We start from the raw sequence: 72,089 nt of genomic DNA, 5'->3' as shown, positions 1-72,089 counted from the left end.
TTCATTTCTTGTTTTGTTAGCTTTCATCTTTATTTCGTTCACTTTTGGTTTTCTTTTCTTCTTTTTTTAACGAGCTTTAACCAATCGTTGAAGCCGTTATCTCGCCTAATAAATGATAAAATGAATTTCAACCGATCATTTGCGTTGTAATCTCGTTTAATCATTGCTAAAACAAAATTTAACCGATCGTTCACGTTGTAAGCTCGGTTAAACCAAAAAAAGGCAAAATAATAATAAAATAATGAAAATATCTTGAAATAATAATAATAAAATAATCAAAATATCTCTGAATAAAATAATCAAAAAAATCAATCGGACGTTTTTCTTTGGAAGTTTCCTTGGATCAATTGACTAATAACCAAAGTGAAACTAAGGCTAAAATTAACTCACAAATCAAGCTTTGTCCGCAAAAATCACTAAAAACCGTTTTAAGGTCCAGTGCCTTAAACGGTCCTCTTTGCTTTTTGATCGAGGCCGTACCCGAATCAAATAAACATGAAAATGCAGTAACTAGGAAGTGATCCTAGGTCGTTTCCCAACGAGCAGTGACAAACCAAATGTTCATAATATACTTGCAGTAATAGTAACGATTGGGGGGGGTTGTTTTTTTTGTGATTAAATAGCAGAACAAGAAAACTGGAATACGAAATTACTAATATTAAAAACGGGTTGTTTCCTTTGATTCAGAAGCCATTCTCTTATCCTGGGTTATGGAGAATTCGTCCGTAACAGTCAACCACTTAATCCAACCCTATTTCAATTTACTAAGCGAAAATCAACTTAGGGTTGTCAATACGTGATTAGGCACCACATACACCAGTTAGCCCTTCGTCCATTAAGCATGAGCGCAAGTTAGGCTCAGAGGCAATTAATCGAACACGAAGCGTGCACTGATTAATATTCACGAATTTGGGATAACTGGTGAAGGGAAAACTGCCAGGGAACCACATTTCAAGCGAAACCTCAAAGAGAGTTGGGCTTCGTCCTCAAAAGGAAACAACACCAGAAAATCTAGCCTTCCATGGATTCAAACAGAAAACGCAAATGAAACATGAAGCAGAAACGTAAATGAACAAAAACGTAAATGAACAGAAACGTAGATGAAACAGAAACGTAAATGAGAGTAGAAGAAGAAGCAAGAACGAAATTGTAATTAGAAACAGAAAATGTAAAATTGCATTACGTGAACAGTAGCATTAAGTAGAAAAACGAAAACCCTAAAACAAAAGCTCTGAATAATGAATAGCATAACAGAATGCCTTGCATGAATCCCAAGGCTGCTATTTAAAAAGAGTCACTCAAAGTCACTGGGCCCTATTACAATACTCTGGCCCAAAACGAAATAAACACTGAACAACATAAAATAAAATTGCGAAATTTCCTAATTAGAAATTAACTAAGGTAAGCGCTGCTTAATTTGCCCTCTTCAAGTCCATAACCAAAATCCGGATTAAGCCCAATGTTTCATTAATTCCTGAAATTAGATTAAAAACATCAAATTAGCTAAATGAGCCCAAATAATAAAACTGCCTGATTAATTGACAATTAAGACCAATCAATAATTAAAATGGTGCAAAAAGGGTTTAGAAAATAGAAGAAAATGATGGCACATCAGAAATAAATCACATTTTATTTATTTAATCTGCTCCAATTGATTTCTTTATGTGTGTGACCCTATAGTTTACCACTAGACTGACATTAATATTATCTTATAACATTAACATTATCTTATAATATTATTGACATCTAGTAATGCATTGCTGCCACCCAATCCATGAAAAAAAATCAGTGATTCGATTTCAGCCTTACAACAACCATTTTCACCATGTAGTCGTTGTCCCTTTGTCCAAAGGTCTTGGTCGAACACAAAGCATAAAAGTGACATCCTCGTTAAGTCCAATCATTGATTTATTGATACCCAGGTGGACACATAAACACAAACGACTCCAATACCTCATATTGACCGATTTTTGGGTGCCCAAGCATATAACGCTCTAACTCTATTAAGAGGTCCTTAGCATAATTCCTGCTATGTAGGAGGGATGAATCCTATCTACATCATGTCAGACACTAGACGATCCATCACTGGATGACCTACACATCTCTTACGATTTTAATGAAAACAAAGATATAAATTTATGGTAACCACTATATTGCATGTAAGTCAATAGGTTTGATGATTGGAAATAACACCATAAGAGACCTATCCATATATGGATAACTTGTCTACTGGAAGCATGAAACACTCGTCCAATGCATCCAAACATCAAGTGGAATAAGTATTTATTGAGTGAATAGGCAATTTAGTCCCTGAGATTGTACCCATTTTGCATATTAGTCCCTAACTTAATGTTAAATTCAAAATAGTCCCTATCTTTGCATAAGTGTTGCAAAATAGTCCTTCCGTTAAATTTTAAAGTAACACCGTTAGTGAGGTTAATTTTAGTGCCATGTGGACTATCCAACGTGGCACTAAAGGATGACGTGGCATGACACATGGACGTGCCTCCTAAAAGATGTCACGTCATTTGATGATAACAAAACGAGTAAATAGGCAATTTAGTCCCTAACTTTGTACCCCTGTTGCATATTAGTCCCTAACTTAATGAAAAATTCAAAAATAGTCCATATCTTTTGCATAAGTGTTGCAAAATAGTCCCTAACTTAAAAGATGTCAGAAATCGTGCTTAAAGTGTCCATGCATTGCAAAGGTTGTGCCTTGTATGATTTCTGGCAGCGTAGATTCCTCCTTAGATTCCTTGTCATCTTTCGATTCCTCTGGTTTTTTCTCTTCTTCTTTCTTTTCTTCTTCCTCTGCTTTTTTCTCCTCCACTTTGTTTTCCTCTGGTTTTTTCTCTTCCGATTCAAAACACAAAAAAAAAAAAAATCAGAACCCATAATGATACATTGATGGTAATTGAAGAAAAAAAAAAGAGGAAAAGAGAATGATTATGCAGACCTCGCCCATTGGTGTTGACGGCTACATAGATAAGGTTGTTGCTGTATGGGTTCTTTTTTGTATATATGCCTCAATTGGTTCAGAACCATCAAATTTGAAAATGCCACTCATTCTATCATCATCAAATGATGTGGCACTAAAATTGACCTCACTAACAGCGTTACTTTAAAATTTAACGGAAAGACTATTTTGCAATACTTATGCAAAAGATAGGGATTATTTTGAATTTTTCATTACGTTAGGGACTAATATGCAACAGGGGTACAAAGTTAGGGACTAAATTGTCTATTTACTCGTTTTGTTATCATCAAATGACGTGGCATCTTTTAAGAGGCACGTCCACGTGTCATGCCACATCATCCTTTAGTGCCACGTTGGATAGTCCACGTGGCACTAAAATTGACCTCACTAACGGTGTTACTTTAAAATTTAACGGAAGGACTATTTTGCAACACTTATGCAAAGATAGGGACTATTTTGAATTTAATATTAAGTTAGGGACTAATATGAAAAATGGGTACAATCTCAGGGACTAAATTGTCTATTCACTCAATATTTATTTGAATTATCATTTATTCCATTTTATATGATTTTGTTTTAAAAGGGAACATATCTACATATTGAGTTATGAATAATAAAAATGGAAAGTTTTGATCTTATAAGACAAGAAATGTGTAGTACTCGCTTAATTCAGGAAACAAGGATCAATTTGCACAACGGTCATAATATTCAACTTCTAAGATACTCTCCAGAATTACAAGTGTTTCCCTACCTATAAATAAAACATCAAAGGTTGAAGAACTCTGACGAACGTACATAGAAAGAAAAAGAATTGTGAATTAAGAAACTAGAGAAAAGAAGAACAACTATGAGAAACAAATTGGGCCTAAGATAGTTCATCCTTTGTGTATACAAAATATAAATGAGAGATAAAAACCTTATTGTAAAAGCACTCTCTGAGTATTGTAAAGAATCTTTAATTATATATCAAACCTATGTCTGTGAAAGCAAGAAGTGGCTTAGTGACAAAATAATACTTGGGTGTTTTTAAATTTAGGGGGAGTCTAACATGTGTTCTAAGAGTGGCCTTGAGAATACTTGTAAGCCAAAAATGGCAAGGATGAATACTTGTTGTAATCAAAGTTGATTAGTGGAACCCTTTATTGGTGGGTAAAGGAGAAGTGAACATAGTTCTATGGAAGCAAAGCTTTCCAAGTTTATTTTGATGGTGCCAAAGACTCAAGTCAAGAATCAAGAGTCAAACAAGTTTCAAGAATCAAAGAGTCATTCAATCAAGAATCAAGATTCGAGTGAAGATTCAAGAGAAGATTCAAGATATGCAAGAACTTCAAGAAAAACATCAAGATAAGTATAAAAAGATTTTTTTAAAAGAATTTGTCTAAAAGAATTTTTCAAAGAAAAATCTTTTACCATAGTTTTTTACTCTTTGGTAATCGATTACCATAAGGCAATAATCAATTACCAGAAGCCCAAATATTTTTATAACTGTTTTACAAAGTAGTAATCAATTACCATGGACATGTAATCGATTACCAATGTTTTTCAACGTTGGATTTCAAATTTCAAGAGTCACAACTTGTGATAAAACATTTTCAAACTTGTGTAATCGATTACACAACATTTGTAATTGATTATCAGTGTTTCTAAATGTTTTGATTTTTAAATTTAAACATGAAGAGTCACATTTGTTGATGTGTAATCGATTACACTATGATGGTAATCCATTACCAGTCACTGATTTTGAGAAATAAATTGCCAAAAGTCACAATTTTTAAAGTGACTAGTTTCTGAAGGTTTTTTCAAGAGTCACAACTTTTAAAGTAACTAGTTTTCAAGAGAGTCACAACAAGTGACTAGTTTTGAAGAAATTGCAAGAGTCACAACTTTTAACTTGGTTTTTCAAGAGCCATCAAATGACTATAAATATGTGACCATGGCACGAATTTTCAAAAAAAAAAAAAAACAGATTCCTTTCATTCAAAAAGAGATTTTTTTTCTGATTCACTTCTCATAATCTTTTTAAGAGTTTTTGTTCAATACTTTCTTTGTCAAGAAAAGTTCATTGATAAAAAACTTGTGTTTATTCTATTTTCTTCTTCTTCTTTCCTTCTCCCTTCTGCCAAAAGAATTCAAAGAACTAACCGTCTAAGAATTCTTTTGATTCTTTCCTTCTCCCTCTTGCCAAAAGAATTCAAAGAACTAACCGTCTGAGAATTCTTTTGATTCCCCAAAACAAAGAATTCAAAGAACTAATCGTCTGAGAATTCTTTGCCCAAACACTGAATTCAAAGAACTAACCGTCTGAGAATTTTGTGTAAGAAGCGGGAAGCTTCTTGGTTGTAATAGTGAACACAAGGGAGGGTACATCCTTTGTGGTTCGCTTCAAGTAGAGGATACATCTACTTGATTGTTCAAAGAAAACAAGGGAGGGTACATCCTTTGTGGCTCTTTGCTTGTAAAGGATTTTACAAGGTTATTGGAAATCTCAAGAACCGTGGGTTGCAACTATCTTCAGACAATCAAATATATATATAAACACACACAATTTTCCCTCCCTTTATTTTTTAAAATATTTTCAGTTTCATCAAATATTTTTATAGACCAAACAATGCTGCACTGATTGAAACAAGATAGGCTTATTCACATTCTTTGAAAAATGTGACAAGTAGAGTATTTGCAACTATCTTAAGACAATCAAAGATATCCTGAGAAAATCATACATAAAAAACACTGATATGTCAAATAAACATGTAAAAGCATTGAAATAAATAATAATCATTGGTGTCCAAATATCGCAAAAACCATTCAAACATTTATATAAGACTACATGCTTCTAGTAACTAATTATAATATGAAGTACAATAACTTATTATAATAAATATCAGAATTGCTATCCAATCTGGAAAGGGAAATTATAAGACTACCTGCTTCTAGTATTCAGCATGTGATTTCAATCTAATAGGATTGTCACTAATAGTTCACCGTCCACTAGTGTAAGTTTTGACTCTACAACATCTAACTATGCTTTTGATCAAGACCTAACATGCAATCTGAAGCACACGATAAATTCATCCAATTTGATCAAATATTCTAAAAGATAATTGGATTTAAGCAATATACAAAATACAAAACCTAGTAGAAGATCCACAATTTTAGACCCTAAATTAGATATTGCAATAAAATGATAGTGCTCGTTACATACCTCACCATTGAAAACTTGATTCAGGAATGACATTTATTTATAATGTTCTTTCAGTTGATGTGTCACTCGGGGGAAGATGCACAGGTATCAATTGTGCATCTTAGATACACTTCCTAATATGCTTTTCATACTATCCTTGACTCAAAATTAGTGTTTCACCTAACTAACCTTAATTGATTTTCAATGTCAGCCTTTATTTTTGAAAAAATAGCACCAAAGTTGATTTTCGATGTACGCTTTGTTAAATTTTATGCCACAAATAAAATGTATTTGCATTGAAGTGTCACCATTAGCGTAGAGCAACATGGCAGGTCCGAGATAGGACTCGGGGTTCCACAACACACATTATGCACATGATAAATGCATGAAATTGAATTACACACTTACATCATTCACTACTTCATTCATCAAGCACCGCAGCAAAGCCAGTAATATATATCTATTATAAGAATAAAATATTGCATCGAACAATACCCCTCTTTCTAATGATGACAAACCATATAAGTTTTTATCAAGATAAAGCATAATCATGTTAAAATATAAAGATAATGCATGATTGTGAGTTATGAGTAAATATATCAAAGCAAGTATACATATATACATATATATATATATATATATATATATATATATATATATATATATATATATATATATATATGTGTGTATTTGCATGTTCTTACTTACATAAAAGGTTGTTTACCTACACACACATATGATATAAAAAAATCAAAACAAATAAATGAGCACTAAACCACACTTGTATTATTTTAGATAGAGTGCTTTACATATATCAAAATTCCTTAACATTTTTGTTATTAACAAAAAAACTTAGGATTCAAAGAAAGAAATTTTGATTGGACATCATTGTCACTTTTGATTAGACGCTGGTGGCAGTGGCTGATCTTGTGGTGGTGAAGATGTTGGTTCAGTAGGTGCAGACATTATACTTGGAGTTTACTGCTACTGAATAGTTGGTTGCTATTGGATGATAGTTGATGCTTGGATGACAATACCAAGCATGTTCTGTCGAGCTTCTTATAGATTTTGAAGATATATCTGTGATTGATTGGAGAGTTAAGTAGCAATGGCATTTTTTCATAGAAAGTCTATACTGCTTATTCTCCTTCCTTTGCTGTTAAACATAGGCTAGAAGCTCCTGCCTATGTTTCTTCTTTTTGCTTTGTCAGATCTAGATTCAACTTCTCTTGGACGTGATTGCCAGTTAGAGAACTAAGAGCAACATCAGAGTTGCTAGAGAAGACAACAATTACATCTAGAAGCTCCTTTCGCAATGAAGTGGCTTCATTTGAGGTGTCAATCTGCTTGGATGCAGGTTCAAGTTGACTTGTTTGGACTAACTTGTTAGCCTCTGTAGCATTGGACTCAATAAAGGATACGTCTTGTTCTTCAGTTTCATTCAATGCACCAGAGATATGGAGATCAACAAGGACCTCAATAACTTTGGCAGCATCATCCACTTCTTGTTGCTCAGCTCTTTTGGATACTCCTTCTCAGCTTGTTCTTTGCAACCTTTTCAGTAGCTTCTTTTGCAACAATCACTGCTTGATAGGCTTTCTCCACCTTATCCCTTTTAGGATTTTGTACTTGACAGAGTTAAATCATGTGATCCTTGAAATCTCTCTCATCCATCTTATAAGATCATAGACAATGTCATTGAAGATGATGGGGAGTGCCTCTAACCTAGAGATGAACCCATCCTCTTTAGAATCCTTCATAAAACACACACATACATCATCAAAGCAATACGCCTTGAATGAATACAACACTTGAATGTAATCCCAATACATTGTCAGTGCAATCGTAACCAAAAAATGATGCTTTGAATGTGTCATCCCAAACAATTTGATTCCAAAATGTTTTGGCATAAAAATGTATGGTTTCTTCACCAGCTTCTTCCTATGGAAAAGTGAACTCCCGTTTCTAGGGTGGTTGACTACCTCAACTTTTTGTCATTTGTTGGGCATTTCTTCATTATAATATATCTTGAACCCATTTTTCTTGCCTTCATCTTTAATATAGAATTGTAGACAACATCTATATGGAACTATCTTGAAGTTAGTGGCTCTGCTAATGTGAAGACCTGGTGGATAGGAAATAGCTTGATTGAATGTATACATATGTGCAAGTATGATGCAATCCTACCCCTCAAGGGCATTGGATAAAATACTCCAAAAAGATTGGGCCAGAGATGCAAGAGAACACCCTAGGGTTCTCATGAGCCTTAAGTATGAGCCCACTTATCTTTGTAAATATTAGAATAGGTTTTCCTCATTTTGGGCCTTGTATTTTGGCCATTTTAGGTTTGTAGGGTACCCTAAAAATTAAGGGCACCCAACCCTACAAGTTAAAGGTGCCCTAGTACAATACGGTTTTAGCTTTGTATTTCAGGGAATTTTGAGTAGTCTTTGTAGAAGGAACTTTTTGTATTTTCATGTATTTTGGCATGGGGGTGAGCTTATCTATTGGAGAGATGTGAGTAGCCCCCCTCTTGCTTCTCAAGAAAGCTTTCTTCCTTGCTTCCCAAGGAAGCTACCTTCCTTGCTCAAGGAAGCTTACCATTGCATTTTCATGTATTTTGGCATGGGGGTGAGCTTAGCTATTGGAGGAGTGTGAGTAGCCCCTCTCTAGCTTCTCATGGAAGCTTTCTTCCTCTAGCTTCCCAAGGAATCTACCTTCCTTGCTTCTCAAGGAAGCTTCCCATGTGCTAGGCTATAAATAGAAACATGTGTAACACTTGTCATAACTTTGATGAATGTGAAACTTGTGAGACACACTTCAAAGTTCAACTTCTCTCCCTAATTTCCTTCAATTCCCACGCCCCCCCTCTCTCTCTGATTCGCTTCCTCTCTAAGCTTCTAATCCAAGACACTTTCTTGGTGGTGAAGCTTCTCCTTCCATGGCTTATTCTCTAGTGGATGACACCTCCTCTCACCTCTTCTCCTTTATCTTCAGCTGCACCTCCATGGCTGAAAATCATAATTGAGGGACCTTATTGAAGCTCAAAGATCCATCCTCTAAATAAGCTTCTCAAGCAAGCTTCCATCAAGTGGTAATCAGAGCACAAGAGCTTCAAGTAGGTGCACCTTAAACCTCCATTAATTTTTAGCTTTACCTTCTCCTCCATTGGTGTGTCTTCATTTGTCTCCATGTATCTCGTCACATGACTTGTGCTGAATGTTGTTAACATGATTTTTTAGAATTTCCACCAATTAAACTTTCTATAGAAGCTAGATTTGATTTTCTATGGTTCAAATTTCATATTATTGTTCTTGAACCATGAATTGTGTTGAGTTTAGGTTCCTTTGAGTTTTGCATTTCTATTTTTTGTGGCTGAAACCTAAACCATAAAATTCTTACAAAAACATTAAAGTAGAAGAAAACCTCAAAAATCTAGAGTGACATATTCATCTATTGTAGTCTTGTCATTGAAGTCATGTCTAGTCATGAAACTTGTCACATAAGATTCCTTATGTTGTGCTGAATTTTATTTCTCTTATTTCTTTCTCTAAATCATTTGTTCATGAGTGTATGAATTTTTCTAGCCTATTATTTGATTCGAGTCAAATCTTTCATTTTAATTAGTCCTTAAAATGTTTATGCATAATTCTTAGAGAGTCTTTGATTGTGAACCTTTTCTTGAACTTTTAGGTTTCCTTATGATTGTGTCTATTGTGAATATGAGTTTTGGTGATTGAATTGTTGGCTGAAATTTTGATCCTAAGTGAATATTGAACTCCTAAAACTGTGGTAAACATGCCTAGTGAGTTTAACATACACAGGAAAGTTGAAAGTAAGCTTAAGGCAATCAATGTACCATGCTTAAAAAATTCGAAGTCTAGCAGCTTGAACATACAAACTTGTAAAAATTACTAGGAATTGGTCACTGTGAATTTTGAGCTGAAATATTTACTGAAATTTCTAGACATCTGGAAAAAAAATTGAAAAAAAGAACCAAGTGATTTGAATACAAGGAAAAATAAGAAAAATCATACAAGTTGGTAGGAAAATCAGTGTCTAGGAAAAAAAGAGAAAGGGAAGTGTGCTTGTTGTTTTGGCTTAAAATTTGTTCTATAATTAGTGCCTATTTTAGACCAATCTTAGTTCTGAAATTTCAATTGAAAAGTAGTGTGAAAACAAGTGCCAAAACTAGAGGTTTCTTGAGTATTTTTTTCATTTTTTTTTTACTCTACTCTAGAGCCCTTCTAGGTTTCTCTTTGAGTCCTATCTTACTTTTATGTGCTTTTCATTACTTTAATTGTTGAAAATACTTGAATATTTTCTTGTTAAAACTCTATTGGTTTAGCTTTCATTTCATTGTTTTGGTCTTTGGTTATTGCTTGTCTCTTTGTTTCCTTGTTTGTGAGTTGCCATATAAGGAATTGGAAAGAAGGATTAGTGCCATCAATTGAAGGATTTGAGTCAAGAAGCAAGGGGCCAACCACCTTAAGAGCTATTGGACTAAGAAGCACTCCAAATTGAGTGAAACACCAAAGAGAGAACAACCACCAAAATCAAGAACTTTTTTGTAATTTTGTAATTGGCAATTTACTTGTAATTGGACACTTGTACGTTTACCTTCATTGCTTTCAAATTTTGTAACCAAAAAGGCCTTTCATTGGAAGTGTGTTGGGAGCCTCCAATAGGTTACTTAGATGTGGTCATCCGAACACTCTTAGGATCTGCCTAGTTTACATTTCTTGCACTTTAATTTCTTGCTTACTTTCATAGCTTATTTTCTTTACTAGTCACGCCTAGTTTATCTTGTTATTGCATAAGACTTCTTGCTTATCACGTTTATCTTGAGTTCTTTTGGACCATAGCCTTTACCTTTTGTAAACCCCCAACAAGAAAGAACTACAACTTAGGAACCAACATGAGTCATCATTCATCTAGTGTTAATGGTGAGGGTACCAGTCATAAGGACCCACTATCTAGAATACTAGATGAGTTGAGTTCCCTCAAGTTATGGAAAGAAAAACTAGAAAGAAAAGAAAAAGGAAAAGAGAGGGTAGAAATAAGTCAAGATGAGAGGGAACAAATAAGGGAAGAAGAAAGAAGGAAAATACTAAAAGAGTTAAGAAAAGAAAAACATACCTCCTATAGTAGTCATGACTCCTGCAAGAGCCTAAGTGAAGAACTTAGTGACTATTATGGAGGAAGGCATAGGTCACATCCTAGACCTCACTCCCTTAGGAGAGAAAAGGAAAGAAAGCCTCAAGAGGATAACATTAACCTCCCATACTTCCATGAGAAGGACAATGTAGAGGCTTATTTAGATTGGGAAATGAAGGTTGAATAACTCTTTGCTTGCCATCATACAAGTGAGGAAAGGAAGGTTCCTTTGGCTACCCTTGGCTTCCAAGGTTATGCCCTTTATTGGTGGACTTCCCTTGTTAGGGAAAGAAGGATTCATGGGGATCCTCCAGTGTATTGGAATGACTAGAAAAGTGCCCTTAGGAAGAGGCACATCCCCTCCTACTTTGAAATGGAGCTTATGGACAAACTCCAAGGTCTTAGACAAGGGAGTTTGAGTGTTGAAGAGTATAGGCAACAAATGGAACTACTCCTTTTGAGAGCTGGGCTTAGGGAGGAGGAAAGAACAAGTATTGCTAGGTTCCTTTGTGGACTTAATATGGAAGTGAGGGACAAGGTTGAGCTCCTTCCATATAGGGACCTAGATGACCTAGTCCAATTTTGCATAATGGTAGAGCAACAACTTAAAACGAAGCTTACTTCATAATTTTACGACTCTCACTCTTATCTAGAGAAAGATGAAGGTCAAGGCATCTTACGGGTTGCACCTTCTAAGCTCAAAGATGAAAAGGGGAAGACAATAGAAAGGCAAACCCCTAAGGCTAGTATGCAAGAGAAGACTAGCTCTATAAAGTGCTTTAAATGTCTTGGAAGAGGACACATTGCTTCTCAATGCCCCACCAAGAAAACCATGATTATGAAGGGCCAAGACATTTATAGTAGCCAAGATGAGGCTACTACTTCACCTTCCTCTAGTAAAAGTGAAGATGCAAAAAGGGAAGAATCTAGTGAAGAAATGTACCCCCAAGAAGAAGGGGACCTTTTAATGGTCAGAAGGCTTCTAAGAGGACAATCTTATGACTTAACCCAATCTCAAAGAGAGAATATTTTTCACACAAGGTGTAAAATTTTTTATAGCACATGCTCTCTCATTATAGATAGTGGTTCATGTTGCAATTGTTGCAGCACAAGATTAGTCTCTAAGTTAAGCCTTGCTATCACTCCCCATTCAAAGCATTACAAACTTTAATGGCTCAATGAGCAAGAGGAGATGATAGCCAATCAACAAGTGAAAGTGCCCTTCTCCATTGGAACATATAAGGATGAAGTGATTTGTGATGTAGTTCATATGGAGGCAGGAAACATTCTTTTAGGTAGGCCATGGCAATATGATTGGAAAATCATCTATAATGGCCTAACTAATGAGATAACCTTCACCCACCTTGAAAAAAAGTTTGTGTTGCATCCTTAAACACCTTCACATGTAGCTAAGGATAAAGTAGAAATAACACTCAAATGGGATGAGGAAAATAATAGAAAGAGAAAAGAAGAACAAACTTTAATAGTTAAGGAGGAGTGTAAGGAGGTAAGTGTCTCCTCCAAGAGGTTAGCTAAGAAGGACAATCATTTTGCAATAAAGACAAACATTAAAGAAACTTCCCTTCTTAGACAACCTCCACATCTTCTCCTTTGTAAAAGATCACTTGTTAGCACTACCATACCTCTTCAGTTGGAGGTTATTCCTCAAGTAAAGGAGTTGTTAGATGAGGGTTTGGGTCATAAGAGCTTAAATCCTTGTGCTTTGTTGGTGACAAAAATAGGTCTTATGAGGCACCAAATCCCTATGATAAGTGGTATGATGAATGTGTTGAGTGGTGCAACCCTCTTGTGTAAAATCACCCACGCATCCAACATCTTCATGATTCGCATACATAGGGACTCATTAGGTAGGTTTGTCATTATTTTTGGTTTCAATACAAACCTAGGTGCTTATATGGGACACCTTAGGTTTGTCATACTTTTTGGTAGGAGTAATCAACATGAAAATACAGAAAAAAGTATGTTTTATTGCATTATTTCCTTAATTTTTTAAATAGTGATCAAGGGATTCCCACGGGCCCTAAGAGAATAAAGGTCATTCGTGAGTGGCTCACTCCACCAAGTATAAGGGAAATTTGGGGCTTCCATGACTTAATAAACTTTTACAAAAGGTTTGTTCCATATTTTTATATATTTGTAGCACCACTCTTTGAGTTGGAACCATGCTCTTTCATGGGAAGATGCCCAGGAAAGAGGATTTCTGACCTCACCCTACTCTAACATACCCAACACCACTAATATATATGTTTTTATTCTTTTTACAGGTGTTGAGGGAATAAGCTCGGAGTTTCAAGAACCTATGGATTTGAGGTCAAATCCTTTTCAAAGGGGAGGGGATGATGCAATCCTATCCCCCCAAAGGGCATTGGATAGAAGACTCCAAGAATATTGGGCCAGATATGCAGGAGAAGACCTTAGGGTTCTCATGAGCCTTATGGTAGAATTTGGGCCCATGGGCTAAGTATGAGCCCACTTTCTTTGTAAATATTAGAATAGGGTTTCCTTCTTTGGGGCCTTGTATTTTGGCAATTTTTAGGTTTATAGGGTATGCTAAAAATTAAGGGCACCCTACCTTTCAAGTTAAGGGTACCCTAGTACAATAGGGTTTTAGCCTTGTATTTTAGGGCATTTTGAGTAGTCTTTGTAGAAGAGACTTTTTGTATTTTTCATGTATTTTGGCATCGGGGTGAACTTAGCTATTGGAGAGATGTGAGTAGCACCCCTCTAGCTTCTCAAGGAAGCTTTCTTCCTTACTTCCCAACGAAGCTACCTTCCTTGCTTCTCAAGGAAGCTTACCATTGCATTTTCATGTATTTTGGTATGAGGGTGAACTTAGCTATTGGAGGGGTGTGAGTAGCCCCACTCTAGCTTCTCAAGGAATCTTTCTTCCTCTAGCTTCCCAAGGAATCTACCTTCCTTGCTTCTCAAGGAAGCTTCCCATGTGCTTAGTTATAAATAGAAACATTTGTAACACTTGTCATAACATTGATGAATGTGAAACTTGTGAGACACACATCAAAGTTTACCTTTTCTCCCTAATCTCCTTTAATTCCCATGCCCCCCTCTTTCTCTCTCTCTCTCTCTCTCTCTCATTCTCTTCCTCCATTGGAGCTTCCCATCTAAGCTTCTTATCCAAGGCACTCTCTTGGTGGTGAAGCTTCTCCTTCCATGGCTTATTCTCTAGTGGATGGTGCCTCCTCTCACCTCTTCTCCTTTATCTTCCACTGCAACTCCATGTCTGAAAATCACTATTGAAGGACCTTATTGAAGCCCAATGATCTAGCCTCCACAAAAGTTTCTCAAGCAAGCTTCCATCATTCCTCTAGCTTCTCAAGGAAGCTTTCTTCCTTGCTTCCCAAGGAAGCTACCTTCCTTGCTTCTCAAGGAAGCTCCCCATTGTATATTCATGTATTTTGGCATGGGGGTGAGCTTAGCTATTTGAGGGGTGTGAGTATCCCCCCTCTAACTTCTCAAGGAAGCTTTCTTCCTCTAGCTTCCCAAGGAAGCTACCTTCCTTGCTTCTCAAGCAAGCTTCCCATGTGTTATGCTATAAATAGAAACATGTGTAACACTTGTCATAACTTTGATGAAAGTGAAACTTGTGAGACACACTTCAAAATTCAATTTCTCCCTAATTTCCTTCAATTCCCACGCCCATCTCTCTTTCTGATTCACTTCCTCTCTAAGCTTCTTATCCAAGACACTCTCTTGGTGGTGAAAGTTCTCCTTCCATGGCTTATTCTGTAATGGATGGCGCCTCCTCTCACCTCTTCCCCTTTATCTTCTGCTGCAACTCCATGGTTGAAAATCATCATTGAAGGACCTTATTGAAGCTCAAAGATCCAGCCTCCATAGAAGCTTCTTAAGCAAGCTTCCATCAAAGTATTCCACCAACCATTGACAACTCAGCAGGTGATAGGATGTGATTAGTTGGATTGACTGGAATGAACTTAGTTATGGGCATCTAGATGTATGTTGATCTTGTTCTTCTATTTAACTTGTGGTGGCTAACATTCAACATATGGATCCATGTTTCTTTTATCGAAGATAGAGAGTGGTATGAAGTCTTGAGTGCTCGTTTTCTTTGTCTTCTTCTTTAGAATTTCTCTTTCCTTTATTGGTTCTTCATCTTCTGATGTTCGGCGTACACATTGTTATGTTCCATGGATAAACCAATGAGGTTGCATCCAAACCAAGTTGGGATGCACTGGTTGTGTCCATGAAGGAGTTTCCAAGGCCATGATAACGTCAAAAGAAAGAGCCTTGTAGGCCTTGGAAGGAATGTGTGCATAGTCGTACCTCCTCTAAGAAGGAGGAGTAAAAATGGTGTATTCATGACATTGAACAAGTTTTTGTATAGTGATCTCTATAACAACACTCATTTTCTATTCATTCTACTCGTTCTTTGTGAAGAAGGCTATTGGAAATCTTTCTTGATTAGACATAGAAGCCTTCATCTTCCTATTGTGAACAATCTTTGAAAGGTTGATTGGTGATAGAGGTGGATGCTACTATGGTGGAAAGGGTGGACGATGACTTTGTGGAGAGATGGGAGCATATGATGAAGCATTAGTACTAGATTCAGAAAAAGGAGAGGATGGCATCCAATCCTTGAGAGAAGTGTTTGCTATAATGTTTTGTTTTTATTAATTGTTTGATCAAGTGATTTAATTAAATTGCAAGAGAAATTAAATTTAAGTTAAGTACTTGAATTAATTAATTAAATTATGAGTTAGTGAAGTTGAGTATGTGTTTATGTATATTAGTGGGTTCTTAGTGTGTTTGAGCCTAGGGGGATGGGCTTTTGAGTTAGGAGAGAGGGGTGAGTGTGTTTAGTCGAATTAAAGGTATGAAGAGAGAGGAATTATAGAGTCATAAACCTCACAAATTTTGAAACTTCATTCAAAGGAAAATGCTTCATTCTCTTCTAATTCTCTCTTCTCCAAGAAACCACCATTGGAGGAACCTCAAACTTTGGTGTTGCGCAAAAAAAAAGAAACTTCTTTCTTCCGCCTCTAGTGAGTGTAGACTGTGCATAAGTGAGGTAAGCTTGACTTTGAGGTATTTTGATTTTCGACTTTGGTTGGATTTGGGTTGTAGTTGATGTTTGCTTAGTGTGGTTGCTATAGGACTAGAAGAAAGTTTCTCTCTTGGACCGAAAGTTCACTCTTTTCCCTTCCTTCTTAAAAGAAGTCACCATATTGGGTTATGTAGGTAAGGGAAGCTTAACTCATCCTTGAAATCTTTGTTTTGTGTGTTTAATCATGGTTTTTGAGCTGTTAAATGTGTTTTCCTTCATTTTTATTGTTGAACATGTAACATCCTAATTTTTTTTTAGATTGGGAAGTTCTATGTAGAAATTGCTTGTGTTTGATTGATATGTAGTGTAGTAGTAGTATTCTTAGTGTAATCGTGCATATAAGAGATAGAACCATCACTAGAAAGTTAGGTGGCCTAATTTTAAGTCTTAGGTCTAGGAATCAAAGGTTTAGATATAGGGAACCCTTAGTCAAACCAATATTCAACAAAAGTCAACCATAGTTTAGTAAGTCAAAGTAAGGAGATCCTTCATTAATGGCAGTTTAGTAATTAAAGACTTTTAGGACTATCAGAGAGATAGACTGACTAATGGATGTTTTGGACAAGAATGTGTCTAGATGTGAGAAAGTATTAGTTTATATAATTAAGGAGGAAGATTAATTTCTTATTCACTTTAATTATTTTTTGTCAAGATTAACATCAAAGATTAATGAATGAACTTATCACTCTAGAATTAATTTAGAAGTTAGAATTAATTAAGAACTAATTGAGAGCTTAAGTCCTTAAGTGTAGTTAGTTTAAATAGGAAAAGGAGTGGGAAAAACCTAGGGGATCCACATGTGGGTCCCCCTCTAAACCTAACTGTCCCTCTATAAAAGAGAAAGCACCCCCTTCTTGTTGTGTATCCTCTGGTTAAGGGGAGAGAGACAACAGGATTTCTTTGATTTTCTTTTCTTCACTTCCTCCATTGTTGGAAGCTAAATTCCTTGGAGGTGTAGGTGAGTCCCTCTTCTCATGCTCATCTCCATTTTCTTCTCCTCTTGAAGCTAGAGCTCTCATTCTCTTCCCTTTTCATTCTCCATGTTCATGTTTAGAAGAAAACTATAGATCCTAGCTCAACCCACATTCATTTCCATGCTTCCCTGAGTCAACAAAGAGGTAAGGGAGGAGTAATCAATTCTTAGGATCCATGCTATGTTGCTAGGCACTTGAACTTCATTTATATGATTATTTTTGCATGTTAAACCCAAATCCTATAATCTAGATTTGTGACACTATGTTTGCTGTGAATTTAATTTGTGCATTCCGGGTTCAAAATTAAGTTCCTTGACCACAAAAACCTAGGAAAGCATATACGATATGTCTCATTTGGAGTTGTGTAGCCGTGGGAATTTGATTTTCAAGTTAGGGCAAAATATATGTTTCTCATGCTCTATTTTCGTTGATTTTGAAACTAGACTTGGCATCTGTTGATATGGAGCTCAAAATTGAGCATATTAGGTCCAATAACCTAGGGTTAGACATAAAATTCACTCTATTTGTGTTAGTATAGCCTATGGAACCATAATTTCAAGTTTTGTACTTTTTTCGGTAAATCTTGCACCATTTTAAACGAACTGTACATATAGGCTAGGTTTCTGTAGATTTTGACCACGGAATTAGAGTTCCTCATGTTTGAAAACATAGTGTTTGATATAAAATTTGCATGAAATGGATTTCTACAACTCTTGGAATTTAGGAAAGAAGTTTGTGAACTTTAGAAGTAAAATGTAGTAAAGTGCAGGGCATTTTCGAAATCTAAACAAATGGGAGTGGATTTGGAGGATTCTGAGTCCAAAACTGAATTCCTTACATTGAAAAACCTTGAGAAGCATGGTTTGCTCCAATTTGAGTTTTACATCAATGAGAACTTTGACTTTTAAAAGTGGGTAACTAGGTGCAATTTCCAAATGAGAAATTGAATTATATGTGTAGAATTGAATGGAAAATATGATGTGAATTATGGACTTAATTGCTTGCTTTGATTGAGAATTATTATGTGGAATTGTTATGATTAAATATGGTGAGACCAAGTGAGTGTGACCACTTGACTAGACATGTTGCATGATTTGAATTGTTATGATTATGTGTTGTAAGACCAAGTGAATATGATCACTTGGCAAGGCATGTTGCATGATATGAACTGTCATGATATTGATCATGAATTGTTGTGCTTTGAGATTGGGTCTGGGGGTGTCCGACCAATGGCAAATTTTATTTGGATGTCTAGTGATGAATGTGTAAGTGGTCTTGTCCAAGGCCATTTGGTTGATGACCCTAGAGGGGGAAGAGGATTATATTATGTTTGATTTTATGTGCGATGGAGGATACTTCCAGTCTGGGACTTCATGAGGATCAACATGCATTACGAGGAAAGCACGAAAGAACGAGGTAGTGTGATTGTGTTAAAGTTGGAGTGATTTTTGTGTCATGGATGTTGCTAACCTTTGTTAGTCCTGTTGTTGCTATATGTCATACAATTTTCTCAAGACTGTTGATTTTTAAGTATGTTAGATTTCTAATTTAAAAGACAAAACATTTATGTAGAAATATAACTTTAAAATCATTATTAAAACTTACAAAGATAAAGTTTAAATTAATAGTTACCAGGGAAAGAACTCAATGATAATATTTAATAACTTGTAAAGATGAATAAATTTATTGAACTTGTCATAAAGGAGTTATTGGAATGCATTCATTAATAGTCTAACGTTTTGGTTTTTATTTAACCTATAAATATAGCTCCCTTTGTCACCTATTACCACCAACAAATATTTTTCGGAGACAAAATTGCCACTGTGTAAGCGACAATGGCATCACTGAAAACCTTGTATGTTGTATTGGCCTTTGCACTCAGTTTAAATTTGTTGATCCATACATCACTATCTTCAGAAACTCCTCAATCGTCCCAGGGTCCTTCCACTCCAAAGCCATTGTCTGCGTATGAAAAATACCATAGTGATTGTGCAAGCAAGTTGAAGCCACATTGTGGTGAACAAATCTTCTTTGGTGTTTTTGTTGGTAATCAAACAGTTACCAATCGTTGTTGTCTTAGCCTTCTAAATGACAGGGGAAAAGCCTGCCACACAGACGTAACAAAATTTGTCGTGTCATTGCCAACGTTCAAGCAAAACCAAACTCAAATTTTAAAGAGGAGTGAGAAGGTGTGGAATGATTGTAGTTCTCGTTTAATCAACCTTCATTAGTCTAGGCCTTACAATTTGTTACAAGAGGTTGTGAATGCGTCTATCGAATTAAAAGTGTTTTACCTACCAAACAAATTTAAAACAATTCACACGTACTCTAAAATCACATATGATACAACTATTCACCTATACATTTCTCACATTTGGAATTTATTTGACCTATACGTCACTTTCTAGCAAACTACATAAAACATTAAAGTTAACATAAGGTAATATCCAATTTTCGAGTTACAATTAGGATTGGATAGATGTTTTGTTCATATATGAGTTAATATGTTTATGATAACAACACTAATCGAAAATGTGCAAACAAAAAAGACAAATAAATGGCTTGGGTACACCTAACAGTAAAGAAAATCATTTCATTACAAAAACCAAACATAAGTTAACATAACACTTATTCCCCCCCCCCCCCTTACCTTGTTTATAAATTGCAATGTGCTGCAAATTTTCTTAATTTTCAATTGTGTATGTAATTTAAAATTTAGTGAAACTAAATCTTAGGTTGTGTCTGACGATAATTGTTAGTGGCAAAATGGGATTAATTTATATTGGACCAAACAGTTCAAGGTGTTGTAGTCTTAAGGACGATGATCCATGTCAAGTACACTATTAATTTTCTTCATGGCTCATCGTATTAACTGGGTCACTTCTATGGGGTGAGGGTGAAATGTGGTGGGAGAAATCATGAACCCCATAGGTAAAGTGTAACATCCTAATTTTCTTATATTAGGAAGTTCTATGAAGAAATTGTTAGACATGTGGTCTCAGAAATCTTAAGAAGGGGTGAATTAATTTCCCACTAACAAACTTTTAACCCCCTTCTAAAAGAGATAGGCTCAGAATGCAGAAGAAGCAGCAATCAATTTAATAATGTTCTTTAAACATGAAAGACAAAATTGATTGCAACAAAATAAATGAGATAAGGAAGAGAGAATGAAAACACAGTTTTTATACTGGTTCGGCAAAGTCCGTGCCTACGTCTAATACTCAAGCAACCCACTTGAGATTTTCCACTCCCTTTGTAAAAATTCGTTTACAAAGTCTGAACCACATAGGGACAACCCATCCCTTGTGTTTAGGAATCCTTACAACTTAAGAGACCCTCGGTCCCTTAATCAATCTCTTTGAATGAGAAGAAAGAAAGAAGAATTCTTTCTTGAAGAGAAGGATATTACAATTGAAGTCCATAGAGAAACTCTTAATGGATTTGCAAGTGTTTGCCCAAGAGTTTCTTTTGAGAGAGCATTTGGCAATGAAATTCTCTTGGAATCTCTCTTATTTCCTTTCGAGAGGATAAAACATTTTGAACAAGCAAAAATTTCTCTTCAAAATTCGTGCCCAAGTCACCTATTTATAGGCCTTTGATGGCCATTCACAAATCCAATCAAAAGATGTGACTATTCGTAGATTTTCTGAAAACTCTCCATTGATAATCGATTACAATGTTTGTGTAATTGATTACACAGTTATAATTTGAAGGGTTATGACTTTTGAATTTGAATTTCCAAAGTTCCGTTGTTGGTAATCGATTACAGACATATGGTAATCAATTACATGTTCAAAATTCAAATTCAAAACCTTTTTCAATAGCTCTTTTTCATTTTTCCCTCCTAGTAATCGATTACACTTCCAGGTAATCGATTACCAGAGCCTTGCATGACTTTGAAACCCTTTGTTCTAAGGCAAGGCTTGATCTTTAGTGAATCTTGAAACAAGACTTTGTTTGTTGAAGCAATCTTGAATTAATCTTGAAGCAAATGCTTATCCTTTGAAGAGGCCTTGTTTGATTCTTCTTTGGCATCATCAAAATTCATGTATTCATACATTCATAGAAATTGTCTGTGTTTGTTGATATGCAGTGTATTAGTATTATTCTTAGTGTAATCAGACATATAAGATATGGAACCATCATTAGATAATCAAGTGAGCTAGATTTAAGTCGTGAGTTTAAGGATCAGTGGTTGAAATATAGAGAACCCAAGTCAAACCATCAATCAACAAAAGTCAACTATAGCTTAGGAAATCAAAGTAAGGATATCCTTCATTAATGGTAGTTTAGTAATTAAAGATTTCTAGGCCATGCAGAGAGATTTAGACAGATTGATGGAAGTGTAGAATATGTATGTGTCTAAATGTGAGAAATCATTAGTTCAAATGATGAAGGAAATGAATAATTAATTTCTCATTCTCTTTGATTATTTTTAGTTACGATTAATAGAAGAGATTAATAAATCAACTTATCACCCTAGAATTAATTTAGAAGTGAGTATTAATTAGGGACTAATTGAGAGCATAAGTCCTTATGTGTAGTTACTTTGAATAGGAAAAAAGAGAGGGAAAAAACTAGGGTACTCACATGTAGGACCCCCTCTAAAACTAACTCTCCCACTATAAAAGAGAAAGCAACCCCGCCCTCTTGTCCTGTCTCCGTTAGCCAGGGAGAGGAGAGAAGGAGTTCTTTACTTTTTATTTCTTCTCTTCCTCCATTGTTGGAAGCTCAAGTCCTTAGAGGTGTAGGTGAGTTCCTCTTCTCATGCTCATCTCCTTCACTTGAATTTGAATTTGAATTGGTGGAGCCAAAATTTTGTTAGACAAGTGGCCTCAGATATCTTAAGAAGGGGGGGGGGGTTGAATTAAGATATTCCAAACTACTTCCCCAATTAAAAATCTATTTCACTTTTTATTCAAGTTATAAATTCCCTTAATGACAATCTTCTTAAATATTGATTCAAATAAAACAATTTGAATATGAATATAAAGCAATAATAAATAAAGGAGATTAAGGGAAGAGAAAGTGCAAACTCAGATTTATACTGGTTCGGCCACACCCTTGTGCCTACGTCCAGTCCCCAAGCAACCCGCTTGAGAGTTCCACTATCTTGTAAATTCCTTTTACAAGTTCTAAACACACAAGGACAATCCTTCCTTGGTGTTTAGAATTCCTTTACAACAAGAGACTCACAGTCTCTTAATCCCTTAGAGAATGAGAAGAAGATGAAGAATGAATCTCTCTAGAAAGAGATAGATTTTACAGATTGAGCACTCAAATAATTCCTTTAATGAATTGCAATTGAATTGGCCAAGGAATTCTTAAGAGGATAAAATGAATTTGCTCTTTGAGAGGATAAACACTTGTTGTTCTCAAAAACTCTGAGCAAATTCGTGTTTAAGTCACATATATATAGACCATTGGTGGTCATGAATAAAGCCTTTGAAAAATTGTGACTCTTAGAATTATTTTTCTGAAAATCCTGTCTGGTAATCGATTACAGGAATTTTGTAATCGATAACAGCTTTTAAAATTTGAATTAAAACGTTTATTAACTGCTGGTAATCGATTACCAAAATTGTGTAATCGATTACACTGTCTAAAATTTCGAATTCAAATTTTAGTAGCTGTTATAAAACACATTTGGCCACTGGTAATCGATTACATCCTCTGGTAATCGATTACCAGAGAGTAAAACCTTTGAGAAACACTTTTTAATTTAAATTACTTGGCCAAACCTTTGCTAATTCAATTAGGAATTCCCTTCCTAATATACTAGTGATCATCTTGATGTTGTGGCTTGTTAATCTTGAAGTATTGTCTTGAATTTAATCTTGAAAAGCCCATTTGCATAAATTGCATCATATCATCATGATCATCATCAAAACACCAAAGGCAATTGCATCTACAAATTTCACTAATTATGATTAGTGAATTTTAGTTATGGTTCAGCCCATTAATCCAAGATCAAGTCCAAGATTCTCCACTAAGTGTGCATAGGTGTCATGAGGCATGTAAAGCATGAAGGACATGCAAAAGTGTGACTATATGATGTGGTGTAGCAGGCAAATGCTCACCTTCCCTTTAAGATGGTCCAAAATTTAATTGGATTGGGCTTCTCCCAATTCAATTAAATTTATCTCCCAACACACACATAAAATAGTGCACTTAATACAAATGAAATTACAAAACTACCCTTAATACAAAAACTAGTCTAGGTGCCCTAAACTACAAGGGCTGAAAAATCCTACATTACTAGGGTACCCTCCCCACACTATGGAGCCCTAAATACAAGGACCAAAAATAATGAAACCCTAATATAATATGTAAAAAGATAAGTGGGCTCATACTTAGCCCATGGGCCCAAAATCTACCCTAAGGATGATGAGAATCCTAGGTCCTTCTCTTGTATCTCTGGCCCAATCTTGTTGGAGTCTTCTATCCAATGACCTTGGGGGGTAGGATTGCATCAGTGACCAGTTGGAAAGGCATGCAACATGATATGGATTATTATAGAATTCATCTTGAATGGTTGCACTTCGGGATTGGGTCCGAGGGTGTCCAACCCTTGGCAAATTTTACTTCAATGTCTTATGGATATTGGTTGATAGTGATTGATGTGCAAGTGGTAATGTCCATTTAAGGGGCCATTTTGATGATGACCCTAGAAAGGGAAGAGGATTAATTTCCTTCTTATCCTATTATGTTTGTGTGTGTGTACGATAAAGGATACTTGCAATCGAGAACTACATGAAGATCGATACCCATTACAAGGAAAGGATAGAAAATGAGGTAGGTAATTATTTTAGAATTAGAGTGAATGTTGTATTGGGAGTAGGGCATGACCCTTAACTCAGTTAGAATACATCCTTTAATGTCTAGTCACAAGTACCAACACAACCATCATTTACATTGCTCATCATCAAGAATGAGTGAGGATTCATTGAGGGTGGATGACACATAGTAGGTACACTAGGGGACGGTTCGAACAAATCAAAGGAACCTGGGGGAAATGTTAAGTGGTGATAACCCAACTAAGGGTCTTATTCTTGGTTAGTGCGGATGACTCACAGGCCATACTTATCATTCCTAACTAAAGCAGAGTTGTATCCATGGTTTGTGAGAGTGCCATGTCCTGTGCTGGCATGTGACATGTTCTCCCAATCGTTATCCACATGTTGCGTAAGACCATGAATGCCTAGGATGCTTAATGGTAGGGTTGGGCCCAAGTTAAGAACAATGTGAGAGTAGAATGCGAAATAAGATGTTGTGAGTGTTCCTTTCTATTCAACCACACATGGTGGTTGTTAGGTTATGTGTGGGACTTAACGTCCGTGTTTGTGGTTCCAAAAGAGATGGAGTACTCGCTCCTTTGTTACCATCTTCAAGACCAAATGACAAGCCCAATGTTGCCTCCCCCGCTCTACATTGATGCTATCGTGATCAAGTGGGAACATGATGATGTGCTCGATGTGGATCACTTCTCTGAGTTCCTTCATTGGCGTCGTATGCTAGATGTACCCGGAGATATGTTTTGTATTATTTCCTTTTGCCTTTCATTGACCCAGCCCATGCCGTCCTACTATTGCTTTGTGATGTCCGTGCTTGAGGTGGTCATTCCATTCAAGTCGCTTTCACTATTTCCTAATGTTGCAACGTCTTCTGCTGATTTTGACTCCTCATCCAAGGATATTGATGCCACTTTGTTTCTTTGATGCGTCCCCATTCGGTGTTGCTAGAGGCTTAGTTACCACCCAAGGTAAATATGACAGAGAGAACCTGGAGGAGAACATGTCGTATGAGGAGGATCTGTCTATGGATGAGGAGGACCCCGCTACGAAGCCAAAGATCATGGAGGAGGATTCCTTATAGGATTCATCTGAGGAGTCCAACTAGAAGGCATTTCTCCATCTAACTTTCTTATTCTTTTTGTGGATATGACTGACTTTGGGGCTTGGGTATAAATGACTGCTATGAGTTTTAAGGTTTTGCCCTTATATGTATTTTGGGGATGGGTATACCTAGGCTTAAACCTTTTTTAATTACCAGTTATTACTATTTACATTATTATTTTGGATAGCAAATGCTACTCCCTGGTCCATTTGAGACGTACATTTTCTGTTAACTCTTTTGGCATATAATACTTATTGCTATTATTATATTCGGTGACTACGAAGATTCACTTGTTTATCTTCATGTATGTCTTCACTAAATATGTATGATTTATTTCCATTTCTATTTACTCGTCGCCTTAAGTTTTAAAGCATTAAACGGTTACTACGTTTTACCTTACATGATTTAAAGATCAAATGATGTCCTTTGAATTTAACTTAGAAAGTTTTTATTTTCAACAAAAATTTATGCTACCTTTTCTATCATTTGAATTAACAATGATAAGAACTGAGTATATCTTTTTGTTTAAAGTAAAATTAATGGGTTATTTGAAAGGTTATATTTATGGGTGTTACATAAAGTATATTTCAATCCGAACCAATTGCATCTAAAAATTTGGAATCAAGGCATAATAGTTTATTTATCACAACCATCTACCTCTTATGTGCAACAAAAGGAAATATATTTTAAAGAATGTATCTACAATTATATCTCACCTCATAATGTGTGTCGCAAACTAGAATCAAGACCTTTAAGCTCAAAACAATTAGTGTTATTTTTCTTTAACAGCCCATTATGGGCTAAAATTAAACCCAAATTTAAATTCTTTTATCAAGATATAATATATCTAACACCATTTTTATTTTGTTGACTACTGGGAACAACCCTTATGACTGGTTTGAACCAATGAGACACCACACAAATCTCAATTTTATATTAGCCAATGATGACTTCCATGTCCTCCAGATGACATGTTTTAATTTAGGTTCTATTTATTCTACGAAATTTATTATAGTTAAGCATTGATTTAGTCGAACCATGGCCAACATGACATTGGGATGCTCTTTTACCGTAGTTATTCATTTGGTTTACTTTACTTAAATAAGGGAATACTTGACATCGTATACCCCAAAGTTTATCAAAGATTTGTGTCAACTTTGTTATTGTCAACAGGTTTTGTCTTTCCCTTAATGAAACTCATCTGTATTCCTCTTGCCAAATTGAGGTCCATTTAAGTTTTTTATTACCCAATGGGCCTATTTGGTCCCGCATGGTATTCTTTACACTTGGGTCTAGCAGACCATATTCATATAGATGTTTATTAATGTAAAATTCTATATTAATCAAAAGTAGCCAACTAAATTAAACCCCACGGTGGGATGTTGCTAGCTTTGTTAGTCTCGTTGTTTTATATGTCATACAATTTGATCAAGTTTGTTGGTTTTTAAGCATGAGTTTCCTCCATACATATAAATCCATGCACGCAAGATTTTTGATATCAAAAGCCAAAACATTTATCTAGAAATATAACTTTAAAATCATTATTAAAACTTACAAAGATGATGTACAAATTAACCGTTACCATGCAAAGAACTCATTGAAGATATTTAATAACTTGTAAAGATGAATGAATTTATTGAACTTGTCATAAAGGAGTTATTAGAATGCATTCATTAATTGTCTAACGTTATGGTTTTTATTTAACCTATAAATATAGCTCCCTTTGTCATCTATTACCACCAACAAATCTTTTTTGGAGACCAAATTGTCACTGGGTAAGTGACAATGGCATCACTCAACAGCATGTATGTTGTATTGGCCTTTGCTCTCAGTTTAAATTTGTTGATCCATACATCACTATCTTCAGAAACTCCTCAACCGTCCCAGGGTCCTTCCACTCCAAAGCCATTGTCTGCATATGAAAAATATCTTAGTGATTGTGCAAGCAAGTTCAAGCCACGTTGTGGTGAACAAATCTTCTTCGGTGTTTTTGTTGGTAATCAAACAGTTACCAATCGTTGTTGTCTCAGCCTTCTAAATGACATGGGAAAAGCCTGCCACACAGACGTAACAAAATTTGCAGTGTCATTGCCAACATTCAAGCAAAACCAAACTCAAATTTTAAAGAGGAGCGAGAAGGTGTGGAATGATTGTAGTTCTCATTTAATCAACCTTCATTAGTCTAGGTCTTATAATTTATTACAAGAGGTTGTGAATGCGTGTATAGAATGAAAGGGTTTTACCTACCAAACAAATTTAAAACAATTCACATGTATTCTAAAATCATATGTGATACAACTATTCATCTATACATTTCTCACATTTAGAGTATATTGGACCTATATGTCACTTTTTCGCGAACTACAGAAAACATTAAACTTAACATCAGATAATATCCAAGTTTTGAGATACAATTAGGATTGGATCAGTGTTTTGTTCGTATGAGTTAATATGTTTATGAACACAATACTAATCGAAAATGTGCAACGAAAAAAGACTTAGGTACACCTAATAGTAGACAAAATCATTTGATTACAAAAACCAAACTTAAGTTAACATAACACATACCCCCCCCCCCCCCTCCTTTTTTTTGGGAAGATAATTTTAAAAAATAAGACCAAAAAATTTGCAACTAAAATTATGAATAACGTTTTTATTAAATTAGGTGATAAAAATTTATGGAGGTTTATCTTACCTTGGCCACGTAACCTTGTTTATAAATTGCAATGTGCTGTAAATTTTTAAATTTTCAATTGTGTGTGTAATTCAAAATTTAGTGAAACTAAATCTTGGGTTGTGTGTGATGATAATTATTAGTGGCAAAATGGGATTAATTTATATTAGACCACGCAGTTCAAGGTGTTGTAGTCTTTAGATCGGTGATCCATGTCAAGTACACTCATTAATTTTCTTCTTAGCTCATCCTAATAACTGGGTCGTTTCTATGGGGTGAGGGTGAAATGTGGTGGGAGAAATCATGATCCCTATAGGTAAAGTGTAACATCCCAATTTCTTTTGATTGACAAGTTCTGGGTTGAAATTTTCTTTGTTTGTTGATATGCAGTGTAGTAGTATTAGTCTTAGTGTATATTTGGGCCCACATGGTCATCTTTACACTTGGGTCTAGCAGACCATATTCAAATAGATGTTTCTTAATGTAAAATTCTATATTATTTGGAAAATATGTTAACCAAAAGTAGCTAACTAAATTAAACCCCACCGTGGGATGTTGGTAGCTTTGTTAGTCTTGTTCTTGCTATATGGCATGCCATTTGATCGAGTTTGTTGTTTTTTAAGAATGGGAGTTTCTTTTGTTAAAACTGGACAATTCATTCATTAGTGATTTGTTCATCTCTTAATTTTGATGAAAGCAAATATATAAATTTGTTATGACTAATGGTTTAAAAGTAGTGTACAAGAGTCATCAATGGAAGCAAACATGGTAAGAAGTAGCTTATCCTAAGTACTCCTCCACTATAGCTCAATGAATTTTTTTTACACTATTCTTCAAATTGAATCCAAATACTTAATCAAGTATCTGATTCATCAAGTACAATACATGTGTGCCATGCTATAAAGATTCATTTTGATGGAACATTTCTATTGTTGAGTCCAACACCCTTGTTTTAATTATGAGAAACCTTCTGAACACAAATCATAGGCCTTGTTAGTTTATGCCTACTGATGAGTTTGCTTAAGTGTATTCAGAAAAGATAAATTTTGTAAAGAACATCAATTGAAGTAAGCTCAGGGTTGTCATGAGTCGCTAAAAAAGGATAATAAGCATGAAAGCTCAAAAGAAGACTCAAAGGGTCCTTGGCTGTGTACAACAATGAAGAAGTTAACATGCTAATTGGATGAAGCAAAAAAATTCTAGCCATGAGAAGTAAGCTCAGGATTGTCATGAGTCACTAAAAAAGGATGATAAACATGAAGGCTAAAAAGAAGACTAAAAGGGTCATTGGTTGTGTACAACAATGAAGAAGTTAACATGCTAACTGGATGAAGCAAAAAACTTCTAGCCATGAGAAGTAATAAGAAACTAAAGGACAAAAATAATGTTGCAGACATGAAGATCTGCACAATGAAGATAACATGAAGAACAACATTGCTACAACACACTTAAAATGAAATTCCATCAACAAGATGAGTTCATTTTGGGCATTTTATTTGGAGTTCCATAAATGCTATTGATTTGTTCTTGGTGTCTATGGAAATCTTGAAGAAAGATCTTCAACTTTCATGAATAAGTCGAGGTCTGATGTAATCTAGATCATGGACAAAATTGAGTCTGAAGGTACATAGACTGGTTTGGCTAGACAACTTGATATGTGTGCAGTAATTTGAAGACTTCTTGAGCTGTAAAATTGAATTTGAGATTATATTAGTGGTAGTGGAAAGCAAAGAGAAATATCTACATCTTTCATGAAGAATTCATAGGCTATTAAGGCTTGGATCTTGGAAGAAACTGATTATGAAGATAAAGATGTCATTTTGTTCTCACAATATAGCATGACTGAATTGCTTTGAAGATTGGTTATGGTGTAGTGGTCCAAATGACATTAGACCAATTCCTGAATGTCAAGGATAGATATCACTACAACTCTCATGAAGACATTGAAATCCATTTTGGCCATTCAAAGGGTCAAAAAATTAAAAATAGTAGCGAACATAACATGCTACAACAATCTCAAAGTTAAAGATCATATGCAAGAAAGCTATGCAAGCCAACATATCTACAAATGATACATATATAAAGAGCAAAACATATCAAGTGTTTCAATGAGTTCAAAACAAGCTCAAAATGAATGTCTCTACTATGATTTCAAGTGAGAAGATTCAGAAAATTTGAATGAAGCCCATCTATGTGATGAAGTCAGTGCTTCCCTTTGAAGATCTCAATCTTACCATGTTGCAAAGACATCAAGAAGGCCTAACACGAAAGATTTGTCAAAGCTACAAAGAGTAAATAGCATTAGAATGAAGTTGCATTAGAGTTTACATGAGAATGGTGAAGACCTTGAATCTAATATCTAAACATCATAATGATTTCAAAAGACTCAGAATGCATCACTTGGACAACATCATAGTCACTTTCCATATGTTGCCACATTCACTAATGGCTCATCAAAAAGTGAGAGTTATTTGCATAAGAAGATGCAAGTCTATTGAAAGCATAGTTGTCCATGAGAAGCACTAATGAGAAGCATCAAAATAAAGGACTAAAGAATACTACTCAGTCTGACCATGGACAAAACACTAATACACCAACAACAGAGACTTTTCGAAGTAATCAACTTCAAAATGCATAGAGCTATGAAGAAGTGTTAAGAGTGATGAAGTTGTGTTACTTTAGAATAGGAAATCAATCTGAACTTCATCAACAAAATTCATCAAGTAAAGATTCATTCATAGCTAACATCATAATGGCTATTCTGATGTTACTTTAGAATGCTCATCAGAAAGGTTTATAAGAATGGAAACATTAGAATGGACTAGTCAAAAAAGAGTTGACAATTGTAAAGTTAAAAGCAATCTATCTACTTTGAAAAGAAGTCACTCAGTTGTCATAACAACTAGATAACATCAAGTTTGACATGTGGGGCCTAAAAAAGGACAAAGGACAATTGAAAAACATGAGAGAAGGTAGGAGACAGACTACACTATGCAAAAACAAAATTCAACTCCTCTCTCTACTCCAGATGCATTTTGAGCTTAGAATGGTTGCACCAAGAGTCCAAACAACTTGGAGTTTCAAAGAAACTACACCTAAATGGGTATTGTAAAGTTGTAAAAACCCTTGAAACACATTCTCCTAGTTTGTAATTTGTATGTATCCCTAATTTATCATGTGGGTTCAGTTTGGTTGTGAGAGATGTGATAAGGAAAACCCATGGAACATGGGAATCTTAGAGAGAGTCTCTAAGAGTGTAACCTAAAGTGGTGAAGGCACATACTTGTATTGTCTCTCCCACGACCAAGTGTAGCATTATGGTTGAGATGGGTTGCTTCCTAAGAGCGAGGATATGTTTTAGAAAGGGACACCTAGTGAGAAGTGAAGGTTGCCTACCAAGAACTTGGGTAGTTCTATGATGAGATGTCTTCCCTTCCTGGAACTAAATTACTCTATGGGTTAAGCCCACCGAAAGAGGTGAACAAAACTTGTTTTATCTCTCCCATGACCATGTGGGTGTCGTGGTTGAGTGGGTGATCTCCAAGCCAAGACCAGGTGTGGTGCTGTGGTGAGGGAATGTTGAAAGTCTAACAGGTGGTTGGCAAGGAAAGTTCAACAAGGGTGTTGGCAGCTGTAAAAATCCAGCAATTGGCTTATCAAACATGTTGTTGGTTGTGTGTTAGTGGAAAATCTCATCTTGGAGGGTGAGGATTGAACGTAGCCCAAGTTTGGGGTGAACCAATATAAAAATCTCTATGGTGAATCCTCTTTTCCCTTCATCTTTACATTATGTTACTTACTTTCATAAATATCACATTTGCATCAGAATGTTTTGAGCATCAGAATGGCTTTCATCATAATGCATACTTAAGAAGATTTTTATAAACAACATAAATGTTTTGTTAAATAACATATATGAACTAAATCATCTTTGTGATAACAAGATATGTTTTAAACTAGTTCAACCATATGCATCAAAGTATGAAAGCTTTCATAAAACATGAAAACAGATTTGTGCATGAAAAGCTAGAAATAACATTTTGAATTGTACCTTTCTAAACATAGCATTTTGAACTACAACATTCTGAGTACTACATCTACATAACAAAAACTAAGTTTTTCATTAAACAATATTTTGAGAAATGCTTTTATTTAAGTAATGATCCTATGAACATGAGCAAATGTGCATTAGCGTTAGGTTCACATAATCATCTCAAACATTTAACAATGATTGTTGTGACTAACCACTTAGAAAGCTTGGCTATCTAAGTTCTTTGAACACAAAGGTAATCTTGAGTAACACTTCAAAAAGGTTTAAGTTTCAGGAAAAGTTGGCAAAGTCACAATTTAACCCGCCTTCTTGTGACATTCTGATCACTTCATCTATTACACTATATGATCTTTCCTTTTATGAATTTCTAAAGTTTGAATTGAGATATAAAGGACATATTTAGAAAGTATTGATCCAAGATCAATCTAGATGCGCATCATCTATCATTAGCTGGAATTAGAGAATCAAAATCATCAACGGTCATATTTTGATTAAGATCCCATATTGATTCGCTAATTTTTAAAACATAAAAGGCACATCAAGTCTTTGCTAAAGAAAAAGGAATTAAAGAAGTCCTCTACTAATACTCAAGTCCAAAAGCAAAAGAAAATAAGAGAGAAACACTGTGCTTATAAAGTCAATCCTTTTCTTAGCAAAGTCATCAAGATATACTTCATTGTAAACACACTCTCTGAGTGTTATAACCTTTGATTTTACAAACTACTATTTGTGAAAGCCAGAAGTGGCTTAGTGACTAAATAATACTTCAGTGTTCTTAAATTCAGGGGGAATCTAAGGGTTTTGCCAGTAGTGGCCTAGAGAATACTTGTAAGCCAGGAGTGGCAGGATAGAATACTTGTTGTAATCAGTTGTGATTAGTGGAACCTTTTACTGGTTAGCAAAGGAGAACTGGATGTAGCTCAGGTTGAGTGAACCAGTATAAAACTAAGTGTTTCTACTACTCTTCTCTAAGCTTGTCATAGTATTTTAAAGGGTCGTTATCAACACATATTTGCATACAAGTTTTACTTCAAAACACTGTTTATAAACCGTTGGACGACAATCTTTGTGAACTTATAATTATTCATAAAATCATCTCCATTGCAAAAATATTTCACAGATTATCTACCATACTATTCAACCCCCCTTCTAGTATGATTTATTGTATTTTAGTTGGCATCAAAGCCTCTAGGATTGAGTATTCTAGAAGATATAGAGGAAGATCCTGATAAACGAAAGAAATTGAAGAAAGGTACTCCACCGACAAGCCTTTCCTATTCAAAGGAGCAAAATATGATTACTAGAAGGAATGTATGATAACTCACTTTGAGTCTATTCATATCAACCTTTGGGATGTGGTAGAAAATGGAAACTACATTCCACTTGATGAAAAACTTAATGAAATTCCCAAAATTGCATGGATAGACACTTAGGAACAAAGGTTCCTGCTACCACAAGCAAATCTATTTTGAAGACAAAATTGTCACAGTGTAAGCAACAATGGCATCATTCAATGGCTTGTATGTTGTATTGGCCTTTGCACTCAACTTAAATTCGTTGTTTGTGTATGAAAAATATCTTATAGATTGTGCAAGCAAGTTGAGGCTACATTGTGGTGAACAAATCTTCTTCGGTGTGTTTGTTGGCAATCAAATAGTTACCAATCTTTGTTGTCTCAGCCTTCTGAATGACATAGGAAAAGCCAGCCACATAGACTTGACAAAATATGCAGTGCCATTGCCAATGTTCAATCAAAACCAAACTCAAATTTTAAAGAGCAGTGAAAAGGTGTGGAATGATCGTAGTTCTCGCTTGATCAACATTTGTTAGTCTAGGCAAGCATTTTGTTTCAAGAGGTTGTAAATGTGTGTATCAAATTAAAAGTGTTTTACCCACCAAAAAATTTAATACAAATCATAACTATTCTAAAATCATATCTGATACAATAATTTACCTATACATTTTTCACATTTGGAATTTATTTGTCCTATACGTCACTTTTTTGTGAACTACTCAAAACATTAAACTTAACATAAGATAATATCCAAGTTTTGAGTTACAATTAGGATTGGATGGGTGTTTTTCTTCATATATGAGTTACTATGTTTATGATAGCAATACTAATTATAAAATGTGAAAACAAAAAAGACAAATAAAAGACTTGGGTACGCCTAACACTAGAAAAAATTATTTGATTACAAAAACCAAGCATAACATAAAATAACATAACACTTACCAAATAGTCTAGGCTTTTTTTTTTGTGATGAAACTTTTAACAATAAGACCAAAAGATTTGATACTAAAATTATCAAGAGTGTTTGTATTAAATTAGATGATAAAAAATTATGACAGTTTTGTTGGATCAACCAAGAATCTAGAAGGGGGGTTTGAATAAATTCTTTCAAAATCTTTATCAAATCTTTCTTTTATCAGATTAAAAACAACCCTTTTGAAATAATCAAAGTTTCTCCAAAAGATCCAATCAAAAAGATCATTATAAACCAGAAACTTTAGTGATTGAAACATATGTAAAAACAAAATCTTTTATGATGGTCGTTGAGATCATTTCCAATACCAAGATGAGTTCAAGACTAAGAGTTTAGACAATAAGAGAATCACACAAGAGTTTATACTAGTTCACTCCAATCCGAACCTACATTCAGTTGTTCTAAGTCCTCTTAAAACTTCCACTATATAAAGAAACAAGTACAAACACTATGCACACACAATTCTTTAATAGAACTTAAATCTTTTCTATTGAACCGTATAAAAGAAACATTCAGAATTGAAACTCTATGAATTCTCTAACCCTCTTGGTAACTCTAACCAAGAAACTCGATCTAAAAGAATGAAAGATAAAGGATTGAATACACCTGAATGTATAAATCTTCAATTCTTCAAGTTTTCTTCACAAGACGATCAATTCATGGTGGTAGAATGAATCATTCTTTGATCAACTTCAATCTTCAGACTAAATGTAGTGCAATCCTTTTAAAAGAATCTCTTGAGATATTTTTCTCCAAGACTAAACATATCAAGAGTCACTAATAAAGAAAACACATAGGGGTATTCATAAATTTTGATAGTTAAAACAAATCTAATCGATTATAAAACTAGGTAATCGATTAATTCGTCAAAATCCCTTTTGATCTTCATTTCCAAAAATTGGTTAATTGATTATCAAATGGGGTAATCAATTAATTCATTCCAGTCCAAGTTGCTCTATTTCTTTTGTGTTGTCTGGGTAATCGATTATCATGTGTGGTAATAAATTATTTAATCACATAGAGAGCTTCTATTTGTTTCCAGGTGGTAGATCAAATGAGATAATTGATTATCCTAAGCTACAAATCCTTCTTTCTTCTGAAATTGGCTTCGGCATTAGATTACTAGGTATGCAATCGATTAATTCGACGCTTCTAGCCAAATTTCAAGTAGAAGTTCTAAGGAAACTTAGAGAACTAGAATACTTAATTCACTTCATATTTAATCAACACCAAGCATGAAACAGACTTACACTATATCACATACATGCCAAGTCTAAAATATTCAATACAAATGCCTCGTATATAAAACAAGTTAGGCATTGCAAAATTATCAAACCAAAACTAAAAACTAAGGTCTTCAGGCTATGATCCAGCAATCTCCTCCTTTTTGGTTTTGATAATACCAAATCCATATGATGTATATTGATGTTTCCTTTCATAATACCTATTCTACAACATGCTTCACAAAACAAGTTAGTATCATATTTTCACTTCAGCTATAATTGGTGCATATATTCAATATAATCAATCATCAAAAGCATCAATCTCTCTACCCCTTTTGGCATCACAAAGCCAAAAAGAGTGTGCATAAAAAAGAAATCAAACAATTTTGGTCAAGACACAATTAATAGAAAATAGAAAGATAGCATATCATTGGTTAAAAAGAAATTACAACTGATTTATAAAACATGGAACTACATAAGCAAAATATAGAAAACAAACATAGAACAAAAGTCAAGCCTAGACTATATGCTTATGAACTGTGAGGCTAACAATCTTAAGGCTCTAATGGGATCCTAAAGGATAACTAAGGATCAAATGTCATCCACGTGTGGTGCTCCCATAACATCCAACCTTTTTGAGATAGACTCAGAGAACTCCTTAAGTTCAACATAATCCTCCTTATCCACTCTCATGAGCTCATCCATCTTTGCTAGCATCATCTACTCAAAAGGGATCATAGGCTTTTCTTCTACTTCTTTTTGTTTTGTTTGATCCTCTTTGCTCTTCTCAATCCATCCAACTCCAAATTTATTTTATGTTTCAAACTTTGCTTCAACAAACCCAAAGAACTATTCTTGGGTATAAAAACCAAAGTAGTCAAGAATCATAGAGATCAAGACTGCATAGGGACACTTAATAGAACCAACCCTCTTAGTCTTCGACATGATATGGACAATAATGTTGACCCAGTTGATCTTCATCTTCCCTTGCATAAGCCATGATACCAATCCTCTTAGTCTTCCATTTATGTGTAATAATTTTAGGCAATTTTCCATTAGAATAGTGAGCTTTTTGTTGGGAACCTTAAATGTAGTCATCCAAATACTATTAGGATCCGCCTAGTTTACATTTCTTGCAATTTAATTTCTTGCTTACTTTCATAGCTTGTTTTCTTTACTAGTCACGCCTAGTTTATCTTGTTATTGCATAATACTTTCTTCTTACTTATCAAGCTTATCTTAAGTTCATTTGGAACCCTAGCTTTTACCTTTTGCAAACCCCCAACAAGAAAGAACCACAACTTAGGAACCAACATGAGTCATCATTCATCTAGTGTTAATGGTGAGGGTACTAGTCATAAGGACCCTCTATCTAGAATCTTAGATGAGTTGAGTTCTCTCAAGTTATGCAAAGAAAAACTAGAAAGAAAATAAAAAGGAAAAGAGAGGGTAGAAATAAATCAAGATGAAAGGGAAAAAATAAAGGAAGAAGAAAGAAGGAAAATACTAAAAGAGTTAAGAAAAGAAAAACATGCCTCCTATAGTAGTCATGACTCTTGTAAGAGCCTAAGTGAAGAACTTTGTAACTATTATGAAGGAAGGCATAGGTCACTTCTTAAACCTCACTCCCACAACAGAGAAAAGGAACGAAAGCCTCAAGAGGCTAACATTAATTTTCCATACTTTCATGGGAAGGACAATGTAGAGGCATACCTAGATTGGGAAATAATGGTGGAGCAATAACTTAAAAGGAAGTCTACTTCAAAATCTTATGGCTCTCATTCTTATCCAAAGAAAGACTAAGGTCAAGGCATTCTTGGGGCAGCACCTTCTAAGCCCAAAGATGATTAGAGGAAGACAAAAGCAACCCCCTAAGACTAGTATGCATGAGAAGACTAGCTCTATAAAGTACTTTAAATGCCTTGGAAGAGGACACATTACTTCTCAATGCCCAACCAAGAAAACCATGATTATGAAAGGCCAAGACATTTATAGTATCCAAGATGAGGCTACTACTTCACCTTCCTCTAGTGAAAGTGAAGAAGCAAAATGGGAAAAATCTAATGAAGAAATCTACCCCCAAGAAGAACGACAACCTTTAATGGCTTAAGAGGAGTGTAAGGAGGTAAGTGTCTCCTCTAAGAGGTTAGCTAACAAGGAAAGTCATTTTGCAATAAAGACAAACATTAAAGAAACTTCCCTTCTTAGACAACCTCCACATCTTCTCCTTTGTATAAAGATACTTGTTAGTAGTGCCACACCTCTTGGGCTTGAGGTTATTCCTCAAGTAAAAGGAGTTATTGGATAAGGGTTTGGTTCATAAGAGCTTAAATCCTTGTACTTTGTTGGTGCCCAAAATAGGTATTATTAGGCACCAAATCCCTAAAATAGGTTATATGATGAATGTTTTGAGTGGTGCAACACGTTTTCCTTTATTTGTTGGTTCCTTCTCCTTCTTCGATTTGGGGGCAGTGGGTCTATGCCCAATACTCTTCATCCTCTAGTTCCTCTTTTCTACCATTGATGGAGGTTGTGGTTGATGGTAGAAAGAAAGGTTTAGGTTTTTAGAAAGTTAAAGGCTAACAAGGATACTCTCTTAAGTTTCAAAAGGAGGGCAAAAATAGAAAGTGTGAACTTTCTTGGTCTGGGAAATGTTTGAAAAAAACAAGGCAAGCGTCTTTTTAGTTTCAAAAAATGTTTCAGACGCCTGGTAATTGACTGCCCAAAGTGATAATCAATTACAAGTTTAGACAGAAAGAGGGGCTTTGTGATGCAATCCTACCCCTAAGGGTATTGGATAGAAGACTCCAAGAAGATTGGGCCAGAGATGCAGGAGAAGGTCCTAAGGTTCTCATAAGCCTTAGGGTAGATTTTGAGCCCATGGGCTAAGTATGAGTCCACTTGTCTTTGTACATATTAGATTAGGATTTCATTATTTTTGGGCCTTGTATTTAGGGCTCCATAGTGTAGGGAGGGTACCCTAGTAATGTAGGATTTTTCAGCCCTTGTATTTTAGGGCACCAAAACTAGTTTTTGTATTAGGGGTATTTTTGTAATTTCACATGCATTAAGTGAATATTTGATGTGTGTTTGGGAGATAAATTTAATTGAATTGGGAGAATCCCAACACAATTAAATTTTAGAGGGGGAGGTGAGCATTTGCTTGCTACACCCTATTGCCACATCATATAGTCACACTTTGTGCATGTCTTTCATGTTTTACATGCCTTATGACCCCTAAGCACACTTACTGTAGAATCTTGGACTTGATCTTGGAGTAGTGGGCTGAAAGATAGCTGAAATTCACTAATAATAATTAGTGAAATTTTGGCTCCAAATTTGGCTCCACAAATTCAATTTCAAATTCAAGTGAAATTTGAAGAGAAATTCAAATTTCCCTCCAATTTTTTGTGATACTTAGGCTATAAATAGAGGTCATGTGTGTGCATTTTTTCAACTTTGATCATTTGAGAATTACACTTCAAAGTTCAGACCTCTTTTGAGGCACAAAATTTCGTGCTCCCTCTCTCTCCACTCATCTTCTCCTTCCTTCAAGCTCTTATCCATTGCTTCCTACGGTGGTAAGCTTCTTCTTGACTCATCTTTTCCTTGAAGTGGCGTCTCCAATCATCTTTCTTCCTTCTTCATTATGCTGCCATTAAACTTCAAGAAGAAAAGGACTCCATTGATGAAGAAGATGCAAGGCCTACACGTTCCACAAGGAGCTACATAATAATTACATATTAAAAGCACAGAGAAACCGCCCACATTCCTTTATAAACACCTTAGATCAAGGTAACAGTCTATCTCCACTATCTTTACAATCTTTCAAAAATCTTCAAGATTTCTCTTAGAAAAAGATCACAAAAACCCTAATTATCTTCACAAAATCACTATGACATGCTACAGCAAAAACACTAATCCTGCCATGTCCATCATCACCACAAACACCCCCACTATCTACACTGAAGGAGAACCACTATTCACATTGAACACTTCTCCAACATTGGAATCTTGGAAGGGCTTGGCCTCAACATATAGCACCCACTGATGAGCTGTGGTATTTGTGGTTACTTCAACGACCCACGATGGATATACCCAGAACTCATCAAGATGTTATGAAGGAATGCTCAACTCAAGGACAGGAAAACCATTGTGTCCAAGGTTCTTGGAAAAGAGGTAGTGTTGTCCCTGAACTCCATCGCAAGATCATAGAGTGCATCAGGGAAGGAAGCACATACCAAGAAGACTATGAGAAACCCTATAAGAGCCATGTCCCAAAAGCACTCTATGGAAAAATTCTCAATGAGACAGATGGGTAGAAGAAGATTCAAGACAATCTTCTGTGTGATATGGCCAAAGTTTGGTCCAACCTCACTCAGAAGAGTTTCAAGCATAAAGTAGGATCCAAAGACTCTATGTCTGACCTACAAAAATTTATGCTCTTCCATTTGATGGACAAGATCCCCTTCAACTTTCCACACACAATCTACATCAACATCTTAAGGAACATGAAGACTCTGGAAGGAGCGGACGACATCTACTATGCCACCCTCGTCAATAAACTCCTTTGGGAATACTACGTCTTCCATGTCTTCGAAGGAATGAACGAGGACTCCAAGAAGCCCATTATCAACAAGTGAACCTTCATCGCCAGATAACAACACTTTAGTGTTGTTAACCTGAAGGCAACGAAGCTGGATATCGAGAGGAACAGGCCTATCCCTCTAGTGATCGAGGATGATATCCAGCAGAAAAGGCAGAAGAAGCTGGCCAAGACTATTGTTGATGAAGACAAGGATCTGGAAACCTTTGTCCTTGCTAAAAAGGTTAAAAGGATCCTTAGGGAGTAGAAGGGCAAAGTCCAAACCAGAAAACAATCCCCAGAGCTTGAAGAGGAGGAAGAGATTGTTGCCAAGGAGCAACTGATGAAGAAGAAACATGAAGGGTCCAAACCCTTTCTTCCAGTTCAAACTAAAAAGGCTCGTCCACAAACCATTCCTATCAAGAGAAGTCAAAGACAGATATCTGTAAGGCTTCAAGGCTCAAAAGCTAAGGGACTTAGTGAAATAGAGGACGAATGCCCTCTAATAATCCCAAGGAAGCAAAAAGTGGAGCAACAAATACCTATATCTAGAAGAAGCAAAAGATTGAGAAAGGCAACTTATAATCCTTTCCTCCCTTCCAATGAAGAGGAAGACCAAAGTTGGACGTAAGTCCATCCCCCCAAAAGAAGCAACAAGACAACCATCCTCTAACGACTCTAGTTCATCTAACAGTAAGGAAACTCCAACTCCTACTCCATAACCAGCCAATCCACCTCCAACACAGGCAAAGAGGCCTCTTTCCTCCATCGACACATTAAAGTTTCCAACACTTGGATCCACATGGAATAAAAGCTATAGACCATGGGAGCAACTAGCAGCTAAGGAGATTGAACACATCAAGTTTCTTGTTGTTTTCTTTAGTAGAAATCAATATAACTACTATAGGCAAAGTGAAATTGTCCAGCACCTATAGATAAAGCATGTCCAACGACAGTATGAAGTTGTGAGTCCACATCAGTTGATGAAGTATGACCACATCCACACTCCATCAAATGCTTACAAGGCTCTGCCTCTAGATGTTATAGTAGTTTTGGATACTTCTTCATGGACAAGGCTAATGTATCCCAACTTGGTCTAGATGGTCCTCATTGGATGCCTAGTGGAACCCCAAGAACCACTCATCCATCCTCTGAGCTAGCAAAGCATAAACATAAGGCAACCATCCATTCCATTGATCCCATTGCCAAGACATCGAGCTTCACCACTCCTATAGCAACCATCAGAATGGGCCCCTGCTAGGAGAATCCAACTCCTTCAATCCAATGGTCCAAGGAGGTGCATATCTGGACTCCTCGCACCAGATTTACCCCCTTCAACCATGCATGCTTAAAACCATCTCCATGAGATCTTGACCTAATTGGAGACATTATGAAGCAAATGTACATACCAGATCAGGCCACTACTTACCCCTTGGACTCCACATCAGTAGAAGCATTGACATCAAAATGGTGCCAGAAAAAACTTGCCCAAGACTACCCATTTATGATTAAGGCAAGAAAGAGGGCTTTAAGATCTACTTCAATGGAGAAATGCCCAACAAGGGTCAGAAGGTACAATAGGTTAACCAACCAAGGGACTATAAGCATCTATTCCAAGGTCAAAGGATCATCAGGAAGCTTGATGATGATGATGCAAAGACTTCATAGAATCAAACTGTGACATGAAACCAAGGGTGCAAGTCCTTCCAACTCTGAACACGTACCTCCCATGAACCAAATGGGCTCTCTCCAAGTGTTGTGTCCAACCAAAGTGTACCACTTTGAGATGCAAATTTTGCTTTGTGAAGAACCCTGAGGACGACCTCATTGAGCATCTGAAGAAGGTGCCTATCATCTTCAATCATCTCGTCTTTGACCTCAGAAAGATGAGCATAGAGGAATTGGAAGCTCAAGTCCAACACTTTCATGAGCTTCAAATTGCAGACAGGGCCTAGTATGAAGCAGTCTGGAAAGCAAAGCTTGCTAATGAAGCTAAGCAGAAAGCTGATGCAGAAGCCAAATGACAAGTTATTGCTAAGAGAAAGGCTGAAGCAAAGGCAGAAAAGACTAGACCCGACAAGTTGGTTTCCAAACTAGTTTATGTGAGTATTAAAGTACCAAAAGTGGTTGAGTCCACTCTAATTCTTGCTATTGTGAACCCAAAAGATAAGGTTGATAAGGCTCCAACTGTACCAACCTCACATGAAGCCACATCTAAGGACACCACTGCTATCACAATCCATACCACTACATTTGGGCCTACAACAATCAATTTTGCTCCTTCAAAAGTTATGACTAAAGTTCGGGTCAAGGAAATTATTAGACTGGTAATGGACAACTTTGCTAATAAGCAAAGGGATGAGAATCAAGAATTCAGACGCACCATGCAACAAGCCATCACAATTCATTTTAGTAGTCTTAATGAATCTTTCATGAACCTCCAACAGGCCTAGATGCGTTTCTTCAATGTTGTTGTTGCTACTCCAATGCTGCTTCCACCCGTCCAACCTCAACCACTAGTAAGTGCTCCATCAACTCTTCCACCTTCTACCCAACCCCAAACACTTATCCTTGACCCTCCACCACATACAACTACTCCTCAAACACTTCGTCACCATTTACCATCTCTAATATTTCACCATTCATCACCATCCCAACCACTTCTGTCTCCCACTCAAGATTTGCAATGATGTCTTCCATCACTTCTTTTACCTTCAAACCCATTATGTTTTTGCTAACGACAAATGGGGGGGGGGGGGGGGGAGAAGTTTTATGAAATAATTTTTATGTAAACACCAGGGTTATTAATAAAATAAGGTGTTTTGAAAGAGTCCAATATGTTTGTTCACATTTACATCCACTAATGCATTAGAATATAATACTTGGGGGGAGTTGAAAGCTACCACACATAAAATTTTGATCTTTTGTCATTCATACTGAACTTATTCTAATATATACATGTTATCCTTACTTATCAAAATTTATATATTTTGTCATCATAAAAAAAGGGAGGATTGTTAGACACTGGGCAATCCTTCACTGGACAACTTAGACATCGCTTAAGGTTTTGATGAAAATAATGATTTAAATTTGTTTCAACCATTATGTTGCATGTAAGTCAACATGTTTGATAATTAGAAGCAACACCAAGTAAGACTTGTCCATGAATGGATACCTTGTTTATTGGAAGCAGAAAGTACTCGTCCAATCCATCCAAACACTAAATGGAATATACACATTTATTTTAATTTATCTGTTTATGTCATTTTATATTATTCTATTTAAAAGGAAATATATATGAATTTATCTTATATTTCCTTTTATATGTCTAACGGACATATTGAGTTATGAATGACAATTATGGAAAGTTCTGATCCTATCAGATAAAGAGGCGCAATATATGCTTATTCCAAGAAACAAGATCAAGCTCAAGAACGATCACATTATTTGATACTGAAGATAATCTCCAGAATTATTAGTCTCTCTGTATAAATGAGTGTCTCGACCAGTAGAGCACAAAATGAGATGTCCACACTTTGTTTTTTATTTTTAATTGCATCTAAAGTGTGTGGGAATTAGTTTGGACTTGGAAGTAATTAAAGGCTTCAAGAGATCTAGGATTTTAGGAAGTGATGTGAGTTTATTTGATGATCAATGGGTTCCAAAACATAGCTGGCCAAGAAATGCCATTTATGGCTAAATTGACTTTTGAATCTTTTTGCTTAAAAATATTAAAGTAGAATTAGGTAAAAAAATGACATTTCTCTAGTTAATTAACCTCGACCCTTGTGCTAATCATCTAGAAATGAATGATTAAATATAATCTCACACGATATTAATCTTACACATAGTAACTTTATACGGTGCAAATTTACACTATAAGTTCATACTATATAAATTCTACACAGTATAAAACTTTGATTTTTATTAAAGTGGAATTTCCCTAAAACTTGTTATATAATCAATTCAAATTTTTCTAAATCACTTAACTTAAATGATTTGTAATTAATTTCAATATCAATTAAGCTTTCACGAAGCACACAAACATAGTATTTAATGTAATTTGAATTGTAAATTTTTAGAGTGTTACAAAACATGTCCAATTGATTCATGTATTTTTTTTTCACATGACAAATAATGATATAAAACTACTAACAATTAGTGTCCCAAAATTTCACTTGTCATTCTTTTTCTTCTATCTCATTTTCCCCCCTTTCTTTTTGCCCTTTTGCAAAGGCCTTTTCTTTTAAATTCCACTTTCTCTTGTGACCTCCTATTGCAACATTTCATCGGCCTTAGGCATAGTCCAAATGCAACCGCACAGGTCATGACCTAAAAAATAAAAACATTTATAGTTAAGCAGTAAAAATATTGAATGTGAGTAGAAGGTACAAAATATTTAGTTTGCTTTCCTAATAAGTTGTATTTATAAGTTTATGTTAAATGAATTTTCAAGTGTGACATATTAATATATAATAAACTTATTATAATAACTTAAAGTGTTTGTTTTTTTTTAACAAAATAAGAAACACAATCAACAACTCAAACATAAAAAAACTAAAATATAATAAGAAAGAACAAAAATATATGACATGATGTGAAAGAAAAAGAAAATAAAGATGATTTATTTTAAGAAATAAAATTGCGTCAAAATCATATATACATATTGTGTACAACTTTTTTAGATTATATAAATATTTGTGAGCATGTAATTTTTTGAATGACATAATTGAATGAAAAATATGATGCATCTTTTTACTTGAGATTTGTTAAAATCATGTGTTTGTTTAATGTAATCAAATGTATCTTTTTTAAAGAAATCATTTGTCTATATTTTGTAAAAATAAATATGTATATATTTTCAAATACTTGTATATAAGTTGAACTAAGCTTAGTCATTTTAAGAAAGGCCAGGTCTTGGTTTGAGAGCCTTGTGTATAAAGAAAGCATAATTGAAGAAGAGACTCATTAAAGGCGATCAAATAGGTTGTTTATTAGAAATGAGTCTTTAATAAAATCAATGAATATTTTAAACAAAAAACATGGTTACAAAAATAATATATATATATATATATATATATATATATATATATATATATATATATTCAAATATGCAGATATTATATCAACCGTTAAATATATGTGCTAACAATTCTTAAAGTATTGTCACTTAATGTCAAAATGATCATAAAACTATGTTACTTAATGACAAATTAGTCAACGACCTACATGATTTATAATAAATTATTTGAATAATTTATCATAATATTTACACATTCATAAACTAAATAACTTATAATTAGCCTAAAATAGTTATTTCAAAAATTTAGAATTAAATTATCCATAAATACATAGTTGAGGAACTAAATAACCTATTTAGCCTAAAATACAAATATAGTAGTTTGAAGCAAGACAAATGTTTTTTAAGCTAGAATCGGGTGTTTGATATTATCAATATTGTTTTTCAGGCCTATACTTCACAGGTTACTTTAAAATAAAAACTAGTATTTCAATGTTTATTTTATATAATTAAAATTTATAATAAATGAATATTTTTTAAATAAAGTTTGATATCTTTGGTAAAATCTCTCCTCTATCCTATATATCCGAAATATATAAATTAAATTGTAATTGAAAATTTTAATAAATAATTTTTAATAAATAAATTATATTTTAAATTTATGATAAATAATTTATCACATGGTACAGTGTTATTTATAATTTTTTTTGTGCAAGAAAAAACTTTAAAATCTGAAAATAAAAATAAATAAAGCGAAATTTTATAACTAAAAATAAAACGTAAAAACATAAAATATTATTTTTAAATCTATCATTTCCTATACTTCTAAACTTAGATTTGGGTAGGAGATTCCACTACTGAGGTCATCGATGTATTTGTCATTTGATTACACTTTTTTTTTTCTTTATTTGGTCATTATTTAGCATCTGCTTAAAATATGACCATCTGGACTAGCAATATCTAAACATGTGATTCATGACAACTTTGTTTAAACGCCAAGCTTTATCATCACCTTTACCCACCCGAGAATGCTTGGCGGCCAATCCTAAACAGAAGATTGGTACTTCACAACATCGCATCATTGTTTTGCCCTCTAATCACGAGTGTTACTAGGTGCATCCATCATTATTGTTGGTGCACCCAGCATTATATAAAAAAATGATAAAATTGTTCTTGCTTGATTTTCCTCTTACGGATCAAGTTGATTCATAAGAGAAAAAATAAATTTTTTATTAATTATACAATATATTTAAAGATATTTATTTTGCTAATCTATCAATCATAATCATAATTCATGCTAATCAATCAATCATGCTAATCAATCATAATTCCCTAAAAGAGGATATATCTATATATAATCATAATTCATGCTAATATGCTAATTATGATTGAATTAGATTCAGTTTTCTCGGATATATCCTCTTTTAGGGAATTATGATTGATTAGCATGAGTTATGATTATATATAGATATATCCTCTTTTAGTAAATTATGATTGATTAGCATGATTGATTGATTAGCATGAATTGTGATTATATATAGATATATCCTCTTTTAGGAAATTATGATTGATTAACATGATTGATTGATTAACATGAATTATGATTATGATTGATTAGTATTAATTATTTATAATAAATCAATATTTATAAATATATTATAATTAATAAAATAAAATAAACATATTTAATTATATTATAATTAATGAAATAAATATTTTTAAATGTATAAATTATATTATAAAATAAATATCTTTAAATATCTTGTATAATTAACAAAATTTTTATTTTTCCTCTTATGGATCAAGTTGATCCGTAAGAGGAAAACCAAGTAAGGACAATTTTATCATTTTTTTAGAATATTCTATGCACCAACAATAATGCTGGGTACACCTAGCAACACTCTCTAATCAAAGAGATGGATGACCAAGCTATGTTGACCCAATCAGACTCAAGCAAGGTTTTTTTTTTTTTTAAGCAAAAGTCACACTTTGCAACAAACTCATAACTAATTTAATATTATAACAAAAAATACAACAATATTATATAAAAAATAGTTTGTTATATGTTACTGTAAATATGTTTTTATCTAATAAATATCTAATTTTTCTTTTCCTTTTTAATATATTTTATTTTGCGTTGAATTTTAACAAAACAAAAATTTTATTTAATAATAAATTAATGAATTTTATCTTTATTTTCTGATAAATTAGTGAATTTTATTTTAATACCGACTAATAACAAAAAAAATTATTAAGAAACAAATACAAAATTTGTTAATTTGTAAAAGACTAAAAAAAGTTTCATGGACCAAAAATAAAATTATTGTTATATTAGAGACTTAATATAAAATAAAATTTATTAGAAAATAAATAAAAAATTAAATATTTATTAAGTATTAAAAATATATTTAAGTAAATAGGAAAGAATCATAGCAATGCTCAAACAAATAATAACCAAAATAGAGGTAGTAATTGCAGAGGCTGAGTACAAAGTAAAAAACCAAACAATGGGACCCAAGAACACAATTTTCTTGGCACTGGTAGTTACCTTGATTGCAAAGGAGTCCTTTGCAGCACAACATGTAGTGGGTGGAAGCCAAGGCTGGGATCAATCCACAGACTTTAAGTCATGGACTTCAGGCCAAACATCCAAGGTTGGAGATAAACTTGGTATGTTTCTTTTACATAATTATTACATTCATCTCTTTCGTTACTTACCTTCCAAAGAATTTTCTTTTCTCAAAACAAGGTTTTGAAAATTTTAGTCTGTGACTGCAATGGAACCGCATCATCTTAGTCTTTTAAGATTTCAGTTACTCCAAGTCGTGGTTACATCAACTGTGCATTTGTCTACAATTTTTCTCAACATTGAAGATTGAAACAAAATTACAAATAACACATTATTATGTGGTCCAATAAAGTATTAATAGTGTTGTGCACTTTTAGGTCCATTGTTAGTATTAATATATATCTTATTTGTCTTTTAATAATAATAGATAAATATAGATAATAGTATTTCATTTAGGTAGATTCTAGGAGTTTATTATATTTTGTTAGAAGATATTTTGGATGTTTGTCTTTACATTCTCTCGTATTCATGTTGAAGAGTATCAATGAATAATGAGAAATATCATCTTTATCTCTTTTAGTTGTAAAATTAGAAATAATGGTGGAATAGCTTACTTAACAATGGTGCTTTCATCAGCCCACTCACCTCTCACACACACTCTGATGGGTATGACTCTGTTCCTGTAGTCGAGGCCTGGAGTACCTCCAGAATAAAAGAAGGAGAAAGGAATTTTGTGAATTTTCTGATGCCCTTTTTCATTATTCATATTAGCATACTTATAGGAAATGCTTGCACAAACGACAAAACGCTAACGGTCCTGCCAGCTCAGGGGAGAGGACACGCTATACAGAATTGTGGTGCGCAAGCAAGATTTGAAAAAGGACCTAAGGTACTACATGACCAGGCACTACCTCACGCTACGTGGCACTAACGGCCAGACTTACAAATTGAAGAACAATCTACTATGGTGAGTTCCCTTTCCTGACCTTGGCCCCTAGCATATTCTAGTGAACAAACTCCTCCCACCCTGGGGTCTTTTGGAGATTCTTCTTGGTCTGGGCTTGCTGCTATCATACTCCACCACCTCCCATGGAACCCATGGACATTCCAGTGCCTAACACTGTCACAATTTACAACCTTATCTAAAAGCTATATAAATGACAAAAATGAAAATCTTAAAATTGTGTTGATAAATTTGATCATCATGTTGTTGTAATTATGTGATTATTTTTCAGTTTTCAAGTACAGTTCTTTGCATAGTGTGGTTGAGCTAGGCAGCGAGAGTGCCAGTCCAGTCCTTGAGCACTAGCAACGATGTTGTCAAATTGGACAAGCCAGGTACAAGATACTTCACTTGTGGTACTTTGGGCCACTGTAGTCAAGGGATGAAGGTAAAGATTACCATAGGGAGATTAGGGAATGCTGCTTCCCCCGCATCGTCATCACGATCCCTGTCATCACCATCATTATCATCCTCAACATCATCATCTTCTTCTCCTACTACTACTACTCATGCATCTTCAGCCTCACAATGCTTCACCTCCTTTATGTTCATTATTGCATTATCCGTCACCATAATGATTTCCTTGTTTTAATTGATATTATGAAGATGGGTTTATAAATGTTAGAAGTATATATAAACTTGTGGGCCATAGTGGCAAGGCAATTTTAATTCATCTCGTTGTATTCACGTAATTCAAAGCAAGTTAGTCCCTGATTGAGCTTGTTACCAGGCAGAGAAGGGGCATGCACATGCATATACTTTTATGAGTCGTATTAAAAGTACGTGTATATCAATGATATTTTTATTCCTTGTGTCTTATGAGTTCTCCCTATAAAAGAAAAGAATGAAGAATTATGAGACATGAAATGCATGGGCTCTAGGCGAAATAATAGATAAGATACCCTCTAAGAATAATTTCAAAAGAGTTATTTTTTATTTTAATCACTCATTTTTTTAAAATCTAATGATTAAAATTAGTTATTTATTATAATAATTAAATTTTAAGAAAATAAACCAAAGATGAAAAATAATTCTAAGGAGTAAGTTTATCTCTCCTATATATATAATTGACACTTGATTCTACTTGCACCAATTAACAGCTTATATGTTTTCTTCTTCAAAATTTGGTAAATAGCATAGTTAGTCAATAAATTCTCCTGACAAATATCATCCATGTCTTATCTAGATATTTTTTTTCATAAATATTTATAAGAGAAGAAAATAAATATAAACAAATTAAGTAAATTCTTCTTTCGTAGACTAAAATTAACTCACGTATAAGTTAATTTGTAAAAATTGTTTCATATTAACTTTTCCAAAGCTAATTTTTTTATTTATGTATAAGATAACTTTAACTTAAATAAAAAATTTATTTTTTTTATTTTCTTTTATAATTAATATGCTTATGAAGAAATTTATCTGAACATACCCATGACTAAATATATTATGTTAATCTCTTGGGGAAGTAATTTTTTGCTTCACAATGACGAACTTTAATGGTGAAATTGAAGGATAGTCCTCGAGGAAGTTGTCGAGATCTTCTGGTAGTTAGGAATGGTAGGAGGTAAACACTCTCAACCTCAAATCAATAAGACAGAGTTTAAGGGTAAAGAATTTGAGAGAATACACAACTCATAAATAATATTGAAATCAAAATTTATATAACTTGCTTCTTTTAACTATGTAGTAAATAGAATTATAAATGTCATTGATTTGTTTCCAGAATGTAATTTTACAAAATCTTAGGAAAAGTTTGTGTAATTTATTTTTTATAATATTAAATGAAAAATCATTATGTATTTATTTATTTGCTTTATTTTTTATAATATTTTATTTTGAATTTTTTCTAGTATATTTTTACTCTAGTGTTTTTATTTTTCTTAAGTTTGTAGTATAAAATACTATAATTTTATATTTAATATTTGTTAGTATTGCATGTGTATATTCATTATTAGTGTAGTTTTTTTTTCTTTACTTTAAATTACTATAAATATTATAATATTATGTTATTATATGAAGAAGTTTGCTACTGTAGATTGATATCACAAATTCTACTGTTCGAAACCTCTTTAGATGTAATTTGATAATATTATAGACAGTAGATTATTATTACTATTATGGTATACAACTATTTTAATTATAAATATTAATAAATGTTTTTATGAATATTATTTGAAATATTTTATGCTATTATTATTTTACTATTATTAAAAATAACTACTTTTATATTGTAGGATAATTTGAATTTTTAATCTTAATTAATCTGCTATTTGGGATATTTTTGTGAGGTAGATGGACGTGATTTAGAAATACAAAAATGAGAATGCACACTCTTCTTAATTTGGGAGGTAGATGGACGTGATTGAGAGATACAAAAATGAGAATACACACTCTTCTTAATTTAAATTGAAATGGATACATAGTTCACTGTTTGAACACTGTGACAATTAGCAAATGTGTATCAGATTTAATACATAATAGACAAAGAAATCAGCGATGTAAAAAAAATTCTCTATCAGCATACTTAACAAACTCAGTTATCTATTAAATGCGTTGAATTTTATTGATCGTTTACATATTATTAATCTAAAACTTTTAAATTACTTTTTTTTCATTATAAAGATTTAAATTTAAAATCTTACTTAAAAAATTTAAATACAATTTCATTTTGAACGACTTGTTAATATAATGAAGTTTAAATGCCTAGCTTATTTTCCACATGTTAATTTACTTGAAAAGCATTTTCTGCTTGCTGAACATTAGACCGGCCTGCTTTCTAGGCTCAGCTCACAACTGAAGTCATAATATGCACTGTACTACTATTGGGGCCGAGCCGTAGTTCAAAACATATTATAATGTTGGATAGTGGCAAATGATATGCATATCTAGAGTTTAGAGAATAAAGAAGATGAGAGGGTAAAAATAGGGTTTATGTTACTTTTCTGTATAGAGTATTTTGAATATAAAAATAAAAGGGGGTTATACTAATCAATCAAGGGAGGTAAACATAACAAAAGCCTAGATAGTGAAGGATTAAGGACAATTGCTTGTAGTCTCCTCTTACAAATTACAACTAAATATAATAGCTAGGTTCATGACTTTATTTGTAACACTAAAGTACCCAAGTTCCGTATACCTAAAAAATAGGCCCTTAGACGTTAGTTAACCAATATCTTACTACTACATAACCAGGCATGATATCAAAGTGGTAAAATAGTCTTCCAAGTTCATTCAATAACAGGATATTTTATATACATTCTCAGCATCTGTAACAAACTAACAGGAACTGAAAAATATATACAAATGTAACTTCCCCTCCAAATGTAACAAAACTATAGTATACATGGTGTAGTATCGTCTGAAAATAACTTGGATTGATGTTAGTGATAGTTTATTTTATTCCACGACTTTCCATCTTAACTAAGTTGCTATTAGTGCAATTATATATTATAAGCTAAGCTCCTCCTCGTCAAGTCTTAAAACTAATGATGATGCTTGAAAAATGAAGTAATACCATTGTACACTAAGTCCTTGGCATTGACTCCCATAATGTAGTCTACATGAGCATATTCCTTGATGTACTGAACACTTAGTTTGTCTTCATCGTGGAACTTCAAGTCAGCTAGCATATTCCTAACATCAATTACATCAGCGAGTGCATCTTCGCCACCATAGCTTATGAAGAGAGGGAGGTCGTGGGGGATATTGGAAAGGTTATAGATTTGAGGAGATTTTCCTCCGTAATTGAATTTTGCCAGAACCCCACTTCTAACAACTGCATAAAATGATTCCTTATTCATTTATTAAAAGTAATAAGAAGTCATACTTACACAACAATTTATAGAGCATTATTTTTGCGTCTGTGTCTATACTGCATTATTTTAGGCTTAAACACATTTTTAATCTCAGTAATTTAATGTTCTTTTCACGTTCGTCCATATATTTTTTTTAATTTTAATTCTTATAATATATGTTTATTTTGTTTTCATCCTTAAAGTCATTTATATAACGCTTTGAATAATAAAAAAATACTTTAAATAGTAAAAAAGACGTTATTTAAAACAATTTAAAGAGAAAAAAATAAAACAATTTTATTTTGCAAGGACTAAAATGAAAAAAGAAATTTACAAGGATAAAAATGAAAAAAAAAATACTAAATTAGGATAAAAATATATTTAGGCCTTTATTTTATTTTAAATTTGAAATTTTCTAACTTTTTCTCATTTTCTCTATCCTAGTTTTTCATTTGATTGTATAAAATATAATTCGTTGTACAAGTATCATTTCTCAAAAGTAATTGCATTATTCATCCCACCTTTAATTACTTAAGTAATCAGATTGAAAAAAGTCTTACTCTGAGCCAAGTGCATCATGTTCTTTGTTGCTGTTGGCTGAGGTTCATTCGTAATGAATTGATCAAAAACTGAAGAATTGAGGCAGCAGTTATCACCTGAATAGGACAATTCAACCATACATCCACATGGTCAAAAACCGGGAATATTTATTTTTGTGAAAATGTGTCTAGGCATAAGAGTTTGTGCAAAGAGTTAGACCAGTTATTGCAGTAAGCAAGTTTGTGCAGTCCACCTCAGGGTTAAGGCAGAGAAACTTCACAAATTCAGTAGCAGGTAACCTAGTCAAAGTAAAAGTTGAAAGAGCATTAAACTATGTAATAAATACTAATGGATTTTAAAATATGAGGGGGTGGTTCCTTAGTGCTTATTTTATATTCTAAGTTCTATGTTCTTACCCTTTGGGATCAAATTCTGCCATACCAGAAATGGTAAAGAACTGCTTGACAATAAAAAACAAAAAAAACCTGAATTAGGAACCTCTACCTGCTACTAATATATATGATTTCAGACTTCTAGAAATGAAAAGTTAGTGTTATTGATTAGCTTATTTACCTCTCCAAGCAAGGACCTAGCAGCAACAACTCCAAGTGCTGTCTTCATGTGGCTCAGATAGGCAACCGGACTCAACAAGGCTGCTGATTTTAGCTGATTCACCAATTTCCCTTCTGAGAAGGATGCCAAAGCTACCAAAGTTCCCTGCCAAACATAGCCTTAAAGTTTTAGTATAATAGTACCAGAATACAATGTACTAAAACTGTTGGACACATCATTGTTCGGACAAAATTTAGATGCAATTCCTTGAGTGCTTTTATTTTTTATTCTCTAATCAGAATTGGGATTTCACCTTTGTCGTTCGCGTAATAAAGGTTTGTAACAAAGATGAGCAAAAATTACCCAAATGAATCTCCAATTCCAATTAGAGAATATCACCGAAAGAATTGGATCTAAGTTTTGTTCTAATTGTTGTGTTGCATATTTACATATGATGTTTATGTGATACCGTACCAAAGAATGTCCCACATAGTCTATCTTCTGCCCAGTTTGTTTGGACACATAATCAAAAACAGCAGGCAGATCATAAGTCACCATTTCATCAAAGGACCAATTCCAATAAGCCTACCATATATACATGATACACAATTGTTAATTCACTTAAAAATAATGATGTCATTATTAAGGAATGAGGATCTATAAAACAATAACATCCAAAAAAGAAAGACCAACATTGATAGAGGGGTCCAGAGAGGTGTGTCTGCGGCTATATCTTGTTCCTCTGGAATTAACAATCCACACATCAAAGCCATTATCTGCTAGAATCAAGGGCAGGTTTTGCTCTGGAGAGTTCATAAGCCATGTCATTCCATCCTGCATACCCATGTCTTAACATATTCAGCCAAACACTTAGAAACATAGCAATAGAACCATATATGTTCCTTTCCATTTTAAGAACAAACAAAACTTGTCCACCCATGATTTGAGAAGTCTAAGGATATATATGCTTGATCATGTAAAGGTGAAGATAAATTAGAGAGGTTCCTAAACTATGAAGAATGATTGGGACTGTTGTCAAATTTGTGGAGCTTACTCCAGCTTTAGCAATAATCCATTTGTTCTTAATTATAAGATTTTCTTAATTAATTCAAACTCTTTTTTAAAAGAGTAGTTAGTTAATCAATAATTCACTTATTTATTTCTCATTAATATATGAAAAAAAATATATAAATAGGGGTATATAGAAAAATAATAATCAATACATTTAAAAATTATAAAAAATAAATAATTTTTTTTTAAAAAAAGTTTTATAATTAAGGTTAAAGGAGAGAGTAATTATTATTGATAGGTTATACATACTCGAATTAACATCAAAATGATAAGATGTGATAAAAGATATATGACTGACCATTTCCAAATTAAACTTGAAATGCATCTAACCTAGCTATCTTCTATCACTGAGTAGAACTTAATGGATTTACATATCAAGACATTACCAACCGAGTAATTTAGTGAAGCATTAAAGTTATCCTAACTTTTAAAAGATTTAGTAGGCTGAGCTTCATTAAAAATTTCTAAATTAAATAAAACATTAATTTATCTGGCACCACCGTCTTAGAGAATCAAGGGAAAATTTTCTTGGATCCCATATATTATATATTAAAAAAATGCTGAAAAAGTAATGATGTTCTTTTTATTAATTTTTTAAGAAAATAAGTTATACAGATAATATGAAATCATTTTACATCATTAATTAATTATAAATGGTAAATTTATTAATTTTTATAATAATTAATTTAAAAAGAATCTCAACCAAAATTTATAATTGATTGATTATTTAAACTAGCCAGTTTACATATATAGTCATTAAACTTATTAATGCAAGAATGGCGAAATTGAAATTGGTGCATTGCTAACTTACCACCATTACTCCGTGCTGTATTATCACTGGCTGTTTCTTAGTCTCACGGCCACTAACCTTCCTTCGACCTTCAGGGATCCTTTGAAGGCTAAGAATGTACCCATCTTTGGTAGTAACCTGAATAACATTGTATCAAGCATTTGATTACATATTCTAAAGTAAAGTTTCGAATTTCAGTTTGTAACAACAATTTTCATTTGATATCCACTATACAGTGACAATTTCTACCTAGCTTTTTGAAGAAAAAAAAGTACGCAGACTATTATAAATGAAAATTATCAAATAATTTTTACTTTATTTTTAAATTTTTAGCTGACTTCTTGAACTAGTTTTTTTTTCTTTCTTAGAAGATACTTGAAAATTAAAACTCAAAATCTTTAAAAAATAAAATAGAAATTTTTATATTGTTTTTTGTTTAGTTTAGTTTGAAAGATCTTTTAAGTTAAAAGTTGTTTGATAAAAAGACAATTGAATTTATTAAAAATTAATTTTCAAACTCAATGGAATAATATATTGATAAAATATAATAATAAAACATAAATTTATTTCAATGATACAAAATATACAAAAGAATTAAAAGATGTAATCTTAAACGGTAAGAGTATAAAAAATAATAATCAATAAATATTAATTATGAATATGGTTAATTGATTTTTTAGTTCATCAAATTTTTCATAATCTAATTTTTAGTCCTTCAAAATTTATTTGACAAATTTTAGTCTTTTAATAATTTTCAGTCAATATTTTTAGTCCCTCAAATTTTTTTTTGCCTATTTTTAGTACTTCATTTATTTTTATTGCTCAAAATTAGTTTAAAATATATAAAAATGAGCAAAATATGGACTAATTTTGAGTAATAATGATAAATGAGAGATTAAAAATGAACAAAAAAATTGTCAAAACAATTTTGAAGGACTAAAAATTGAAATGTGAAAAAATTGGGAACCAAAAACTTAATTAACCTTTTGAATATCATTTACAGATATGTTATTATAAGTAATATCAACTAAACAAATGTAAGTATTAACTATAAACATAAAATAGTAAAAAATATATATATATTATTATGCAATAATGTTTTCATAAAAATGTTTTATTTATACCAAATTCAACAATTTCAATATATAGTAAAACATAATTTAATAAATAACCCAAAAATTAATAAATATATTATTGTAATTAATATGACAGATATGATATATATATATATATATATATATATATATATATATATATATATATATATATATTAGTACTTCTTTTCATTTTCTATTTTAATTTTGAATTAAAAAAATGACAGATTATTTCCATACGTTTCTTGTTTACTAATATTTGTCAAATTAAGAAACAAATAAATATTTAAATACATAAAATAAATTAAATATAATGTAGTAACCGTTTTATAATTAAAAGTGAAAACATAAATAAAAATCAAAAACATTCTCCCAAAATTGGGTCCTTATGAAATTGTATAATAATGTTTAAGATAAATTATCACTTTGGTTCTTAAAAGTGTAATATATTGTCACTTAGATCCTTGAAAATATCAAAATGTCATTTAGGTCTTTGAAAGTGTAATTTGTATGTCACTTTAGTCGTGTCATTAAAAGACTTACATTAAAGTTAAATCTGGTGATCACATGATACACTATGTGTCTACGTGACAATTGAAGGTGCACATGAGAGTAACACATGATAATTTAGTGCAAACATGATAATTCTCAGAATAGAAGAATGTTAACTTTACAATTGATGTAGAAGATTTTTTTTTTTTTTACATATTGATTTATTTCACAATCGATGTAAAATACATCCTCTTTTATATTAGTTGTAAAACTAACCAATGTAAAAGATCATTGCATCACACAAGATGACGACTCATGCATCCTACATGGTGAAAAAAACCCATTTGGGTAAATAGTTTTTTTTACTAGTCATTTTGTTTGGTAAAAAAACTTAAAATGATAAAAAAATCGAGATTAATTTTTCTCTCTCACATATGATTAGTCATTCTCATATAAAATGTCTAATATATGTGTGTGCGCGTGTGTTTTCAGGTGCATCCTAGCTAATATATGTTTAGAGTTCTTACTTCAAGTTCCTGACACTCGTAGCCATGAATAGTGACCGCAGAGGAGCATAAACCTTTAAATGATGACGGTTCAACTGGAAAGATCTTTCTAGCATAAAAGCCATGGCTCGATGCCAATGCTTGACGAGGCACGGAAGCTAAGATAAAGAAGGTCAAAGCAACGAAACCCAACAAACCCATGCGAGCCATGACTTTAGGTTTTATGAATATAAATATTTTTTAAGGAGGATTCCTTTACATATTTTATAAGGAGATGAAAGTTCAGTTGAACCCGAAAAGAATGGGTCAGGACGGAAAAGTGTGTGAATTAACAGGTTTTATGTTCTATCTTTAATGCCCTTTCTCCTCTTTTTTTTCCCTTTTTTGTCTCGGAAGATATTTTAAGACTTTTTTGGTTATTAGTTTCTTTACTATTTTAAAAGGAAATGTCAACTAAAATAGTAAATATATTAAAAACAAAATAAGTAGTCTACGTACATTTTTGGATTTAGCTTATTAATTTACATGTGTATTTGGTTTTCTATTTCATTCCTTACGCACATCATTTCTGAAGTAATAAAGTAGCTAGGAAATGTGCATTAGGATGTGTTTCTAATGTTATGGTTGGCTTTCCTACTAAGGGTTCAACAACCTTTCAGTTAGATGAGGTGGCTAAGATTTTTTGGATTACTTTTATTTAATTTGGATTATATTTTAGATTATTAATATTAATTATTATGTAAATAATATATATATATATATATATATATATATATATATATATATATATATATATATATATAATCCATAAATGTTAGGTAGTGGGAATAATATTTATACATAAATTTGTCGCACTAAAAATAAAACAACTTTTTTAAAGGTATAAATATACATCATAATTGTTTTCTATAAGTTTTCATTGTGTGAAAACATTGGATGATTTTCTCATTTTCAACCCTATCAAAAATCTCTCTCTCTATGCAAGTAACTAAACAATCATTCAATCATGCATCTCCAATACGATTTCTAATTCGATTCTTGGTGATATTCATTGCAGAGAAAGCTCTTTTGACTGATACAGTTGCCATAGGAAGTATCAAAGCTTACTCTAAAAGCAAATACATCAACGAATAAACAATATTTTTTTTAGTCGACACAAACTTTACTAAAAGATCACTAATCCCTTTTAATTCTGAAAATGCACTGCCAGAACATACATTTATGAAATAAGTTTTCAAGCTGATTATCTAGTGCCAAAAGTTCAACAGGAGACACTAAAAGAAAAATGACCTATGCCTACGGACAAAAACTATCACTAGAGGTTAAAAATGCGTAGGTAAATGTAATAAAGACGTTGTCCTACAGACATTTTAACCGTCAACTTTGAGGGGACGTATAGTGACAAATTATAATCTGTCATTAGAGGTTTTACCTATGGATTTACTTTCACCTACAATTACACTTGATTGTCATTATATATGATTCCTACAATTCACAATGTGCATAGGTAAAAGTAATTAACTTATATCTACAACCTCTAACTGTATGTAAAAACATTAACGTATACTTACAACCTCCAATTGTAGGTAAAATTCATTAACTTATGTCTACCATTGAAAGACTGTAGATACAAATTATTTACTTGTACTTATATGCTTTAATCGTAGGTAAAATTCACATAATAAAAAACTCACATTGCTCGTTATCTATTGAGATGCTTTATGTTTCCAAATTATTATTTAATAATATTATAAAACAAAATCCTCTTTTGATATTTCCAAGTACATCACTTTTCTTTTAATCATAATCAAAATTTTCTACTGCCTTTGACAAACCAAAGAGGCTTCCATTCCTTTTTCAAACATTGAATCTCCCAATAATCTTGTATCTTCATAGAAGCTTTAGATCTTTTTCCATGTACAAACTAAGTATTAACAAGGTTTATCTCAATGGTTAGGTGAAGAAAACCAAGATAAAGAGGAAAATGAACAACACCAGCAAACCCAATATCATCATGATCTGGCCCTTTGCACTAGCCTTCTTCATGGATAGCAAAACTCATGACTACACCTGAAATGAAGACAAGAGAGTAGAAAACTATTAGAAAAGCTTAAGCTATAACATAGCTTAGATAAACATGTCATTATGTCCTTCCTAGTAAGACTTTTTTCCTTCTTTTTTTTATTCCTATAGGAACAGGTGTTTAAATCAATGTGACAACTCATGTTATAGTAATGAAATTCAACCAAGACTTTTAGACTGTTCAACAATCTATCATATCATCATTAACCTAAACATACAACATATTATAAATCTAACAACAATGTTGGCAACACTAACAAATGCATCAATAAAATACATCATTAACCTAAATTATACATTGAGTATTAGAGAGACCAATTATAGATATTATAAACTCATGACGATAAATAATATCAGTTGAACCTAACACTAATCACAGAATAGATATGGGTCACTAAATTTTAGACTTTAAAATGTAACAGTATCTCCATTAACATAGATCATATGTCTAATTCCATCATTCCAATCTCTAGCAAAGCAGGTTATTTCAAGATATATTCTTGTTAATCGCTATGAAACCATTAGCAGCATAAGAGCAGGAGAATCAAGTGGGATGTACATTCATCTGAAATAAACATTTTCTTTAACAAGAGGGAACAAAAAAATTACTTGCCCATATTAAGCTTGGCAGGGCCTAGCTTTTCCAAAGCACGCTCAACTTGCTCACTAACTTGTTCAGTAACAAGCACAAAAATAAGAAATAAGACATGTCCTTGATCAAACATTATTCGTGTAAAATTTATAAAGCTATTTTCCATTATATTATATTTGATAACACTCAAACATACACATTGCAGAACAACTTATTCCAGAAAGCCTTTGATGGATGAGTAAAATGGGTGACCTAGGGATTGAGGCTCCCACCTAATGAGGCTTGGGATGGGTATAAGTAGCCTTACCCCCACAAGCAAAGAAAGTTGTTTTTAGAATGTTTGATGACATTTCCTTTCATAGTTGGGTAGATAAGGAAAAAGAAAAGAAATGCATAAACTTATACAGTTTTGAATCTAAGATCACTAATTTCCTACCTAATTCTATTTAAGCCTGAGATCAAGTCAAGGACTACCATCTTGAAGTACAATAAATTTTAGCTATAGGCCAGCAACCAGAGGTTGTAGTTTATGTGGATGATTAGGTGAGCAATAGAATATGTAAGTGATAACTTCAGGTACTACTGACCAATAAATCAACTAAAAATTTCACAAAATTATTAGATTGACATATTAAGAATTAATACCAGAATGAACTGAATTTTCTTACAACATTGCGTAGAATAGGCTCCAATGAGGAGCAAAGTTTTTGCAAACTGTCAACCTTTAGGGATTCAACAATTACACTACAAATTAACATAAATAAATGAATAAAAGCAATAGACACATGCATAGCCAGTTGAAGATACCAGATTAAGCTAACTACCTCCTTAGTGTTCCCTTTCTTAGTTACATACTCATTTATAGAAACACAAATTAACATTCATATACCTAGCCAACACAGGTCGTTTCTGATCAAGATGACCTTCTTTAGCGGCAATTTTTTAAGCTTAAAAGTTGCTTTTCAGTTAAAACTTCTTGGGAGTTTCTTTGGATCGATTTGAAATTATGGAGGAGAAGTAGAAGCCAAAAGCTCCTAAAACTAGCTACCCTGAAGAATCCTTTTTTCTTTAGTTTTCTTCATTTTTAAAAAAAGCTACATTTCTTAAAGCTCATTTTTTTAAAAATAAATTGACCCAACTTCTTCTTTTAAAAAGAGAAGCCTAGAATAAGCTAGGCCAACACCACCTAATTCTGGGTCAAAGTGAAGGAGGGAAGAATAGGAATATCCCATCATCAAATTGTATACCTCTTGCATCTTCTTACATCGCCCTTTGGATTCAATAGGAAAGTGTTGTAGCATTAAGAATAGTCTGTAAAAAACAATCAAGAAGGCGACGCAGAATCAGAAAAGTCAGAAGGTAATACAGATAAGTACACAAAGCATAAGTACATTGACAAAATTCAAATTTTCAATTTAAAAATTGAAGTTAAAAGTATCTATCCGCCTTAAAATTCTCTAATTTTATAAAAAAATGAAATTTCATTTGAGAACCAGGACACAAAGAAACAAAAGGATATGTTGATGTAGCTCCATGTGGAGCTTGTAGGCCTTGGATCTTCTTCATCAATGGAGTCCTTTGCTTCTTGAATTTTAATGGCAGTGGAATGGAGAAGAAGAAGAGTTGAGAGGAGACACCACTTCAAGGAGAAGATGAGTCAAGAAGAAGCTCACCACCATAGGAAGCCATGGATAAGAGCTTGAAGGTAGGAGAAGATGAGTGGAGGGAGAAGGAGAGAAGGAGCACGAATTTTGTGCCTCAAAAGAGGTCTGAACTTTGAAGTGTAATTCTCAAATGATCAAAGTTGAAAAAAAATGCACACATGACCTTTATTTATAGCCTAAGTGTCACACAAAATTGGAGGGAAATTTGAATTTCTATTCAAATTTCACTTGAATTTGAAATTGAATTTGTGGAGCCAAAATCTCATGAATTATGATTAGTGAATTTTAGCTATGGTTCAGCCCACTAATTCAAGATCAAGTCCAAGATTCTCCACTAAGTGTGCTTAGGTGTCATGAGGTATGTAAAGCATGAAGAACATGCACAAAGTGTGACTATATGATGTGGCAATGGAATGTAGCAAGCAAATGCTCACCTCGCCCTCTAAAATTTAATTGGATTGGGCTTCTCCCAATTCAATTAAATTTATTTCCCAACACACACATCAAATATTCACTTAATGCATATGAAATTGCAAAACTACCCCTAATACAAAAACTAGTCTAGGTGCCCTAAAATATAAGGGCTGAAAAATCCTACATTTCTTGGGTACCTTACCTATATTATGGAGCCCTAAATACATGACCCAAAAATAATGAAACCTTAATCTAATATGTACAAAGATAAGCGGGCTCATACTTAGCCCATGAGCCCGAAATCTACCCTAAGGCTCATGAGAACGCTAGGGACTTCTCTTGCATCTCTGGCTCAATCTTCTTGGAGTCTTCTATCTAATGCTCTTGCGGGGTAGGATTGTATAACATGTTAACTAGTAAATGAAGAAGAAAATTGAAACAAAGGCTTAAAATATAAAATGAGGTATGATCTCTAAGTAGCTTGTAAGGGCTTGTGATGCAGCCACATAGCTCCCAAGTAAAATTATGATTTATCATAACTTTACTACTATCAAATCCAAAACCAAATATAGTTTGAAATTTTAAAAATCTTTGAAGCCACTTATAGAAATATCCAAATTAGGGTAATAAATAAGAGCATGGCTAACTAAAGACAATAAAAAAAATCCTTCGACTTGTTAAGCTGGTTGTGTTTATTTTTGAAAGATTTACCAATCCCAATTTCAGAAAATTTCTAGTTTGGATAAAAAAAAGTTGTCCATACTGGTTGCCATATTTTCAGATAATATCCATTTCTTTATCTTCACATACAACTAAGTTCTTTCTTTAGGGTTAGGAATAAAAAAATGATGGCAAAAAAAACACAAACAAAAGTTGTTTCTAACTTGATTCTGCTTTGTACATTGGATAAGTCTGAATAGAAAGTGGATTCTTCACTTTTGTGGCATGTTTTCTTGTAAATTACTTTTTTCCCAAAAGTCAATTCTTCCTTATCAAGAAACCCGTTTGGAAATCTAAAGCTCTCAAAATATTTACTTTCAATTGTGTTGCTTAATAAAACATCAACAAAAATGATCTGCTACAAATTTGTTGGCCTCAAGGCAGCTACTATCCTTTGGAACAATCCTTTTGGAACATTAATTCCTGTTATTTTATTTTAAAGGTTTTGCTAAAAGTAAAGAGGCCAATATTTAGTGGTAGAGTAAAGCATATAAAATACTTTAGTGTACTTATTCAGTTCGTTGGTCTAGAATGCATGCATTTTCATAGGTGTGGCATTGCCATTAAATCAGCTCTACGACAATTAAAGATCATAATAACACATCATATGACAAACATTATGTCATTTCAAAATTAGGACTCTCAAAGGCCGAAATTGTTATCCCTTTATCCTTCTTCATGGATATCCTGGTTACAATCATATATCTTACCACCTCACAAAACCAGGCCTGTGCAACTAGTTTAAGAAATTTTAGAGAAGACCAGATCCCAAATATTGAAAGCAGTTATCAAGACACAAAGGAACTATCTTGGAATTGAAAATAATTCATTTGTAAAAATGATTTCAAACGTGGTAAAGATCAATGTATACTGCTAAGTTTGACTTAATGGGTGGCATCTTGTAACTTAATGCAATAGTTTCATGCATCAATGAAAGTTGGATATGAATACAAAAATTACCTTCCACCATAAAGAAGAAAGCAAATGGATGAACACAAAGAGAACCCTATTGCAATGCACCTGATCAGACTTAGGAGAGAAAATAGTCTAACGAACTGCCTAATTGAGCTATGCTTCAGCTAGGCCTAGCTTGATTCACTTCTACATAGAGAAGGCAGAGGAATCAAATGAAGCTATGAGGGTGGGAGTCACTTGTCAATGGAAAGAAGCATGTTAACAAATCTAGGATGCCAGCATAGAGGAAGCAAAAGAATTTAGTTTGATGTTTCAAGGTAAAATAGAAAAAATTTGAATCTAGTTTGTTATTATTAAATGCTTGTATATTGCTCACTTAGAATTTAGAAACCAATAACCTAGTTGTACAACTATACTATTGTATCCTATTATTGGATATCACACAAAATTTTCCTTCTAGCCACCATATAGTGAATCACAACCAAAGTCAAACATCATTTAATAGTTGATCACATACACAAACTTCGTAAATAGTAGAATTTTCACCTGAACAACATAAACCACAATATTAATTGTATAGAAACTTGGTTTCAGCCCATCAGTTGATACAGCACGTGCCTACAAAAGCATTTAACATCGAGGTGGTAATCAGCCCATCAAAACCAATAAGCAAAACACACTACCATGGAAGAAGAAAATCACAGGAGGCAAACCAACCATGTAGAAGCAAATGCACCATAAGTCAAACTTTCCTGGTAATAAATCTTAGCCTAGAACAAGACCAAAAGTGCATATGTTGTAAAGAAAGCAAGACTCGACACGTCAAGCAAGATGTGTTGAACTATCTACAAACACAAGCAAATGCAGTGAGTGGGTATTAGTGTGAGTCTAACCACATTCTATAATTAGAAAATAATGAACAACTAGTCTTCTATTAAGAAAAAAATTAATCAAATTAAATGTTACGTTCTATTCCCTATACTCTAATACCTCTGACTTCAACCTCTACACATTCTGATAGAAGATGAAAACTACACACCGAACTACAAAATTAAAAAGAGTGCACAATCCCTTAACAAAATGTCACATTATTAAGCAGTTACTACACAGAATTCCAAAAAGTAAAATAACAAAAGGTTTGAACGATACAAACCCTCATTCACCAAAATATTGAGAAAGTGAAAGACCTTCTGCATAGTCCAACCGTACTCCAGCACTCTTAATTGTATCTGAGCCAATTGAACCTAAAGTTCAATCAAAATAAAAATTTTATAAAAGAAAATCGAATAAACAAAAATAAAAACCTAATTGGGAATTGAAGGAGTACGTGGTGCGACGATACCAAAGCTATGATTGCCACGATACCGTAGAGTACGACGAGAGTGTAGGAAATATGATCTTGCCACGCTGGACAGTCGTCGATGTCGTGCCACTAGCTAGAGGCGTCAATGAGCTCAACGGCTGCCACCAACAAGACCTCCACCACTATCGATGACATGTAACACCTTGAAATATTGCTAATTATAAATTGATGTTTAATTGTATTTATCATGTTATTTGATTATATGATTGACTTGAATGAGTTGAGGTATGGTGCAAATTAGTCATGTGTGATTTTCTTGATGTGGATGTTGAGTTGTGTGGAGTTTTATTGACCTAAGTTGAAATTATGAGATTTCAAATTTCACCTAAACCTATTATGGTAAAATCGTGATCCTGGATTCGATAACCGTTGGATCATCTTCAAATTTTGACTGTAGGTTCGTAACACATGTCCCAACATTATGACAATTGGGATTTTCAAAATTACAAATTTTCACCTCTTGCTGAGCGCGAGAAGCGCGCTAAGCGCAATTCCAACCCGAGAGGGAATTGCGCTGAGCGAAAATTGTTGCGCTTAGCGCCAAAAGTGGACTCCCGCTTAGTGTAACGACTTGCCTTGTCGCTACGATATCACCATCCTAAACTGCGATAATTTCAATTTTTAAATAAAAACTCCCTTAATTTGTTTTTTTGCTTATGAAAATAAAGATGATTTTGTCTTGACATACATTCACCAAACCATACACATTTACTTAAAAGAATATATATATATATATATATATATATATATATATATATATATATATATATATATATATATATATAGGAATAGTAACTCAGTACACTTCATACACATAATAGAAATTAAGATCTGTTCATACATATAATTAAAATCTGAAATTTACATCTTTAGTTCAACAAAAGGAATAATGAACCAACTATGGAGGAGTTGATTAACAAAACACAACTCTCTCTCAAAATAATCCCAACGTCATCACGTCGACTTGTGGCTCCTCAACAGAATCCCATTCTTGCACCTTACTGCTGTCATTCTGCTCCCACGAACAAGGTTTGCGATCATCACAGGTATCAACCACACGATACAAAATTGCAAGGGTGAGTTCATTATAAAAGGAACCAATGCTAAATCCAAAATAATCACAATTAGAAAGAAAACATAGGGAAACATCACGAGCTTACACAACATTCATTATTCAACACCCACATTCAACAATTATTCATCATCCACATTCAACAATTATTCATCATCCATCCATGGATCCAATCAAGACTGTTGAGAATGATGCATGCACTTGACCTCAACTCTCAGATGCAATGCAGTACGTACCGTATCCAATACCAAGGAAATAGCCTAAGCGTGTACGCACGACATCTCACTTAGGAAACCATGCAGTATTTGCCGAGGCCACCCAGTCGTGCATCATAACTCCCCCCCCCCCTCGGTGATTAGCCTAGGCCACAAGGGAGTTCCGTACCAGGTGACACACCCCCTAGTACAAAGTACATACTGCCATAGTTATACTATTTCCCGTGTCATATGAGGCATGAACCATGGGCATCGTCAAGTACCTGACCATGGATGAATTAAAGTGCCTAAGCATCCCCTCAGAAATGCTTAAATCCTTTAACCACTCTATTTTCCCCCACAAGGGACATCCGATAAGGTCAACGCACCCCCCAATGAACATACACAACATACGGCGTATGAACGTGGGCGTTGTCAAGTACATGACCATGGATGAATTAAAGGGCCTAAGCATCCCCTCAGAAATGCTTAAATTCTTTAACCACTCTATTTTCTCACACAAGGGACATCCGACAAGGTCACTGCACCCCCCCATGAACGTACACAACATGCACATGTCAATGCATTTCCAACATCATCAACATTCCATTTCCATGTCATTCTCAACATAAACATCATCTCATCTCTATGACATTATCAACAACCACAACAACCTCATTTCATAATTAACATAATCATCAATAATATCATCAATTCATGTTGACATGTCCACCATTAACAACGTCACCTCATATCAATATCATCACAAATATGACATCACCACCTATCAATTAAAGTCATCAATAACACTATCAGTAGTAAGTCGCATTCCACATATACATATATTTTTCATGCCTAAGATTCACACTCCCCAGGTCTTCAAACAACACAACTCAAATAGGGACAATAATTTTATTCATCAACAATAGATATATCGCATCCCATTCGTCAAAAACATAATTTTTCTTGAAAAACCAGCATGCACATCAATAACAATTATATCACATCCTATTCGTTAAAAATGTTATTTTCTTGAAAACCAGCATGCACATCAATATCACATCCCATTAGTTAAAAATGTTATTTTCTATAAAGGAAAATCAGCATGCAACAGGGACAGACAGATATTCTCATAGCTAGGTTCCCTGACCCTAACTATGCTGTCAAAATGGTAAATTTTACAATAAACTCTCCTCACCTATCGTGAGCTCCCTGCCGGTTTCCTCTTTGTGTCACTTAGAGGTCTCTTTCTCATTCATGCTTGTCGGTCCAACGCAAGTCTCTATACGTCAAAATGAAGGAAAATACAATGGATTTCAGAAATAAAGTTGACAACGATATCGTGAGTCCTATACTCATGTTACTACATGAAAAGGCTAAGGGGTATTTCGGGTTCTACAAAAGGAGAATCATTTTGAAGTTCCGATCACGCCAATGCGACCGGGGTTCATTGAAGGTCACGAAAATAGCACCCATTTCAGAAAAAGGATAACTTTCATAAAGTCTATTTCTCTAGGGTTTTTCAAAGGAAGCGTAAAACATACAATGGTGGTTCCAAAGTCAGAAAATGATGCAAGGATAAGCTTAAACTACCAAGGAAAAAGCTTAGAATCATGGTTACCTTGAAGAAAACCATGAAGGTTAGATTGGGCTTCATTCTCAACCGAAATTCCGAGGCAAGCTTGGAAGATTCCGCTCTGATTGAAGGGTTCCTCTCGGTGTGGGATTTCAACAGAGAGCTACGGCGGTTCATGGTGGCTACTGGTGGCTGTGGGTGATGGAGAAGAAGCTTGGGACGTAGGAAATGGTTTTGGAAGAAAGAAGGAGAAGAGAATGGCTGTTTTCCATGGCTACACGGAAAAAATAAGGCCTCAAGTGTTTCTGCTATCGGGAAAAGAAGCGTTTCTCACACACCAGAAGACATATCACAGATCGTAACTGTTTGATCGTGGACATTTGTCCTATGAACTGTAGAAGCAAATGACTTTGATGTTTTGATGATGATCATGATGATTTGATGCAAATGATGCAAATGCGCTTTTCAAGATTAAATTCAAGACAATGATTCAAGAATACAAGACACAAACATTAAGATGATCACTAGTACATTAGGAAGGAAATTCCTAATTGATATAGCAAAAGGTTTGGCCAAGTAATGCATGTTAAAAAGTGTTTTTCAAGAGATTTACTCTCTGGTAATCGATTATCAGAGGATGTAATCGATTACCAGTGGCCAAAAATGCTTTACAACAGCTACTAAATATTTGAATTCAAATTTTAGACTGTGTAATCGATTACACAATATTGGTAATCGATTACCAACAGTTAATAAACGTTTTAATTCAAATATTAAAACCTGTAATCGATTACACAAATTCTGTAATCGATTACCAGAGGAGATTTTCAAAAAATAGCTTCCAAGAGTCACATCTATTTAAATGGTTTATGAATGGCCATCAAAGGTCTATTTATATGTGACTTGAAAACACGAATGCTAGAGAGTTTTTGATTGCCCAAAAAGTTTTATCCTCTCAAAAGATTAAGAGAGTTTTTCTAAATTGAAATGTCTTATCCTCTCAAAGAATTCCTTGGTCAAACACTTGCATATTCAAATAAGGAATTGTGATTGATCTTCATTGTACAATCTGTCTCTTTCAAGAGAGATTTCTTCTTCTTTTCTTTTTAATTCTGAAAAAGGGTTAAGAGACTGAGGGTCTCTTGTTGTAAATGATTCCTGAACACAAGGAAAGGGTTGTCCCTGTGTGATTCAGACTTTGTAAAAGGATTTTACAAAGAGAGTGGAAAATCTCAAGTGGGTTGCTTGAGGATTGGACGTAGGCACAGGAAGTGACCGAACCAGTATAAATCAAGTTTGCATTTCTCTCTTCCCTTAAACTTCTTTTATTTATTGCTATTTATCTTTTGCCTTTAAAGAAGTTTATTCTGAATTATCTTTTGAGTAATTCATGTTAAGGGTGCATTGTTAATCTAAAAAGAGAAAGCAAAATTTTAAATTGGGGAATAGTTCTTGTTATCTTAATTCAACCCCCCCCCCTTCTTAAGATAACTGAGGCCATTTGTCTAATATGAACCTCCAGACCAAATTTCGAGAAGATCCAACGGTTAACGAATGCAGGAGGGTGCTTTTATCGAGACAAGTTCAGACAGCTTCCTTGAGATGCTTCATTAAGAGGCTTTCTCGAGAAGCTTCCTCGTGAGACTTCTTTGTGAAGCTTCCTTGAGAGGCTTCTTTGAAAAGCTAAAGTCTTAACTACCCACACCCTTCTAATAACTAAACTCACCTCCTTGAAAAATAAAACATGGATAAAATAACACAACAAATATAATCCAACATCGAATATAATTACTAATAATATTTCAGGGTGTTACATTTAGCGAGACGAGCTCACTAAGTGATATTTGTAGATTATAAATACGTTCTTCAACGTGAAAACATGATTTTTTCACTCTCCTGCTCTCCAAAAGCCCACCCAAACCCTAACACCTTCTTCTCCACCACCCACGACCGCCGGTGGCCACCACGAGCAACCGTTGCTTGCTGCCGAACCACCACACCAAGAGGAACATTTTAATTGGAGCGGAATCCTCAGAATACACCTCAAGGATTCAATGGAGAAAAATCCTTCAATCCTTTCTTTCATAGCTTCTCTGAGGTAATCTTGAGTTCTAAGCCTTTCTCTTAAGTTAGTTTGAGTTTATCTTAGTGTCTCTGGTGTTTTGGGTACTGTAATAAGGTGTTTTTACACTTCCTTTGAAAAATCCTTGAAAATGAGACGTGGTAAAAGTTATCTTTTTATAAAATTGATGTTATTTTCATGACCTTCACTGAACCTCAAACACATTGGCGTGATTGAAATTTCAAATTAACATCTCCTTTTAGTAGAATCCGAAACACCCCCTTAGCCCTTTATGTTTTGACAAGGGTAATTAACCCCGTATTTTGTCATTAACCTTGTTTCTGAAATCTATACTAAATTTCCTTCAATTTGGTATATAGAACCTTGTGTTTGGACTGATGAACATTAACGAGAAAGGTCTCTGAGCAACGCAAAGAGGAACTAACATTGAGCTCACGATAAGTTAGGGGAGTTTATTATAATTTACGGCTTTTGATACCATAGTTGGGGTTAGGGAACCTAACTATGGGGATGTATGCTTGTCCTTGTTGCATGCTGGTTTTCAAGAAAAACAATGTTTTGACTAATGAGATGCAATATGTATGTTATTGATAAATGACATTATTATTTTTATTAGACTTGTGTTGTCTGAAAACTTGGGGAGTGTGAATCTCAGGCATGAACTGTATATGTATGTATATGCGGAATGTGATTTATTGATGATATTAACTGATATGAGATGATGTTGTTATTGATGATTATGTTGATATGAGATGATGTTGTTATTGATGATAATATTGATATGAGATGATGTTGTTATTGATGATTATGTTAATATGAGATGATGTTGTTATTTATGATAATATTGATATGAGATGATGTTGTTATTGATGATTATGTTGATATGAGATGATGTTATCATTGTTGATAATGTCATTGAGATGAGATTATGATGATGTTGAGAATGATATTGAGATGAGATGATGTTGATGTTGAGATGAGACAATGTTGATGTTTATAATGACATTGAGATGAGATGTTGAAAATGTCATTGTCATGATGTAGGTACATGGGGGGTGCAGTGACCATGTTGGATATCCCTGGTGGGGTAAATAGAGTGGTTAAAAAGTTTTAAGCATCTTTGGAGGGGGATGACTTAGAATCTTTAATTATCCATGAATAGTGCATTGATGGTACCCATGTTTCATACTTCATATTGCATGAAAATAGTATAAACTTTGTCAGTAAGTACTTGTAGTTTCTCATAAGGAGGAATAATTGTACTTGGGGGCATGTCACTTGGTCTGGAACTCCTTTGAGACTCAGGCTGATCATCGCTGGGGGGGGGAGTTGCTTGTGCACAATAGGGTGACCTCGACACTTACTGCCTAGTTTTCCTAAGTGAGAATGTCGTGTGGACACACTTAGTCTATTTCCTTGATGAATGGTACCACATTGCATTTTAGAGTTGAGGTCAGGTGCATGCATCATACTGAGCATGATTGATTGGAATTATGGATGGATGATGACTACTTGTTGAGTGTATGTTGGACTAATTGATATTTGTGTATGCTTATGGTATTTTTTAATGTTTTCTTACTAATTATGGTTATTTGATTTTTGTATTAATTTATTTTATAATAAACTCACCCTCACAATTTTTGTACCGTGTGATGGGTACATGTGATGATCGTGAACCTTTGTTCGTGGGAGCAGAATGACAATAGTAGAGTATGTTAAGTGAGATTCTTTTGTGGAGCCGCTAGGCCGACGTGATGACGTTGGGATTATTTTGGGAGAGAGTTGTATTTTTTGATGCAATCCAAGCTCCCAAGGGAATTGGATAGAAGACTCTAAGAAGATTGGGCCAGAGATGCAAGAGAAGGCCCTAGGGTTCTCATGAGCCTTAGGGTAG

At 33.8% G+C, this 72,089-nt stretch overlaps 1 protein-coding gene and 2 pseudogenes across 1 annotated transcript; 1 reads left to right on the top strand and 2 right to left on the bottom strand.

Moving 5' to 3' along the window:
* The first annotated feature begins 47,608 nt into the window (after positions 1-47,608).
* Positions 47,609-49,473, top strand: LOC100791804 (mavicyanin-like; annotated as a pseudogene).
* Positions 49,474-51,887: 2,414 nt separating this feature from the next.
* Positions 51,888-57,739, bottom strand: LOC100790742 (triacylglycerol lipase 2). Its single transcript, XM_003553801.4, has 9 exons — positions 57,542-57,739; positions 55,450-55,566; positions 54,261-54,401; positions 54,042-54,152; positions 53,589-53,732; positions 53,432-53,472; positions 53,235-53,314; positions 53,036-53,131; positions 51,888-52,456 (listed from the first exon to the last, which is right to left on the bottom strand). The coding sequence occupies exons 1-9, from the start codon at positions 57,728-57,730 to the stop codon at positions 52,164-52,166; spliced, it is 1,212 nt and encodes a 403-aa protein (XP_003553849.1). The 5' UTR covers positions 57,731-57,739; the 3' UTR covers positions 51,888-52,163.
* Positions 57,740-60,832: 3,093 nt separating this feature from the next.
* LOC100781169 (tobamovirus multiplication protein 3-like) lies at positions 60,833-65,405 on the bottom strand (annotated as a pseudogene).
* Between the last annotated feature and the right edge of the window lie 6,684 nt (positions 65,406-72,089).

The sequence above is a fragment of the Glycine max genome, chromosome 19, assembly GCF_000004515.6.
Source record: "Glycine max cultivar Williams 82 chromosome 19, Glycine_max_v4.0, whole genome shotgun sequence".
In the NCBI taxonomy this organism is placed as follows: Eukaryota; Viridiplantae; Streptophyta; class Magnoliopsida; order Fabales; family Fabaceae; genus Glycine; species Glycine max.
This window is presented reverse-complemented; position numbering and strand designations above follow the sequence as displayed.

Bases quoted from the DNA above. Each gene is read 5' to 3' on its own strand.
- LOC100790742 (XM_003553801.4), bottom strand. From the start codon at position 57,730: ATGGCTCGCATGGGTTTGTTGGGTTTCGTTGCTTTGACCTTCTTTATC. The intron at 53,473-53,588 runs GTAAATAAGCTA...ATTGTCAAGCAG, and splicing joins CTAGGTCCTTGCTTGGAGAG to TTCTTTACCATTTCTGGTAT. The intron at 53,315-53,431 runs GTAAGAACATAG...TACTTTGACTAG, and splicing joins GCAGAATTTGATCCCAAAGG to GTTACCTGCTACTGAATTTG.